This window comes from Cryptotermes secundus, unplaced genomic scaffold (assembly GCF_002891405.2).
Source record: "Cryptotermes secundus unplaced genomic scaffold, Csec_1.0 scaffold171, whole genome shotgun sequence".
Lineage (NCBI taxonomy): Eukaryota > Metazoa > Arthropoda > Insecta > Blattodea > Kalotermitidae > Cryptotermes > Cryptotermes secundus.
The window spans coordinates 643962-711745 of NW_019726223.1; the positions used below are offsets into that span (position 1 = coordinate 643962).

Genomic DNA, 67784 nt, shown 5'->3' on the forward strand with positions numbered 1-67784 from the left:
TGATTTTTTTTAGGAACAGTAGGATTTCACATTCGTAGATTATTTACAAATTTAAAAGAAATGCACAATTTAACTACTATCGTAAGACTAACTAATACTGAGTGATACCCGCTTTGTTTTACCAATTATCGACCTTTTGTAAGATGCAAGGTTAGGTAAGTAGTTTACTGTTATTTGAAGAGGTTTGAGATACATTCTTTTCATATCTGTTGAATCATTTAACAAGAAACAGATGAGGCTCTTACGAATTAAGTACTGAGGTAAATAACTTCACGATTAAATATTCACATTTTGTGGTCATTGTCATGATTCCTAATTTAACTTACCTGATTTGCTTATGGTAGGAAACAGTCGCAATATCAAGGGGTATAAGGTAGAGTGGAGGTAAAGTTCTAACAGGGCACTAACTGGATGATAAAAGCGAGCCTTGTCCTCAAGTGGCCGTACCTACAGGGAAAGAGTTCTACCATTCATTAAATAGGGGCTAGGTGGGCCCCAGAACCAATTGGATTTTGGCAAAAAAAATCCTGCTGTAGTTGGAAATCAAACAACGGTAATCAGCTTATAGCGAGTCATTTTACTAATTTATCCTCTCTAATATTTTCTTTGTTGTGGAAGTCGTGTGTTAACACATGGCAAAAGTCCTTGTAAGGGAGTTGGAGAAAATAGCTTCCCCTCGAACATGTAGACATAGATGAAAGGAAAATATTAACATGGATGTAAGGGACATAACAGTAAATCAAAGCCGTATGAGCAGTATACACATATCTACAGCCACAACCCATTCCTATCTAATTATTTTAATGTCTTTATAATATTTTGCATACATGAACTTTCATGTCAGGAAGTAGAAATACTCATTGCATGATTTCTGAAATATAAATACATACGATGTTCTGAACATGATGAAATATTCAGAGAAGAATTACAGAAGCATTTTATTGCATTTCAAGTTTGTATTCTTCCATTATACAAAATGTATGTTAAACACCAAATATTGGTCCCAATGTAAAACTTTTTTTCATATTACTCCAAGAATAACTTGCATTATAATTGCACACATTCACTGCTGTCATTCCATCAAATTCTCCACAAATAAGAATATCTAACTAATTCTAAATTGTAATCAGCAGTAAAAATTGTAACTATTGTAATTTTAATATACTTATATATCAACTGTTAATATTCAGAATTAACTTGACTTGTCATATATCATGTACAATGATCTACAGTGACGAAATAAATCAATCAATCAATCAATTTTGCAAGGAGCTGTTCTTGAAAATGACACTGCTCATTGAAGTAACTTGATCTTTTGGCTGCTACAATGCCTGCAGTGTTTAAGGCAATTAGTCATTTGAAGTCTCAAACACTGGACTTGTAAGGTTGATCCAAAACTTGGGGCATGGGCATATGTCAGTGTTTTTCAGAGTTGTGATGACTGATTCTCTCCCCACTTAAACCTACCAGGTGTATAAAGGTTCCATGATTTCAGAACTGAAAGAGGCATAATCCATTATAGGAACTAAAGAGGGAAATGTATGTTTATGCAAGTTCATACATTTTGTACATCTGATTTGCAAGAACACTCTTATCTTGAATTATGAGCTTCAAAATTTGGGTCTGCTTTAAATTCTAGAAAAGGAAATACACATTCTATATCCAATGTTGTGTGAACTTGTTTCTCACCCTGTAACTGGATCTACTTGAATACATTAAATATGAATGAATGAAAACAGTAATATTTTCTGAAAAGTGGCCATACAGATACAAATAAAGTGAAGATTTTGGCTTACATTCTTCCAGACACTGCAGGCATGCCATGAAGGTGTATTTGCAAAATTTTAGTGATATTTCCTGTGAGGGCAATAACTGAAGACAAGTGAATATTCATCTTATCAGTACCAATAACCATATTCTAAGGTGTAGTTGGTCTTGGCTGATTTATCAGTGGGTCTCAGTGTTCAGATCTGCTGTAAATATAAACATGTAAATATAAAGGCCTTTCAGTGATCTGATCCTTCATGCAAGGAGTCTTACATCTTGTAAGATTTGAGGTTTTCACGGTGGTGACTATGAAGAAAGCAGTCTTCTGGGATGTGGCACCGTGTTGATGTGGTGTTAACTGACGTTTCGGAGGAACATGTCGCCTCCATCTTCAGGGTAGAAGAAAAGATAAGAAATCCATGAGCGAAGAGACCATGAGAACTGGTACAAGCAGTCTTACATCTTGTCTTAAATAAGAATTTAGAAAACATCAGTAATGTAGGACATGAAGGCTTCACAGCAAAGAATAATATTATACCAGTGCTATCACCAAATTCACCAATATTATCTCAAAGGCCATGCCATAGCTTAAGTGGTTAGTTGGTGGCTTCCCACCGCTGCAGTCTAGTCAAGTGGGATTTATGATGGACAAAGTGGTGCTGGGGCAGGTTCTCCCCGAGTACTTTGGTTTCCCCTGCCAATCCTCATTCCATCAAATTCTCCATAAGCATTATCACCTGTACAGGTACGATAGGACATATGGAAGCCGACATGCCGAGGGGACCTAATATGGATTCTACCTCACACTATATGAACTCTTAACTATTGTAATCTACTGTAATATATTGTAAACAATTGTAAGTATTGTAACCATATTCCCTTATTGTAATCAGCCAATGTACAGTAACTGACTTGTCCTATATCATGTAACAATGATCTGTAGAGACGAAATAAATAAATAAATAATATACAATTTTCATTTCATGCATCCTATTGTGTTACAGTATACAACCTCTTTATTAACCGTCACAACACAACAGGATGCATGAAATGAAAATTATAAATGTAAGTCAAGCAAGTTGCATATATAAATACATGGTCGTTGTTTACATTCTCTACAGTACGGACAATACTTTGTAAGATGATGCACTGACTAAACAATTAATATTAACATCTACATCACGAGCCTCCTATACTATCTTATATACAAAAAGAAAATATAGAATATTCCAATTTGTCCATGGGAATGTAAGAAATTACATAAACCAACAACTGATTCGATGTTATAAAACATCAATTAAAATTTTATTCTTGTTTTACAATATAACTTCTGTTTTATATAATCTGATTAATTGTATTTTTTACGTCACATGTTTTATATGATTAATAGTCTTGTATCCATGGTGTATATATGTTTAACCATGTATTTGCCTAATAATGGCTATTGAAAGCCGAAACATGTAGCAGACCCGTAGCTGGGCATTGGCCTTGATATTTGTTGTGTTGTGATCGTTAATAGAGAGGTTGTAAATAATATACAACTTCATGTCAAAGACTAAAAAGTGCTCAGTGATAATTTAAGCTAATGTTCATTAAATGTTGCAGTCATACTTTGATAGTGATGTTTTGCAAATTTACAATGTATAAGCTCCCCTACAAACACAACAAAACTCAGGCTGTGTCCTATCAGAAGGTTGTAGAATGCAATAGACACATAACTCAGAGAGAACACAGAATATTCACGAAGAATATCCTTATTTGCAGTATTCCTATCAACAGAATGAAGCTCATTATTTGCCCCATCCTTTACAAATATACCAGACTCCAAAATAGTAGTCATGTAATTGTTAAAGGGAGATAAGAGGCAGCTTCCTTTAGAGAAATAGGTGACAATTTGTGTTGCAAAGGAATTAAAATTATTCATGAGACAAACTGATGTAGTATCATTAACAGAGTCCAAATAGTTCTTTACCCTATCAGAATGAGAAAAAACTGCAAAATTTTTAGTGTCAATAATACGTTGAATGCAAATTTCAAGAACACTACAGTTTTCCCCACCCAGAATCAGTTCTTTATTACCTCCAGTTCCTGAAGCAGAGTACATAAAATCAGCTCCTGTCATGATACCATATTGCATTTTTGAACTGATGAGCTCTTCCACACACGTGATCTGTTTCTCGACACCAGGATCAGTGAGATAACTGGTGAAGAATGCCTGGTAAATGGTGCTAAGAGCTAAGGAGCTACAGAGCCATGCAAAAAGAAGTGCCCTCAGACAGAATGCTTTTGGCATCTCACTTACTGATACACCCAGTCCTGCAGCCCAGACATTGAGTATGACTCTGGAGAGGTTGGTGTAACTCTGTGATTCCAGTGAATGCCGCGCCAGGCACCAGATCGCGACAGCAGTAAGGAGGATTGTCAAAATTATGGCAAATGAGCAAAGTGCTGAGAAAATCTGAAGTATCCGGAGGATGCGGGATACAGGTCTGGCACAAGGTACATACCAAGCCCATATTTCTTCAGAGTATGGAAAAGAATTGTCTCCTATCTCATTTATGTCCCTTTGCAGAGGAATTCCAACAATTATTTCTGTCTGACCTGATGCCATGTCTTGTGCTGATGGCTGGATGTAATCAGATCCATTTCCATGGAAGAGGTGTTTATAATGACCAATGACGGTAAAGTTGAGACCTTTGAGGTAATCTGTTACATAACGAACATCATTCCTGTCATTAAAAGGAAATGAAACTTTAATTGGACATCCATGGGCATTTATGGGTATTTTGCTTGGGAACAGTGTCCCATCATTAATAATCCTTCCTTTAGCTTCCAGACTCCATTGGTCCATCAGGATGACATCCCCAACTCCAACACAGTGCTTGTCAGACTGGTAGGGGAACCAAGTGTACAACTGGAACACAGCGTCATTTTGCACTAGAACTACTGCATCCATGGACCTGACAATGCCCCACAGTTCTTGTAATATTGAGGTGGCCAGTAACTGTGCACTGACCTCAGCAGTGGTAACCATAACCATAAATTGGGCCCTTGCATTCAACCTTGCCCAACTGACTAGTTCTTCTGCCTGTCCTGTAAGTTCTTCAACACTCCCAGTGACCATCAGGTAACTCCTGACTGGCTCATAATATTCATGTGGAATCACTGATATTGTAGTTCCAGCCTTAAACACGTGCAGGCAAAACAGGCCCAGTTCATTTATATTCTTCAGTAGGAAGTCTACCACAGTGTTGTCACTTCCGGTGCTAGAAATCAGCAGGGTTTGATCTGCCACAAAATGTTGGTACACAATAGATGTTGCATGTAACACAAGGTGGCTTCGTTCCTTGGAAAGGCTGCTGTTACTTTCTTTCACAGCCTCCACGAATGTTAATGCCAACAGCAGTAACACAACCTTCATGTCTCCTACAATGACGAAACAGTGAGAGGTTTATAGATTAATTAATGAGACTTTATGAACCTGAGATGAGTCAAGGTAAAAAGATGATAATGTGTGGTGGAAATGGTTGAGGCACATTTCAAATTACTGCCCTGTCATAGAATGAAGAGACTGAAAAAAAAATCACACAAAACTAAGGACAGGCAGAACAAATACAAGAATATCAAGTATATACAATTTTTACTTAATAAATAATTCTATTCATTTTTAAATATTAATATTTTATATCAAATGTAAATTAAATGACTCAGCTACAGAAAATTTAAGTAGTTCATGTAAGATCATATAGAATTTTCTTTCATAATTACAATTAAAAATTGGATATAGTTGATGGCATTCTTGTATTTAGTCTAACATACATTGTGTAATGGCAACAATGACTTGCATCAAATCAGGATAGCATTGTTTGAATATTACTGTCTTCCAGAAAGTAATGCTGTGTAGGTATGTAGGCATCCAGAAGACCATGACCTTTGTAGTCACAAACCTAATACCAAACACTAAAAAATGAAATGAAATTTACTCTGTACTCTTGCCAATATGTACAAGTCAAAGCTGCTAAAGCAATGTGCAAGTACTGTGGTGAGAGTTCCTGAATGTGATTCAAATTGTCATTTCCAATTCTTCTTTAAATAAATCTGCACACCTTAAATTCTGAATCTGAGTATGATTCAAAGCTTCGGCTATTGTATATTTTGATGCTGACAAATAAAGCAACCATATGCGAGGTGAAGAGTGCGTACTTCTGAGTCTAATAATACATACACACATTTTCCATTGTACCTTTCCCTATGGTTAGGTTCCTCAGTATTCCTGTATATCATAAAAAACAATGTTTTGCACAAATTTATGCATTAATCGCACAAATCGTAAAATCAATGTCGGTACCAAAATAGCTGTTTGATTTCTGTGATGTATTAGCGCTCTATTTCAGGTACACAGTACTGTACTTACTTTGGGGGATGTTCTGAGATGGGTGACTTATTTGGGTAACACGTGCAACCGCTTCCTACTACAAATTAATCAATGAAGTGGCTTTCTTGTTAACAGAATTTCCAGTAAGTTCTATTAGTTTCACCTATTTCAATGTGACTATTAGCTGCTGGAATTCAATTAAAGGGAAATTACTATGGACACAAAGGGGCAAACCAATGGGAATGTAGGTGATTGATACAGAGTGTGCCAGCAAATGACATCTTCATTATGGACTATCAGTATGCATGTGTGTGGAGGAGGATCAAAATTATCAGTAATCAATGACACAGACGAACAGATGCAAGTGTAGGCAACAGATTAATATGTAGGGTGAATGAAAACGACACACCCTGACAGCAGACAGCAAATTGAACTGGATAATATCAGTTGTACATTTGTCTGGAAGTAATTCATCACAAAGGTACAGTCATCCTGTGCTCTTTTTACCCATTAACCGTGTACAGCACTGTGGTAACTATGTGTACCATATGTTTTAACATTAAGGAACTCTATTCTGCAATTATTTCTCTACAAAAATTGATATTTGTAATGGAGACTTTATTGAGAGGTAGGGGCTTAATCTTTACACATAATTTTTGTGAATGTTGCTGTGCATGTGGCATGCACAAGAGAGAAGTGCATACAAAGTTTTGATAGGAAACCCTAGGCCTAAATGAGAAAATACTTCTATACTGGATCTTAAAGAAATTGGACAGGAGAGTGTGGCATGCATCTGGCTCAGGATATGAACCAATGGCCAATTCTTATAAATATGGCAGTGAAAATTTGGGGTCTGTAAATGGTTGGGAATTTTATGAATTGCTGAGCAGCTCTTAGCTTCTCAAGGACTCAGATCCATATAGTTATTTAAATGAATTTCAGGCTCCATAGTGTTGAAGAAATATTGTTTCACTAAATTCCAAGCTGTTTAGCCATCTCTATCCATGTGGCTTGGTCTCCACAACCTCTACTTCAGCTAAACAATTTTGGATACTGTGGCACACCGAAAGGATTCTATGTGAATAACAGCATGACCTGTGGAGTTGCTTGCTTGATTGATGTATGTGAGTGTACAAGACTCATTACTGTGATAAGAAAGACCTTTTGTTTCTTACACATTTAAAGGCAGGTAAGGGCATTTGAAATGCCACTCTGTAAATTGTGTCTGTAGGTTTTTTGTTCTAGATAACAGACCTACTAATAAACTTCATGGTAAGAAAATTGATTAGACTAAAAGGCATGGAAAGTTCATAAGGTATAATTTGTGTAACTTCCTAGGGCATAACAAGGCAACTGCATTTACACTGGACCCTCTCTTTGTGTGTACCTTCAGGGTAAAATGTCATTTTTTGTGGGTTTCTATACAAAGTTTGAAACTGTAAGAAAACTGATAAGTTAAAAGCAGTAATTTAAAATCAGTTTAAATTATAAATAATTGCTATACAGAACAAAGGAATTTGAGGTGGAGGATTTTGGATTAAAGGTCAATCAAGATAAGTAGACGTTTATAGAAGTAAGACAGAAGACATGAGGAATCGGATAAAATGTAATAATTATGCAATAAAGAAATTGGAGATTTTAAGGACATAAAAAGACAAACTGAAAAGTCCAAGAAGAAATTACACAAAGAATAAAAACTAAAAATAATTTTACTAGTTAGGGATATACTTCAGAAGTGGAAAATGCCAAAGACAGGAAAAATGTGTATTCAGAAGTCACTCTTTGCCCATTTTAATGTATGTAGCAAAATTGTGGGCATAGGCAGATTTTAGTGGGCAACTGGGCTGACCTACAGTAAGGAGTAAAGTAGGAGAAACCAGAAGAGACAGTAAGAAACAGAATTAGAGAAAATTTCAAGTTTACTTAATAATGGTATGGAAATGTTTTAAGAAAGAACAAAGAGAGAATCCCAAAGAAGGTTTTAAACATGAAACTAAAAGTAAGTCATAGCGGCCTCCGTAGTCTAGAGGTAACATTCCCACCTCATGACTCGTAGTACGCGGGTTCAAATACCCGGCGGAGGTCGTCGAATTTTTTAGGCCGAAAAATTCAGGGAACAAGTCCTCCGGGAGGGACTTTAAGCTGTGGGTCCCATGTCGTAGCTTTACGGCACGTAAAAGAACCTCATATCTCCAAAGGAGGTCACTGAGCCAAATTACAGACGTTTCCCGCCCAACAGCAGTCTCTAATAACTCTGGTAGATGGGGGAAGCATTATAGATACCTCTCAGCTAGTAGAGCCGGTCTTGCTGGCTGGGCAGGACTGATGGTAAGCACCAGTACCAGTAGGATATAGAGACTGGTAGAAATCATAGAGAGAAGCACAATGGACCAATACAGGTCTAAGTGCATGGGGAAACCCACCCTCTCCAATAAATAACTAACTAAAAGTAAGTCATCTGAGAGAAAGATTAGGTCACATGGACATGATTTGTTGCCAGAAGTGGAAATGTTGAAGAACAAGGCGTTTCATAAATTATTTTTTACATTATGACACTGCATCAGATGGTGCGCATATGTAGTAGAAAATATGATTGCTTGTGAATCTGGTGAGATGTCATAGGCAACTGTAGTTGCCTATTTTAAATTATTAGAGCACTTTTCTGCTATAATTGGAAATCCAGAGAAAAACTTGTCAGGATAGACAATCCTGAGCCAGGTTCTGGATGGCATTCCTCCCACAGGTCAGTTAAGGCACGTTACCACTCAGCTAATTTCATAATTTATACTCTTAAATTAGTATTGTTAGGATGATTATTCAAAGTAGACTGAAACAGGCAGGATGCATAATACAAATAAGGGAAACACAAAATATATATATTTTTCTTGCACAAAAATCTCATGAAAGGCCATAAAAAATCTAATCTATAGGTGACAGAATAAAGTTTTTCCCATGCTTAATTAAACACCACAACAAGAATATGTACATGGTGTGTCCAGGATCCGTTAAAATTCTTGAAGTTTCAGCTGTGGCTGTCTATAATTTCAAATCGCTGCATCATGTGCTCTGACACTTGTCGGAAAATGGCGGTTGAACAGAGAGCCAACATCAAATTTTGTTTGAAGTTAGGCAAAACAGCCAGAGAAGCATACAAAATGATGAAAAGTGTGTACGGTAGTGATTGTTTGAGTCACCCAAACATTTTTCGATGCTATGCTGTATTTCGTGACGACAGGGAGGACACTGAAGACACTCCATGTGCATCAAAGCGGAGAACAAGTCACACTGAAGAAAATTTGAAAAAAGTGACCAAAATCCTTCCATCAGGCAGATGTGTTTCTGCAAAACTCATCAAGGAGCTTTTGGGAATACCAAAAAGTACTGTGCATCAAATTTTGACCGAGGATTTGGGCAAACGGAAGGTCTGTGCACAGTTCGTATAGCACATGCTGTCAGGCAACGAAAAACATGCCAGAGTGGAACACTGCAAAGACATGTTACGGTCGGCCCAAAGTGATACAAAATTTACAAAATCGATTGTTACTGGTGACGATACATGGTGTTTTCAAAATGAGCCTCTCACAAAGCGGCAGAGTGCAGCGTGGCTGAGCCCAAAGAAGCCAAAACCAAAGAAAGTACGCATGCAAAAGAGTCTAGTAAAGACAGTGCTAACCTTTTTCTTCGATTCCAAAGGAATCATTCACAAGGAATTTCTGTCAGAAGGTCACACAGCGAATTCTGATTATCATCTTTGAGTCCTCAATTATTTATGGGCGAAAATTCTTCGAATTCGACTTGAATATTGAGAGCAAGGTTCCTGGTCACCCCTCCACGACAATGCCCTACCCCACAAATTGAAGATCGTGTGTGACGTTTTGGTCAGAAAAGGGATCACAGTCCTTGATCATCATCTGTATTCGCCAGATTTGGCTCCATCAGATTTCTGGTTGTTCCCAAAAGTTAAGTTAGCGATGAAAAGAGACCGTCACGACACCATCCAGGACATCCAAAGGAAATGTACCGCAGTTTTAAATGCGATTTCATAAAAGGAGTACAGTGACTGTTTTAGAAAACTTTTCAATTGATTCAAAAGGAGACTCTTTTGAATAAAATGAGTGAAATTTTGAAAATAATTCAAGTCTTGTATTTTTAATGAACACAGTCCTAACAGAACCTGGACACACTGTGTATGAGGGAGTGGATGTATAGCTCCTTGCACCTTGACACTAGATGCAGGTAATATGTCCTGGCCACGTTATGCCTAGGGAAAAAGCCCCTGTTACCTACTGGATAAGAGGCTGGGTGGAACCCAGAGCTGATCTGTCTGTATGTAGTTTATTTAACAGCATTGTTAGTTATACTACACAGCCTCGAATTACTAAACGATTAGTAAATGAATCGGAAAAATGTGGAAGGAAGTGGTCATGGCTTAATTTTAGGTGTTATCCCAGTGCCTAAATGCACTGGGGAAAACTATGAAAAATCTCAATCAGTATATTGGTGTCCCAGATCAAATCTTACTGAGAAATTCTGTGTTACTGATTGAGGAACATAGACTGAGAATGCTTGAGAACAGGGTGCTGAGGAGAATATTTGGACCATGCAGAAATGAAGTGACGTAAGACTAGAGAAAACTGTACAATGAAGAGCTTCATAATATGTACTCCTCACCAAACATAATTAAAATGATTAGGTTAAGGAAGATGAGATGGGCAGGGCATGTAACATGACTGGGGAAGAAGAGGAATGGATATAGGATTTTGGTGGGAAAGCCAGAAGGAAAGAGACCACTAGGAAGGCAGGTGAACAATATTAAAATGTATCTTAGTGAGATAAGATGGGGTGGTATGGACTGGATCAATCTGGCTCAGGATAGGAACTGGTGGAGGGCTCTTGTGAAAATGGTAATGAACCTACAGGTTCCATAATATGTGGGAAGTTCTTGAGTAGCTGCACAATTGGCTGGTTCTCAAGAAGGGCTCAGCTCAATGAAGTTACTGATTGAGCAAGCTTTCTCCATCCAGAGCTGGCCTGAATACCATTGTGGAAATAGAACAGTTACTGTGCTCATAACCTAGAAATGGCAGGATAATATTAAAATCAGTAGGACAATGTAAATTGCATGAACTGACTATAGATGGAATCAACAGCTTGTGTGGTGATTCACTTTTTTCTCTCCATATCATGTACTTCTTGATGATTTAAGATGGTCAGCACCACATGATTAGTATTTTCCTATAATATTAAAATTTTATTTCAAGCTTATTCAATAATGCAGTTTCTGCAACCAGTGCAGAAACTATAAAACTAGTACTTCATAACAAAAAAAAACAAGTTAAATGAGATGCAATTAAAATTAGTAATTAAATGTAATCATTTTTAAGAAAAACACCACATAAAAATTATGAATATAAAGTAAGTAAAGTAAGGGTATCCCTGTAACAGGCCGTGGAGGCCCATAGGGTTGTGAGATGTTGAGGTTCCCACATTTTCTAGACAATCAGCTCATACATGGCAGCAAGGTTGTCAGCCTTACGCACCAGCCGCCCTTTACCCCCAAGAATATTCCTGGTACTCATTTCTGTTAGAGGCTGAGTTGACCCCAGTGCCATAGTGTGGCTGGAAGGATTAGGTCAATTGAAAATATCCAATGACCTCATCAGGACTTGAACCCGTGACCTTCTGGCTTGTAGCATAGTGCCCCTAAAAATTATGAAATTAGGTACAATTTCAACTACAAAAAAGTGTATATTATGGCAGCAATACAGAAGACCATTTTCATGTAGTAAAAAAAGAGTGGCTTATAATTGCAATAAAATGTTTATGTTTTGACTATATCAAATACCAAACATCCATATACAACTTATTTTTTTACCACTTCTAAAACTTACATTGTACTATATTAACAGTACATACCAGAATCTTTAAAATAAAGAATATTAATCATATATGAAACAGCCATATCAATAACCCTTTCACTGTGAGAAATGAGGTTCTCACATATGTTACCAACACCACAACATTTAAGAGTTTACTACAGATTTTACCTTGTTCTGGGACGACACTGTGATCAACCCTAACAGTGTGTTCCGCCAAAAAGTTGGTATCCACCTATAAGACTGCACGGTGTCACAACCCAGAAAACCATTATGTACTTCATTATTTTCAGTATTAGGCTATTAAGACCTATTAAAGATAACACAGAACAGAAGCTATCATTTCTGAGATTTTACCAAACTTATTTTTCTTTTTGATTAATATTTTCCATTTTTTTAAATCCTGCCACATCACATCCTGTGAACACATTTATTCCAGTTTCTTCAATATTGGTCTATAAATCCTTTTATTTGTGGAATTTGTATTTCTCTCATAATTTAATTTCTTTTATGGTCTAAAAGACTGTACCATCTCCTGTCAGTTCTTAGTTTCCATGAATCACTACAGCAAGATGATGCTGATACGCTAAGTGACCTTAATTTATATACTTGCAGCCTAAAAACTAACAATCGTTTAGACATCTGGTTTATAATTCTTAATAGTTTGATTAGCAATTTTTACATTCATATGCTTTGAAGAGAAATCAGATTAAATTAATATCAGAGGGGATGATTAGAGGAAAGAAGCCATCAGCAGTTAGCTGACTACTTGCAGTTCTCAAGTTGTGGCCTTGACAGATCAGCCTGAACCGTTCTGTGAGCAGTATTCATGACTCAAACAATGATTCTTTACAAGTCACGGCACACAAAGGCATCCCAGACACATAAAAATATGTACAGCACCATGACATAAAAAATTGTTTATTAAAAAATTTCCACCAACTCTCCACATAAGAGATGTGCACTGCTGGAAGCTCTTAAGTACTTTGTATCACAGTTGAACTCTGCTATGCTGTGGACGTGATCATCACTGCTGCAGCTGGACATAGTTGGCTGGGAATAATCCATACTGGCCATGGCAGTAGCCCCGCCACCAGCCTTCATCAATCTGAATGAAATCCAAGGACAGAACCACATTCACATCTTGTTATTACTCAGGTACACCAGCTCAATCGCACAGTTGTCCTATGCAAGTAGGATAAATATTAAAGGACTAAGAATCATCATGCACATACAGTATTGCTATATGAACATATGATGGAAAATTTAAAAAAAAGACATCACCACTCATGAAACAACTCACCATTTCCACATTGGTGATGATATCATCAGGATCAAATGATATTTCATCTTCAGCCCCTAAAACCAAAACAAAGATGTTATAAAGTCTTATCTTTCCATTTAGGAATGCAGAGTACACCCAGTTCCTGACTAACATTAGGTCTGCCAACATCAATTCAACTTAACACAGTTTGTGAAGTACAGATGGTTTTCAACTAAGATGGTGTTTTGGTTTAACAAGAAATTTCCACGACATATTATTTCTTACAGGAAATTTGTGTCCAACTAACATGACTTCATCTACAGAATTTTTTTTCAAGAATTAATTTAACATATCAGCCAAAGTCTGGCTGTGTATCAAGAGGTAATGCTTGTATTCAGGAGATGCTGGCTATCCTGACTGAAGCTTTTGGTGGCTTTCTTCAGTCCCTCCATGCAAATGGTGGGATAGTACTAGTACTTTAAATACAGGCATGACCACTTCCTTCCACATCCTTTCCAATTCATTATTCATCATCACTGAATCACCTGATGCCATCTATTCCAAGTTACCGACAGTATTGTTAAACAGGTAGGAAATAAATATTAAGTCGTCGTTTACATTCCCTACAGAATGGTCAATACTTTGTAAGATGAGGCACCGATTAAATAATTAACATTAATATTACTACATCTACATCAAAAGCCTACAAAACAGTTTTATATACACAAAATACAGAATACTCCAATTTGTCTGCGGGAATACAACAAAATCGCAAAAACCAACGACTGACTCGATGATGTAAAGCATCACTCGAAGAATTTAAATCTTGTTTTATACTATAATTTCGTTTTATATGGTCTAATTTGTTGTATTTTTATGCCAAGTATTTTAATATAATTAATATTATTGTATCCAATTTTTCTAGTACTTCAGTTCAGTGGTGTTGGCCATGTACTTGCCTGATGATGGCTTTTGGTAGCCAAAACATGTAGCAGAGCCAACTTGGCACTGACCTCAGTTTAGTTGTGTTGTGACAGTTTTAATAAAGAAATTGTAAATATTAAATGAAGAACACTCAGAGTTCTCTGTGAGTGTTATCAGGAAAACGCCCACCTGCTTGGTAATCATACAGTGCAATGGCAGAGTAGCCAGTATCTTCTACAGAATCAAATGCTCCAGCCACGTCTTCATCTATTTCTTCATCTTCTTCCTCTGTTGGTGGCGTCTGTACCACATGACTCTCCGACCGAACATTTGAAACTGGAGATTGTGGCACAACTGGAGAATGTGGTACAACTGTAGATTGTGGCACAACTGGAGAATGTGGTGATACTGAATCTTCCTGAATAGAAGAGCGTGCCTGCGGCTTAGGTTGAACCACCTTCAATAAATTAATGATTCACATTAAACTGCATCTAGGAGTAATGATTCTACATGTGACAGTTCCTCTACTTGAAATACTTCATTTTCCACAACAACTGGACTTCTGAACTTCCTACATTTGAAACAGAAATGGAAGAGAACAAGTGAAAAACAATAAACAATTGCAATATATTTTGGGCCTTTCCAGCTTTGACAATTTTCAGTTATACTCGTAATTTCTTTATATTTGAGTGACATCTGTACAAGAAAATGACATTTTCATACACAGTGGCAAACAACCCCACTTGATGGTGAATATGTTAAGATAAGCCACAGTTTTTCTAGAGTGGGTTCATGAACTGCTAAACATTTGTGAATCACTGCTAACAGAGAGAAGCAATTGACAGCTCACCTGTTGAGGCTCAGATATGGATTGGGACATAGTCTGCTCAAGGTAAAGTTTGTGCTCCTGTAGTTTTCTCTGTTGTTCCTGTTCCTTTTCTTGCTGCTTCTTCAATCGTTTCTCCTCTTGTTCACGTGCCACACGTTCCTCTAAGTCCTCCTGCTTCTTGCGTCTGTCTCGCTCCTCCTCTGCCTTCTTTTTTGCTTCCTCTTCACCCTGCTTTGCAAGGTTTTCAAATTTCATACGAAGGTTCGATGGTTTGGTAGACCCTGATTAAGTAAAGCCAAATCTTTAATGAAAAAGGGAAAGCCAGTAATCAGTAAAGTTCTCCTGTGCTTAACTAAGCGATGTGCCATTAAGAAGCATGGGGGAGTAGAGACACAGCTCTATGCATTCATGTAACTTAGCACACAGGGCAACAATCAATGGTACTTCAAACTCACCTATGTCAGGCTTCAGTTTCTCATAGTTTGTGCCAACCTTTTCAGGTTGTTCATTGAAATCATGAGCTGATTTGTCTACTCGATCTCTCTGCACCCCAAATTTACCGCCAAATCCCTGCAAAAAAAACGTGCCCATAAGAAAATCTAACAAGATTGCTGTCTTTTGGATGTAATGCTGTGTAGTCTTGAAGGCAGTTACCAACATTTCAGATGATCCTGCTACATCAGTCTTCTGCCTTAGATGGATTATTACATCCCAGAAGATAGTAATCTACTATATATATTCTACTATACTAAATGCAGTATATGAAGATATCGAGAGTTCTTGTTTAAAACTAAAAAATCTCTTCTCTGGGCTTGGGAGTAAAACAAATAATTGTCAGCACCTGATTTCAAGATTCAAACTGTTCCATAATTCTGAATGGATAATTGATAAGGATGATGGCAGGCACAACAGCATATAATTTAATCTAGTGGGGTCTTGATATTTACCATTTTCACAAATATATATGAGACAAACTCCGTCTTAAGTGCAACAATTTAATTGTAGTTCTTTCTCATGAGTTTGTCTCATATATATTGTGTGAGTGTAACAGGATGCTTAAATATAATATCATTTTCACAAAGTTTTGACCCTGTCAGAGGTAAAGCTTGGGAATTCTGAAGGATTCAGACATTTTTACCTTATTGTGATCAGTCTGACTCTCATGCTGATGCAGCTGTTCATGGTGGTCCCACCCAACAGCTGACTTATCTTGACGGTCTGCTTGAACACCAAACTTTCCACCAAATCCAACAGCATAGTCTAGAACATCAGACATCTGTGTAACATCCGCATCACCTTATAGGAGAAACGATCTATATATACAAGGGTCCAGGTTTTGATATGAACTCTTTCCTGTATCATCAAATCTGGACAAAAGATCCATGAGGTACAATTCTATATAACAAAACCAAAATGAGCACACACATGTGCAGCATGCCCCTGCATTAAGGAAAGAATGTATCTTTGAAAATTCTTCCATATCATGGAATTCAATAACATGAACCCTCCTACTCCAGCGACTCTAGTAAATGCAGCTGCATTATTACAAAAATATCTTTTGTCCACAGTTGTAATAAAAACACATTTCCATCTCATATAGTTCTACACTGGTTGTAATTACTTTCTAGGCTCTTTTGGGTGTGCTGCTTGCACTTGTGCTTGACAGCCTCTTTCCAGATATCATGAATAAAGGAAATACACAGCACAGTCTAATACAAGATGGGAATAGCAACCACATTACCAGCCACCCTGTGACATTACCAACATATGCCCATATGCAATCTGAATTTTTTTTTCCATTGGCACTACAGCCCTCATTTGGGCCTAGGCCTACCTCCATAAAACTCTCCGTTCACTTTGGTTTTACTAGATCTTAGACATATGGTAGGACTCCTTGGGTGGGTGATCAGCTTGTCGCAAGGCCTCTATCTGTACACAAACACAGAAAAACGCACACAAACATCCATGCCCTGAGTGGGATTCGAACCCACGATCCCAGCTTCCGAGCGAGCGAAGACAGTGCATGCCTTAGACCACTCGGCTACCAACACCAGCCTGAATTTCTTAGCAAATACTAATTTCCTGAAAAGCCGACATTGTTTTGCATTTTTTGTATAAAAAAATTACATCTGAAATTTTTATTATGGCTGATTTCCTGGCTCATATTGCAAACTTTATGGTTACGCTTTATCGCTTCTGTAAGGGCAAAATTCCATAACTTGAATTTCAGTAATATGGGAGCACACATACTTGAAGCATCTGTGTAAGTACTTTTATGTTTGGAAACAAATTCCATCAACAAATTTCTCTCAAAACCAATCTGAGATTAAAAGAAACATATTTTTTATGTACCTTTTGAAGATTACTGTCTCCTGGGATGTCATGCTATGTCATATAGTAGAAAGGAATCAGTGTTCCACAGGAACCAGATGTCACCATCTTTTGGGTAGAAAAGTAAGCCACACAGGAAAATGAGGGTACAAGTATAAGAACTGCCAACAGACCCCTTTACAGTTCCACTTCAAAAAAACTTTCTTCTTACTACTTTTCCTCCTAAAAAAAATTTTCTCAATGCTTTTCCCTGCCATATTAAGGGCTACCATCTCCCACCAGGCAACTCACATCCCTCTTTCCTTTTGTCATATCTGGACCCTTGTTTTCCCATGCAACTTATTCTTTAATCACGAAGATCAAGACAGCAAGTTCCTCTGAAGCATCAGTACCTTTCTATCAAAACACACAGCATCACATCTCACAAGACAAAGTCTTCACAGTCACTGCCTTGAGAACCTTAAATTGTACATCCTATGTTTTGTGCATGAAAGCACTGCATGTGTGTCAATCCTGCAATCCTGCACACATCAGTCTTAAAAAGAGACAAAAATAACAGGTTACTAAAATATGAGGGGTATTTCAAAAGTACTGAGAATGGCAATGCTGTTCATCTTCTCTGGCCTTTATCAAAATAGCACATGCACTTTGTTGCTTCCTCAAGTGTGTTTAGCTACTAGTGCAAGTGGTGCCATTTTCCACAGTGTGTGTATGTGTTTGTACAATCCCGTGTAAAAAAAGTTTTGCAATGGTAGTGCAGAACTATATTTCATATGTTTTAAGGCAGAGATGTGCAAGAGAACTTTGTGTGAGGCTTGGAAGAAGCAGTGAACATTAGAGACATTAGAGAATGCATATGAAACAGAAGCAGTGAGCTGAGCTACAGCTCTCTGATGGTGGCAGCATTTTAAAGATGGAAATAAACAAGTGGTTGACAATGCTCAAAGTGGGAGATCACGCACTGCTGTCACAGATGTGAATATTGACAAAGCTGAACAACTGCTGAGAGAGGGCAGAAGACTATCATTAAGAGAACTGTCTGGCAGTTTAAATGTTTCACTGAGAAGGATTCATCATATAATTACAGTGGACTGGGGCATGAGTTGAGTGTGTGCAAGGTGGAAACCTCGTGACTTCAGTGATCAGCAGAAATAAAGTGTGCGGAGATCTGAAAATTAAATATTCTTCTTGATGAACAAAATCCCTGAACTTTTATTGTCAATAATCACTTGTGTTGGAGTCTTGGTTATGACATCATGACCCAGAATCGAAACAGCAGTCAACTGTTTAGAAACAAGGATTTGGCCCCCTCAAGGAAATTTCACACAGCACCATAATAGAAAAGTGATGCTGTTATTGTCCTTAACTCAAAAGCCACAAGTCTTTGGCAGTTGCTACATCTGAAGTAAACTGTGAATGGTCTTTACTATGCAAATACACTTAGAACTCATTTAAGGGGTGACATTCAGAAAAAAAGACTGGCGTTCTTGATAAAATGGTGGACTGCTTTAAGATAATACACTGACACATAATGCACATGTGATGATGCAGACACTAGCAGACATCGGTGGGACTCCTGAAGAACACCCACCCTACAGCTCAGACCTTGACCTGTGTTATTTTTGAGCATTTCCAATGCTTAAACATGAGCTACAGAGATAGAAATTCAGCACTAGCCGTTTCGGTGATGTGCCTTGGCCCCCCAGGTCTCCTGATTTATCGGCTTGTGATTTTTTCTTGTGGGGGTACCTCAAAAGCCGTGTCTACATCTATAAGCCCCGCTCTTTAACTGAGTTGAAGGATGTCATTCGTGGAGATGTGCAGTTGATTGATCAAGAGATGTTGGGCCGAGTTTTTAATGACTTCAAGCAGAGGGTGAAAAATTGCATTCAGGAAGAAGGGCGTCATCTGCAGGACGTTATTTTTCACAACTAGACTAGGTACATAAAATGGCAAATCTTGACCTGTAATTTTCTGTTAATAAATTCGCTTTAAGTTGAAAATGGGCTCAGTACTATTCATCTGAAAAATGTCCTATTCCCGGGAGTCACCCTGTATATACACATTTTCTTAAAGGTTGATTAATGTCACATATACTGACAATAAACGCTGGGACAAAGCAAACATATCATTTTACAGCAGCCAAAAAGCAATTGTCTCACAGCTGCCTCAATTCAGGCATGACAGACAAGAGTCATTTTTAAGTTGACGATTATACATTATGGACAGCACCAACAGAACTGTGATGTTAGTTCCACATATAGAAAAACCCTGTTAGTTCAAGAACCAAACAAATGTGTTAGCTGCTACATACATGACAAAACTACATTAAATTCACTTACACATTTTGAAGTATTTAAATAAAGAATAATAAACCAAATAACAATATTCCTTGCTCTGCAACCAGCGAAGTACTGGATCTCAGATGAAGCCCCTAGTTTAAAAATTGAGGATGTGATAATGTGTTCCCCAGACAGGACTATACAAAACCTCAAAATTGAGGTAACAATTAAAAAACTTCACCCATAATATTAATTTCATGTTTAATAAAAATCAATACATTCACATCCATGCTAGGTGAGTCTCTTGTCACCATGGCATGGTGTGTCCTCAGGTTGCAAATGGAAGAGAGGGCCTCTAGATATGGAGGGTAGCTGGAAATATACTGAATAAACAGTCGCGGACAGCCGACAAGGGGTGATCCTCCAGCGGAGAGGTTCAGCATGGGGCTAACTCCTCCTTGTCAGAAAAAATAAGCTTGTAAGAAATAATGCAAAGGGACCCAGGCTTGGGCAGATTCTCTTGATAAATGACCTAAGTGAAGGAAAATGGACATGAAATTTGATATGTGGAATGTAAAAAGTCTGTACGGGGCATGTTTGCTCATGACAGTTTTGAAAGACATACCAAATTATAAGTTAGATTTAGTGGAAGTACCAGAGGTCAGATGGGACAGAGGTGGCACCAAAATTATAAGAGCAAAGGAAATAACCCAAATTGCAGTGGTTACAGGATCCATGCAAAATAAATCAGGATAATCTCAACAATATAAGACGCGAGGCCAGCAGGCATTTAAGGAATAAAAAGAAGGTATATCTTGAAGACCAAATTAGTGAGCTTATGACAAACAGTAAGAACAAGAACATTAGAGAAATATATAAAGGAATAAATGAGTTTAAGAGGGGCTAGCAATGTAGAAGTAACTTAGTGAGGGATGAGAATGATGGCCTGCTTGCTGAGTCCCATAACATTTTGAATAGGTGGAAGAACTACTTCTCTTCGTTACTGAATGTACATAGGTCCAGTGATGTTAGGCAGATAGAAATACATACAACTGAACCGTTAGTACCCACACCTAGTCCTTTTGAGATTGAAATTGCTATTGCAGAGTTGAAAATATATAAAGTGTCAGGTAGTGATCAAATTCCAGAAGAATTGATTCAAGCAGTAGGTAAAACATTATGGTCTGAGATCCATAAACTCATTAATTCTATTTGGAATAAGGGAGAACTGCCCAATCAGTAGGAGTCTATTACTGTACCAATTTATGAGAAGGGCGATAAAACTGACTGTACTAATTATTGTGAGATATCACTGTTTTCGACTTCATACTTTATCCAATATCCCTCTCTCAAGGTGAAGTCCACATACAGAGTGTATCAAAACTTCAGGATCGGACTCCTCATATAGAGAGAAGAAAAAAGTGTACAACAGCATGGTTCCGGAAATGCATAATTACAGAATTATCCGACCTTTTGGTAACATCAGTGCAATCCAACACTCCCAACACTGTTGCACTGTTATACTGAATACATCTGTAACGCCAGCTGGAACACTCTGGTCACATATCAGAGGAAATGTTCAAAGTGACCTTCTCCTGCCTGAATACAGGCCATTGCACTGAGTGCCGCACACGAACAAAAATGCCCAGTGTAGTGCATACTGTCTGACAGGCTGCCACAATGCATGCATGGAGAGTTGGTACATCAGCAACAGCAGTTGAATACACGACAGACTTTAAGTGTCCCCACAGGTAAAAGTCCAGGGGGTTTAAGTCAGGAGAGCATGGTGGCCAAGCAATCAGTCCACCTCTACCTATCCAGTGCCCAGGATAATGTGCATTAAGGTGCCTGCGGGCAGACAGACTGAAATGTGCAGGAGCACCATCATGCATGAAGTACAGCTGTCAACAGGATGTTAGTGGCATGTCTTCCAAGTAATCAGGCAATGTAGTACACAAGAAATCTGTGTAGTTCTGTCCATTAAGCTTGTCTGGAAGAATGTAGGGTCCCAACAAACAATCACCAACAATGCCTTCCCAGATGTTAATGGTGAACCTCTTTTGATCAGACGATTGGATATTTGCACAGGGATTTGAGTCCATCCACACGTGCTGATTATGAAAATTTTGGATTCCATCCCTTGTGAATGTCGCCTCATCTGGGAACAACACAACAGCTGCAAAGTTAGGCGTCGCACCGCACTGCTGCAGGAACCACCGGCAGAATGTTATTCTTGCAGGATAATCCGCAGGAGACAAGGCTTGTACACGCTGTAGATGATATAGACACAGGAGCTGTTCTCGTAGCAGTCTCCAGATTGTCACGCGCGGGATATTCTTCTGCAGGCCTAACTGCCTTGTGCTGACTCCTGGACTTTGATCCACAGCACTGAGTATATCTTCCTCATCCTCAGGGGTTGTACTTATTGGCCATCCCCCTGTGCCTGGTGGACATGTGAAACTCCCGTGTTTGCATAGGCAGCAATGGATTCCTTCAAATGTCTTTCAGTCTAGCAATCTGCGCATTGGGCAGCGTTCCTGATACAAGCGATGCACCTCCGAAGCATTACCACTTGCCAAACCATACATGTTCTTCATTTGTATACATTATGTATCACTTCACAGCAGACTGCAAACAACACTTAATAATCACAGATAACAGACGTCATACTCACCTTTCGGATACAGCTACAGCTACTTAACTGGAAACAACAGGATATCATCTGCACGGTATTCAGGCCCACATCAAATTGATTCGCAACATGATTACTTGTGTAACAATTGTAACCAGTGTCTTGCATTTTTATTCCAGCAAACAGGACATGTCAGCGTGCACTCCATAAATTACATACTCGGATAACTCTGTAATTATGCATTTCCAGAACCGTGTTGTCACTTTTTTCTTCTCTCTATATGAGGAGTCATTTTCTTGAAGTTTTGTCATCGAGTATTAATAACCCTTAATGGTAGATGAAATTATTGGGTATCATCAGCGTAGGTTTTGATGTAACAGATCAACTACTGATCAGATCTTTTGCATTCGTTAAATACTGGAGAAAATTGGAGTATAATAAGACAGTACATCAGCTATTGACGCACTTCAAGAAACCCTATGATTCAGTAGGAGGGAAGTATCGTACAGTATTCTCATAGAATTTGGGGTACCCAAGAAACCCAAGTTAGGCTGATTAAAATGTATAGTAATGTTCATACAGGCAAAACATTTGTCTGATAATTTTCCATCCAGAATGGTCTAAAACAAGGAGATGCTTTATCACCACTGTTTTCAACTTCGCTTTAGAATATCATCACGTGTATATGGGATATGTGACCATAGACAGGGAATGGACTGGTGAATCGATTTATTAACCACACAGAACTACACTTTACAGACCACTGACACACACTGACTAGTGTCCTCAGTCTATTGCAGTCTCGACTAGCTGCTTCTACCGAGCAAGATTCTTTAGAAAGAAAGCAGTCTTCTGGGATTTGGCACCGTGTATATGTGGTGTTAACCGACGTTTCGGAGGAACGTATCGCCTCCTTTTACCGTTTTACTGCTTTTACCGTTCTCACGGTCTTGTCGCTTGCAGATTTCTTATACTTTTTCTTCTACCCTGAAGATGGAGGCGATACATTCCTCCGAAACGTCGGTTAACACCACATATACACGGTGCCAAATCCCAGAAGACTGCTTTCTTCATAGTCACCGCCGTGAAAGCCTCAAATCTTACAAGATTCTTTAGCTTCCTGCGTTCAGGTCCTCTTGTCAACTGACAACACAACCAACTGGATCCCAGGCTGGTGGCCATTTCATATCAACTTCCTAATCTTATCTTCACAGCCTGACTTTCAACTGAACTCTCTTGCTTACCAACCAGCTACTTCACATCACTTCACTCAACTGAGCTGCTGACACCTCCTAACTGAACTGCCTACAGCTAGGCTGGTGTCCTCATTATACAACCTTGGGCTGGTCCCAACAAAAAATACTACCTCCAGCAATCCTTCTGTTGTTGTCATGGGCAACTGCCTAGTAACAGACAGGATATCATTTCCGCGAGAACATGAATGTGTTTACTGACCACTGCTTAGAAACAGGTGTTTGTTTATCTGCCTGTTGCATAGCAACATCTGTACTTGTCCATTTCCAGGTCTCTGCCCAGCAATGGGTCTATACACCCCAATATGACATTAGGATGGTCCAGGAAAACCGGGTGGGACAAATTAAATGGGACACATCGGCTGCTGGTCTATGCTAAGATATGAATCTACTGGGAGATAACACAGGTATCTCAAAGAAAAACACAGTATATATTGTTGTCTCATCACCAGAATGCAGGGCAAAATCATGACAAAGAGAGCTAACAGATCCTCTGAAAATGTGGCACAGATAAAATATTTCAGAATGACAGTAACAAATCAAAATTTGATTCAGGAGGGAATTAAGAGGAGACTGAATTCAATCCAGAACATTTTGTTGGTGGATGGATAACGTAAATAGGGATCCTAGAGGGGTGGTATGGCCTGGATTGATCTGGCTCAGGACGGGGACCAGTGGAGGCCTCTTGTGAACACAGTAATGAACCTTCAGCTTCCATAAATTTTTTCGGAAGTTCTTGAGTAGCTGCAAAACTAATGGCTGCTCATGAGGGACTGATCTTCATGAAGTCAGTTAGTTCAGTACATTCACATCAACTGTTATTTTAATGTCCACGTGGGTGACTTCTCTTCATGTAAGGGATAAACTGTTCAGCCAATATCTGTGTCTGTTTCTACTACAATCCTGGCTAAAAAGGATCATTTCTTTTAAGAATATAGGCAAAGTATTTATATTTGCCCGTTTAACAAAAACTCTCTGTAGGCATGTGATAGAAGAGTATTAAGCAATGGCAGGATAATTAGCAAGGAAAAAACAAAGAAACCCACAGAATAACCTGCCCAGTCCCACTCTGCCCACCATGCGTCTCACATAAAGTCATCCTGTCTAACCAGCTGAGCTTTGGTGCAATAATATACCAAATATATTTAGAATCAAATTAAAAACAAGAACAAACCATAAACATGGCAGATGAATTTCTCTCCAAATAATGTTTGTATATTAAGATACCAACATTTTACTTTGTACACATTAAGCATCAAACATAGCTTCCATATTATGAAATTCATCAAAACTGAAATGAAGTACATTTATTTATGTATGGTTTACTTAAGGAAGCTGTCAGTTCTTAAGATTATACAGCATCGAACAGTAGAATCAATTAATCAATCAATATTAAATTATGAACTGGAAAGTATATGGAAGGAAGTGGTTGTGGTCTATTTCAAGATATTGTCACATGCCGGGAATCCAGAAGTATACTTCCATGGAAACGCAATATCAGTGGGCTGTTGCCTAGGAGTACCTTAAGCAACAAACGCATTTCCATGGAGATAAAAGGACAACAGAGGGTTCGTTGCATGACAGTGGCCGAGACCAAAGGCTCCTACATGGTGCGCTATATTCCATCCAAGACCAGGTTATAAAAGTCCAGCTTCAAATGGAGCACACAGTTGAGGTGAACTGAGTTGACAGCTGAGTTCTAGAAGTTGCTGAGAACAGTTCAGTTTGGCTTTGACTATAGCAGAAGCAGCAGTTTTGATACTGAAAGTGATAATAATTGTACTCGCTAGTGTAAAAGTGAGTGTTCAATAAACATATTTGCCAAATCCGAGACCTGTATGAATTTATTTGTTGCATTACATTGGCAACACGCGACAATATTATTCCAGCATTTGCCTGGGGGGAGTGAGGAAAACCACAAGAAAACCTGTCAGAGTAATCAATGTCCTGGCTAAGATTCATTCAAACTACTCATCTTACAAATACAAGTCAGAAGCATTACTGGTTAAGCCAACTTATTCAGTTAAATGACTCCTAGAAGAGTATGTACTACTATTTTAAACAGACTACTGCAAATATCTGTGGTGAGCTATGTATTAGTGGTGTGTGTCAAACAAATTTTAGTCAACTCCCAAATGTCAAATTTCATGAAAATCCATTAAGCAATTCCACAGTTGATACATGAAGACTGACAGACATGGCTAAACTAGCACATTTTTGCAACTTTTCATTGTGAATGTGCCGAAAGTTATATTTTCATTCTTGACGCCTACATGTTCAAAATCCCATACCTGTATCTTAACTTGAATTGCAGCTAGCAAACTCGAAAAAGAGAGTGCAAGATGCCAAACTTTCTCATGCTGTTTACCTGTGAAAATTATCAAGCTGCTACTGAAAACACCTCATGTGAATGGAGTAATTTTTGCCAGTCTGACTCAACTTGTAAGGCCTTACATGCAGATGCTGTGTTCTTATTAGCACAAGAAGACAAGCTACTGCTTATTTATGATGCACGAACTACAGCGATAATTTCATTCTATGTGCCATGTCTTATGAAGCCTCAAATGAAATATCATAAACAGACTTCTAGATGCTAACACAACAGGTGCAACATTATGTGAAAGTGATATTATTTACCTGCTGACAACCTTTTATGGCACACACCACCATACCTTACAGCAAAACCATTATCATTTTTCAGTCACAATCCAGATGTTTAGATGTGGTTCTCCCTCACATTACAGTACAACTGGCTGTTGTGGAATTAAAAGTTTTGTGAACTTATTTATGGCCATGTTTTATAGTTTCTGTAAAGGCAAATTTTTGTAACCTGAATGTCTATATTATGGGACTGTGCAATATTATGGGGTGAAAATATTACATTACAGTACAAATGGCTGTTGTGGAATTAAAAGTTTTGTGAACTTTATTTATGGTCACATTCTCTAATTTCTGTTAAGGGCAAAATTCTCAACTCTGAATGTCCATATTGTGGGGCTGCACAACATTAGGGAACAAAAATTTACATTAGAGTACAAGTGGCTGTTGTGGAATTAAAAAAGAAATGTGTAACTTCAATGCCCATACTGTGGGGCTGCATAATATTATGAAACAATAATTCTTTGCAGTAAGAAACCCTCATCTACGACGTGATCCCATTCCCAGCCAGCTCAAGTTAATTCTCATTATTATATCCTATGTCATATTGTTCATTTTAATACTGTCCTCCCAAATAATCTTGTCTATTCAAATATGCTGCTTTCAAGCTGACTCCAGACTTGAAGTACTCATCTTGTGTGATTCTGAACTGTGTTACTTACACTAGCCACAATCAGTAGATATATGGCATCAAATAGTAGGTTGATAAATGACTGAAGATATGGAAAGGTTACGGAAGTAAGCAGTTGTGGTCCAGCTAGAGGTTTTAGCCTGGCACTTGCCTGGAAGGACTGAGGAAACCATGGAAAACCTCATTCATGACAGCTGGTGACCTGACTGGGATTGAAAATGGTCATTTCCTACATATAAGTCTGAAGCATTATCACTTGTGTCAGCCTCTCAACTCATTTTTAACCTTCATAATCAGGTGACATAGATTTCAAACCCCATGCTTATTTTATCAGTTCCTCACATTGGAATAGGTGACTTTAAATCTTCCTGATCTACAGCAGTGAAAATCTAGTATTTTTACTGAAAAAAAAAATGTTAACATTTGGCATGCTAGATTGGGCACATGCACTGTAATAGTGATGCATGATCACTAAAAGTTAATCACCTCCTATATCATGAATCTGACTTCGATATCAAAATCTGTCCTCTCCAACCACCTCAACACACTCAAAATTAAAATGGAGTTTGTAGAAGGAAAGCACGTAAAAATTTCTGTAGAGAAGCAAAGATACAGTGTGTTAAACACTAAATGACACTACACAGAAGAACCAAAATTATGTCACTGCTGAACACATGTAACGATACAGTCCACACCCAGTGCGTGTTAGACAAAGTGCACAGGACATGCATCATACCCCACAACCTACACCCCACGCCAAGCTGTTCTCAGCGTGTTACCTTTCTGGCTTGCATGTTTCTCAGTCTTCTCAACGTGGTCCCAGCCAACAGCTGAACGGTCCTGGCGATCCGTCTGTATGCCATATTTGCCACCAAAACCTTTGGCATAATCTGAACCCAACCCAGTAAAAAATATCAAATGAAATGAAAATTGCTGCTGCTTCAATAAAATCCAAATATTTTTAGTATTTCTGCCTACAGAGATTGAAACACTTCACATTTACTTCTACTGACACCAGTACAAATTTATTTTGGATACTAAAAAAAATTCAGAGATCAGTTATAATTTTTATCTTAACCACATGAACACAAGAGTAACAAATTGGTAGTGAAGATGACCTTACCTTTCTGTGATTCGTGCTTCTCAAGTTTCTCAACATGGTCCCAGCCAACAGCAGACTTATCCTGGCGATCCACTTGCACACCATACTTTCCACCAAATCCACTACTGTAGTCACGCTGAGAGCCATGCTTCTCTATCTTCTCCCTGTACTCCCAATCTTCTGCACTCTGTGAAATGCAAATCTCATTATCTAATAGCTACACAGCCTGGAGACAGAGGAATGCCTTTCCTTCATTATTTTATACTTTATCACTGCCAAAAATCAGTGTTTCTTGAACAGTTTGCAGCAAAATCTTGAATTCAAACATATTTCTAACAGTTAAAGAAAATGGGATGTTTTTCGGCCCTGTTCTATCTTCTATATCAAAAATGGAAGCACAGATTCCTTCAAAACACTGGTAAATTCTTACCTGACCATACGGCATCACCAAACAAGTCAGTCTAATAGTAATGCTCCGGACTTGACTTGAATCTCAGCTGGGACACCTACTATCCTGACAAATTGTACATGATCTTCTTCAGACCCTCCAGACAAATAGTGATATACTACCTTAAAATGGTGCTGACTGCTTCCTTCCAAATCCTTTCCAATTCATCAGTCATCCAACCATCTGACACTACAAACTCAGTGACTGGGTTGTAAACTAACTCACACACACAAAATGGCATGGCATCACATATTAGAGGACAGAAATCTTCATATTCACCACATAATAACCTGAAATCTCACAAACCTTGTCCTGTCTGTCACTCTGAACACCAAACTTGCCTCCAAAACCAGTGCTATAATCTCGCTGTGACTCATGTTTCTCCACCTTTGCCACATAATCATGCCCCACAGCTGACTGATCCATCCTGGAAACAGTAACATACACAGTACTACTGTCTTGACAGGTCACAGAACATTTTACATGATAAAATTAATCGGGCAGATAAATTACAATATCTAAGCTACACAGCACAGCTTACTGCACATGGGGAGACAAGAAATACATATATAGTTTTGGTATGAAAACCTCTTTGAAAACAGTCCCTCGAATGACCAAGATATGGATGGGAGGATAACATTAAGATGAATCCTAAATGGAAACATCTTGTGGGAATGAGAATTAAATGGAACAGTTTCAGGATCACGTCCAGTGGTGGACCTTGTTATTGCCACTACAAAATTTTTGGATTTTACTAGTTGTGTTAACTGCATCCAAAATGCTAAATGCATAAAATATCTATTAAAGCATTCAGCTCCCAATTTCTTCCTGGACTATACACATCAGCTGGCACTTTGGCAAGCCTGGAAGAACACCAACCTGTCTGTCTGCACACCAAATTTCCCTCCATAGCCAAATGCAGCTTTAGGACCTTCCTCCAACTGTTTCTGCTTTAAAATGGCATCTGCTTCAGCAGTTTCCTCTCGTAGCTTCTTCATACTGCAAAAATATAAAAACAGTGGTACTATCCATGTCGTCTCTACATATTCATGTCATGATGCCTAGACAAAGAAAACTTTATCTTCAAGCAAGTCAAGACACATTTGTGGTATTTACCAATATTATATCAACTACTGAACATTTTACCTGAGTTATTTTTATATCTTGTCCTCCTCCACAATCTTATTACCCTTAACATTGTCTCCCCTACTTCCCCCTCTTTCTTTTCTCTTAATTTCCTTCCTCTACATCCTTACTGTTTTTCCCCTCTTCTTTTTCATCTTCCCTGTCCCCCCACCCCTTTCACAATTTCCTCCTTTTTTTGTATGTTCTCTTGCTGCTACTGCCACTACCAACACAACAATCTTCACTCTTCTCTATCTTCATTGTCCTCTTCTTTGAAAATTACCATAGACTGCAGTGCAGTGACACATTCTGCAGTATAACCAAACCACATATCATATCTATATACTTGAGTGTTTCCAGAATACATTCAGCTTGGAATGAAACTGGAGTAAGGACTGACAAGGACAATCTGTGATCACTAGCTCATGGAGCTGAGCCCTTCTTAAGAAGCCATGAATTGTGCAGCTACTCAAGAACTTACCAGCATTTTATAGAACCTGAAGGTTCATTCCCATATTTGCAAGAGCTCTCCACTGGCCCCTATCCTGAGCCAGATCAATCCAGTTCACACCATCCCACTCTATCGCTCCAAGATCCAGCTTAATATTCTCCACCCATCTACATCTTTATCTCTCTAGTGGTCTCTTTCCTTCTGGCTTTTCTACCAATATCGTATTTGCATTCTTCTTCTTCTTCTTCTTCTCCTCCTCCTCCCCATTCATGCTACATGCCCTGCCCATCTCATCCACCTTGACTTATCATTCTAATTATACTTAGTGAAGAGTAAAAGTTATGAAGCTCCCCACTATGCAGTTTTCTCCAACCTCCCGTCACTTCATCTCTCTTCAGTCAAAATATTCTCCTCAGCACCCTGTTCTCAAACATCCTCAGTCTATGTTCCTCCCGTCAGACGCCAAGTTTCACACCCATTCAGAACCATAGGCAAAATCATAGTTTTGTATGTTTGTATATGTTTCTGGCCTGAATGGTAGCAAGCATTACCTGAATTCAATCTCTTCTTAATTTACTCCTCAATCAGGTTTTGCTTTGTTACAGTCATTCCCAAACACCTGAACTGTGACATATTTACAAAACATCTGTTAGTAATCTTTATATCATTATTTTGCCCTGAATTGTGGTAGGACATTCTACACAAGTAACCAGAAAGTAAAGAGCAGGAAATTGAACTTTGACCTCTTAGGATTCATACTTCTGTCTACTGTCATTCACATTCCCACAACATAAAGGCAAAACTGTGAAATTCTGAAGTCATAGATAGTTGGGTTGAAAGAGCTAAATGACATATAAATCTAGAACTTACTCAATAGCACCAGCGGTGCGTCCAGAGCCCTCCACTGTGCGTGAGCCCCATCGTTGCTCCTGCTCTGTTACATCATTCACAAAGTCTGGGTCCGTTTCCCAGTCATCATCATTGCCATTAGAGACGTCTAGCTTTATCCCAGCACTTGCCTTCCACATGCCTCTCGATTATAAGGTCTCAATACGCTAAAAAAAATCAGGGTTAAACCATCTATTGGAAAGAGGGCCCAAAGAAAAATATGAAAGCATATGGAATATTACTTTCGAAATAAAATATTTCAGAAAAATTAAACTGTAAATACCTACAATGACACGGAAATTCCAGCCTACCAAGTAAAACATTCTATCTTTCAACGTATGACTAATTCAATGTCTCACATTTCACAGCCTTTGACCGATTAAGAAACCGTATCGTATTGCTGAAACATTCATTGTGAAGTAATATGTTATCCGTACGTCGAACACCTACTCACTTTTAAATATTTAAATACGCACGCGATATAAACTAAATAATCGCTATTTGTATTTAAGATAAACAGAAACTTACCACGACACACCCTCTGCCTGCTCTGCCTTATCCGTTGCCTAATTATACCATGGATCACCAACCTTCTATATACTTCCTGCGGTTTAACCGTCAAGGGCGGGAACACACCACGGAAACTATACGTCTCCCCCGGTCACCCCTCCCTAACTGCAACCAAACCAACAACAGTTTGAGACCATGCAGCCAATGTGGTCGCCCGCAATTTATCAAAATGCCATCCGCCATGGAATATTAACTACAAAGCATTACTAATTTCTACATATCGGAGCTACGACTGTCCACAGATCAATTCTGTATTATTTTGTAAATACAAAAAAGGCCTAGGCCATGCCAGTATTCGGTACGTATCTGCTTCGAATCCTCGGCGGACTACAGGCAATCCAGAGATTTCGATCATTACAAGCTACGCGAAATCAGGTTTATATATGTATGTATAAAGGCACACATATGACTACATGCCACATTCTTCTTCCGGGAGAGGTTTCTCTGAGTAACAATATATCTAGGAGCTTTTCCTAAAAGTATGAATCCACTCCCACATATGCCTTGATGGCGCAGTGCTTAATTCGTTGAACACAGGGACTTTGCCTTTTTATGAGTCAGAATGAAAAGCAAATTACCTCTGCTGGGGTTGGGGGTCACATGCTACAAGCCGGAAGGTCGCAAGTTCACGTCCCAAAAGATTGTTTTTTTTTCCAATTGACCTAATCCTTCAAGTCGCACTATGGTCCTGGGGTCAACTCAGCCACCAACAGAAATGAGTAAATTAGGCAGTATGCCCAGTAATCTTCCTGGGGGGTAAAGGGCCATCTGTGAGCCAATTGTCCAGAGGAAATGTGGAATCCTCTCACAACCCTATGGGCCTTCACTGCCTGTTACAGGGATAGCTTTATTTTTATTTATTTCATCTCTATAGATCATTGTTACATGATATAGGACAAGTCAGTTACTGTACATTGGCTGATTACCTTACCTATGCTGAGGAATTCACCCATTTCAAAGCTTTCTTCCAAAGTAGGCAAGTGGAGGGCCTCGTGTGGAAGTTACATATATATGTGGCTACCACCTATTATCATCCTATAAACCGCTGGACAGATTTTCTTGAAATTTGATATGAGGAGATTTCAATAAAAGTTCCGATTTTCAGCCATAGTCTTACTGATTTGTAATGAAATATGATTTAGACAAGGCTATGAATGGAAGGTTCCATGCATCCCATAATGTTGTAATATGAAGGAATAGAAGGAAGGAGACAATAAGATGGGCAAATATAAGGGACAGGAAGGAATACTGAACAGAGAAGTGGAGGGGATGAAGAGAAAGAGGAATAGAAGAATAGTGGCTGGGAACTGATTTGGTATGAAGGAGAAGGACGAGAGGAATTAGAATAGGATGGATAAATGAAAGGACAGGAAAAAGATCATAGGGAACTAGGAAATAAAGGTACAAAAGGAATAAGGGAAAGGAAGAAAGAAATTATTTTGTTCATCCACCTTCATGAGTGATATGCTTGTTGTGATATATCAATAAAATTTCAACCACCATCATGAAAATTATATACACCTTCACCAGTTGGCATTGTCAGTTTCACAAGTTCAGCCATTCAATTTTTGCTGATCACCATGAAATTCTTTTAAACACTCTTAGGATGAGGGCACATCAAGGAAATTAGCAACCGCAATTTCAGAGAAATGTGGCCAATTTTCAGCAGGCAACTGGTTTCCAGATTGGCAGGCACAAACTGAGGAAACTTATGTTTGAGTAGTTGCTCATATCCTCTTAAGTGGTTATGTTCATCCGACATAATGCATGATTGTATTTCTTAATTTCGTGCACTTACCTTCTGCAGTGGCAGATAATAATACTGATCCTGTCATAATATGGTGGTAGTTGAGACCAGCTGAGACGACATGAAGAGAGAGGATGACAAACACAAGGAAAATATTGGGATGTTAATTAATTTGTTTTAATTAAGGTCAGTTTATTTTAATCAGGAAATATCACGTTCACATGCAATATGAAATTTTGACACACACTGCAACAATTTTAGCAATATAGAAGACACTTCATGATGTCCATATATAGTCGAACCATGTAATGTGGGAGAAGGGTGACTATATAATAAGTTGTATTTAAGATGGAAATATATGTGAAGTAAATGATATATTAATGCAACAGGATGCTTAAATACAATATTACGAAAATAAAACATTGGGTGCATCTGTTCTTTTGTGACAATTTAAACTGAGGCACTTATGTTGTTTCGAAAGAACTTAACTTGGATTCAGACTCCTTTGTTTCATGAGAAACTCTTTCCCAAGCCAAATATATTTTGTCCCACCTAGCATAGACTGGGTGGCATTTGTCATATATACCTGGCTCTTGCTCAATTAACTCAATTGTCCATGCTGTAGTGTAACAAAATAAAAGCTATCCCTCTAACAGGCTGTGAAAACCCATAGGGTTGTGAAATGTCGAGGCTCCCAAATTTTCTCTAGGCATTCAGCTCACAGATAGCAGTAAGGTTGTCAGCCTTATGTGCCAGCAGCCCTTTACCCCCTAGGAAGATTCCTGGTATTCATTTCTGTATGAGGTTGAGCTGAACCCAGGACCAGTGTGGCTGGAAGGATTAGGTAAATTGAAGAAATCCACCTCATTGGGACTCAAACCCATGACCTTCTGGCTTGTACCATAGTGCATCAAACAACTATACTACTACGTGGCCCCATGCTATGGTGTAATGTCAGTTAAAAACATCTATCCATCATCATCACATAGCTAAGTAGACTGTTAAACATCATTAGAAATTTACTAAACTCTATTTTCAATGTACAATGGGAACTGAAATCACATCTGAGATCTTGCTGAACACACAAGGTCTTTAATTTTTAAGGCTGTCTACTAAATGTTTGACACTCTCAAAAAAGTTCTAGGCAAAGTACGAGTATATAAGGTAAGCTACACAGGTAGTCTGGACAGTCATGAAGAAAGAACTCCCTTTACTTTGAGGAACTGAATGACAACTGTCCAAATCATAAATAATCATTAAAATTACAGAGAACAATCACATCACAGGTATATGCCTCCTTCTGTAAATTTAGCTTCTAGATATATAACTTACCCTGTTCATTCTGCATTAAAGACCAAAGATGTGATAATGTGCTGTCTGGTCAAGGCTATAAGTATACCTCAGGGGTGGTGATAGATAAGTGTGTGGCATCAGTGAAATGATCTGCAGGGGAAAGCAGAAGAAAAAAATTGCTACAGTGCCATTTCATCCATCATAAATTTCACATGAAGTCACCTGGGACTGAACCCAAGAATCTACAGTAAGAAGCCAGCGTCTAACTGCCTGAATTATGGCATGGCATCACATCATTGACGATTGCTGTTTTTGGGAAAGAGAGATGTGGCACTATGAAAGAGATGGGTCACTGAACATGTATAAGGAGGCAATCAAGGTGGAAAAACAAGTACAGTGGAGAGTTGAAGGACAGAAAATTATCTTTTATGCAAAAAAAAAAGAGAGAGAGAGAGAGAGAGAGAGGGAGAAACTCTCTGCTGTTCAGAAAGAGACACAGTATTGAGAAAACCTGTAACTGCACTGAGAAGCCTTCTCAGATTCAGCAAGAAATACCATTTTACTATCCCAAAAATATATTACATTATTCTTATACATGCTTAAGGTGTGCAGGAAAATAAATATTTAACAAAAATTATGACCATCATCAGTGTATGCAGAACATTCAGATACTGATACATTCTGTGCTGTGAAGTACCCTCCATGTAAGTATGTCACAGAATGTTCACCGTGGTCCACCGAATACACAGACACCACATCCAGAGGCACCAAGATCTGTCTGTTGAATGTTCATTCAACTTGCCACTATAAAAGAAATGCAAATAAGGGTATTATCTGTCACAGTTGTACTACTGTTTTATTATTACTGTTATTTAATAATGCGTTCTCAACCACGTGCATTATATAGTGCTAAATTACTGAATGATCATAATTATATACTCTAGGAAGGAAGCAGAAGAAATAGTCATGCAACATTTTGAGGTTCTATCCTGGCAGTTAATTCAAGAAATCGACAAAATATATCAGTCAGAGTAGGTATCCTCCCAGCGTAGTTTTGAATTTGAAGCCCCCAAAATATGAAGCATGAGCACCAACCAGTACATTATGATATTGAGGTTTCAACTCTTCTACCAGACTTGGCCTGCTTTCTCATCCATGTCAAAGTTCAAATTTTAAAATTCAAACAAATTAATTGTGCCTAGTTTGGTATCGTGTGTCAAAATAATGGACTTGAAGGGTTGATGAATAAATTAGTGATATTAGAGCCTTCAAGATTAACTTCAACTCTGCATCTATTTTGGTCAGGCTTCAAGCACAAATGAAGTGAAAATGAAATGAAAATGTTGGAAAATGTATGTGAAAGGACTTCTTGGTGGATGGTTAAATATAATTTTGGAGAAACATGTTTATGATGATGTGAACTGAACTGGCTCAGGATAGGTTCCAACATGAGTACAGCCTTTACATTCTATAGAAAAAGGAACTGCTTAGATACCCAAAAGCCAACAAATGCTCAAAGAAAATAAAGTTATTTGTGGTGAATTTAATGATGCTGTCAGTATAAGCATCAATTAGCAATGATTAGTGAATAATAAATTGGAAAGGATGTGAAAGGAAGTTCCTGTGGCCTAATTAGGTATCATACTAGCATTTTTCCTGGAGGAACTGAAGAAAATCATGAGAAACCTCATTCAAAATAGTTGGTATCTCATCCTGTGTCCTCCTAACTATGAAGCATATGTACCATCACCTTAAGTGTGACTTTTGGTGACAATGTGGGTATAGTACTCAAAGAATTTGATGAAAATAAAGTTTGTGTTTCATGAAGCCTCTCATAGCTTTGTGGCCCGTAGTCTGCAAGCGAACTATACCAACTGAGCAACCGCCGCTTGTCAGCAAAGTTAGTACAGTAAAAAAATATTGCATGACTGGTGGTAATTTTTTTCTTCACACAATTTCCATGCTCTCTCTCTCTCTGACACAAAAGGAACATGAATATGATGAGATATCTCTGGAACATTTGGAACTAGGATTTGATTCTCAGCCTGCAGGCCAGGTGGCTTGACCCAGGTTTCACTGGTTTATCTTGACCCTTCTAAGAAAGAAAAGACTGGAGTACACAACACCTACTTCCACAGGTCAATCAATCCACCACTCACAATCATTACTACTGCCTGTCTCAAACATCTTTGAGGGTGTACCATCTTATGATGGGGATCCAGATTACTAGATATTTGCTAGAAAGTTACTAGACTCTATTCCCAAAACAGGACAGGAAACAAAACTGCCATACTGGATACCTCATTGAACACACAGGACTTTTCTTCCATAAGAATGCTTACTTAAGGCATAACAAACACTCAAATATGTTTTAGGCAGACAGGATATAATCCAAGGATATAAGAAGCACTCATTTAATGAGGTAGGAAACAAATTATGAAAATGGTATGAAGCTTAAGCTTGTAGTCACTGATAGTGACTCTGGGCAGGGTATGTCAAAAATGTCAATCAGTCATCAGAGGCAAATTAAGTTCTGAAAACTTGAATACATAAAACAACAATTGGAAATGAGCTATCTGTGGAATAAAAATACGGAATACAGATATAGCGCAGAAAGTAAAAGAACAGAAGCACACATACTGAGCATTCTTACAAATTAATTCTGCAACAGACAGAGTTTAATATAAATTAAGGTCAACAACTGAAGAAAGAAATAAGCAAAATCAACAGACTACATTGGGACTATTACTTAATGAATTCAGAATATGACATGCATGAATGTCAAAATGAAGCCTATAAGAGAATGAAAGAGTGAAATAAAACAGAAAAGGATACAATATGCTGAAACCCTATACCTCTGCACCAATGCAAACAACAGTACAGGGAATTATGGAAAAGACGATGAGTAATCATCATAACAGATAATTGTGGTAGTGCAGTTGGTTGAGACACTATGCTACAAGCCAGAAGGTCGCAGGATCAAATCCTGATGAGGTGAATTTTTTCAATTTACCTAATCCTTCCAGCTGCACTAGGCCCTGGGGTCGACTCAGCCTCTTAACAGAAATGAGTACTAGGAGTATTCTTGGAATATTCTTGCGGGTAAAGGGCGGCTGGTGTGTAGGCTGACAATCTTACTGCCATCTATGAGCCAACTGTCTAGAAAATGTGGGAATCTCAATATCTCACAACCCTATGGACCTCCATGTCCTGTTACAGGGATACCTTTACTTTTTTTTACTTTAATTGTGTTAATGGGGATCCTGTCACTCTGGATGAACTATTATTAAAGGTAAAGGTATCCCTATAACAGCTCATGGAGGCCCATAGGGTTGTAAGATGTTGAGGCTCCTACATTTTCTAGACAATCAGCTCACAGAAAGCGGTAAGGATATCAGCCTTACACATTGACCACACTTTACCCCCAGGAAAAATGCTGATGGACAAAAAGTCGACCTGATGAAACATTAAAAAAACCCCCTGCAAATAATGCCATTTAATGTGATATTAAAGTAAAAATTCTTTCCAAAAAATACCTTCAATTGTCCTCCTCTCTCTCCTGTATACTTTTTTTCTGCTTCCTCTTGCCTCCTTTCAAGTTCCTGTTTCTTCCTTTTCTCACGTTGGAATCTTTCTGGGTCCTTAATTCCTCGAGTCTCTTGCTCTCGCATTCTCCTTTCTGCTGCTTCAATTTGCTGTCTTCTTTTTACTTCCTAGAGCATCAACATTTTTAAAAATATTTAATATTCAAAGATATTACACAATGCGCTTAGTCTACATACAATCAGGTTGTATTTCATGGTGAATTCATGTGCATGTACTTAAAAAGCATCATAATGGAAAGTCCACTGAATGCAAATGAACAGAAGTTGTTACATTATATTACTGCAGCGAATCTATTTTCTGATCGTTTCCTTTGGTTTTACAGTGCCTGAAACAGACATTACCAGATCTGGTGTTATTGAATCAGTCGATGAACCTTTAAAACAAGGAAAACACATTCCCATGTTTGTCACTGCTGTTTATTTCACTAGGCTATCTCGAAACGTAAATCGAACAGTACACTGCTCCTGCACTACACAAAACACATCCCACGCAACACATGCAACAATTGCATAAGTCCGTCACTTCTCTTAACACCATAGATAAATCATAGACAAATTACTAACAGACACTCATATCGCTCGTATCAATTATTTCAATTTCCTAATCGATCATTAGGTTCGATGAGGATCACACTATTCATGCCGGTCAACATAATATCGGTGGTAGTCGCAAATGCATTATGCTGCCATCCATTTTCCGTATTCAGAACATTGCTGCCAAATCGCTGCAGACACTGCCGAGAACTCAGTCGGAAACGTCGGAAAGGTTAACTACTAGCTTTCCTAGCTTTAATACATAATGTATGCCGGTCACGGTAGCCGAGCGGTCTATGGGGTCTTAGGCATGCAAAGGCATGCACCGGCATGCACTGTCTTCGCTCGCTGGGAAGCCGGGATCGTGGGTTCGAATCCCGCTCAGGGCATGGATGTTTGTGTGCGTTTTTCTGTGTTTGTCTACGCAAGAGGCCTTGCGACGAGCTGATCACTCGCCCAAGGAGTCCTACCGTATGTGTAAGATCTAGAAAAACCGAAGTGAACGACGTTCATGGAGGTAGGCCTAGGCCCACTGGGGCTGTAGTGCTAAGGAAAAAAAAAATACATAATGTATAGTACTAGCCTATTCCTTCTAGGTCCCTAGGATCCCGAGTTCACAAAATGAATAACTTTTCCAGCCTGCTCTCACGCTCTACAGAGGTCGTTACTCCATTTTTTGAAAGGAGTTTTTCTAATATAATTTCATTCATATCCTTCATATCTATCTGGGCAAAGGTTCTCAGCAGTGCGTGTAAAGTATAAACATTACATTTACATCAATCCAACATGCACTGGACCATTGTCAACTACTTTGGTTGAAAAGTCTATTTCCATCATAAATATTTGTATTCAACTTCGTACTTTTGGTACCGTTTGGTACGGTTTATTACGCAAGCTCTCAGCTACAATCGGCTGTAGTTGACCGGTATTCGACTGCAACCATTTAACTTTCCCATCTCCAAGTCAAGTTAACCTCATTGCCTACGACGGAAATTACCTGAATGGACAAATTAAAGGTTTAAAATTATTAATTAAGCTTGCTATTGACAATAAGTAGAGCTAATATATTATAATTATACAGTACATTACAACCCTGCTTAAGACTGCAGTAATTAAAAAGCATAAATCCATATTAGCGTAAATTCAAACTAACAGACGAGTTACGTAGTCTCTTCCACCATATTTGGGAAGGTTAATATTGTCTGCTGTTAAAATGTTGTCGAGGTTTGCTTTCCGTTCTGGTAAATTTCATATATACAGTAAATATGCTATTAACTGTCACATATTTATATCTTAGTGCTTTCTGACCATCGTTCATTTTAATCATCTACCAATGAACTGAAGACGGGGACAGTCAAGTTCTTAGCCGAAGTATAATTTGAGGAAACCGAAAACTTAACTTCAAAGCTGGAAAGCGTAGAAAGCTGTTTGCAGTGTATCGTAAGACAGTACTCAGTTCTTTTGTAATAATATCATGGAGTCATAACATAAAAGTATCGCCTATCATAACTTTAAAGCTGGAAAGCGTAGAAAGCTGTTTGCAGTGTATCGTAAGACAGTACTCAGTTCTTTTGTAATAATAGCATGGAGTCATAACATAAAAGTATCGCCTATCATTTCTTTGGCTACAGTTCAGCACAGCAGACACTTATTGGGTGTGCGTTGCAGTCAGACTGCTGCAGCTTCCGGAGAGAGGGATGAAGTGAATTTTCCTCGACCAGTGAGGGCTGAATTTCCAGATAAAGTCCGACATGGATTCATTCCAGAGGAATGGTTTAAGTTCTTCTACAATAAAACTGGTGTCACAGGTCAGATGATTTCCAAATATATTTCACTTCATAACTTTCGCTCTTTGCCAAATATAATTAGAATGATCAAGTCGAGAAGGGTGAGATGGGCAGTGCATGCGCAGGAATGGGGGAGAAGAGGAATGCATATAGGATATTGGTGGGAAAGCCAGAAGGAAAGAGACCACTAGGAAGACCAAGATATAGGTGGGTGGACAATATTAAAATGGATCTTAGAGAGGATGGGGTGGTATGGACTGGATCGATCTGGCTCAGGATAGGGACTAGTGGAGGGCTCTTGTGAACGCAGTAATGAGCCTTTGGGTTCCATAAAATGCTGGAAATTTCTTGAGTATCTGCACAGTTGGCAACTTCTCAAGAAGTGCTCAGCTCCATGAAGTTAATTCTTTCATGTACCATCTTATTTATGGACAGTAAAGTACTGGTTTTGAATATGTACTTTTTTTTGTAGGTTCATACACCTTTGGTGTGGGACTTGCTACATACCTTCTTAGCAAGGAAATCTATGTGCTGGAGCATGAATTCTACACTGGTGTCTCACTATTTATTATGGTTGTATTTGCTGTGAAGAAGCTGGGACCCAAGTTAGCAGCATACCTTGACAAGGAGATTGATGTGAGGATTTCAGTTCTTGAGCATTTTTTAAAATTTTTAAAAATATCTTCTTAATTTGATGAAGTAGAGTTTGTGAATGCAAGGAACAGCATCTCGCCCATAATGCATGTTAGACTACTGCTCCTTGTGCTGGCCATTGTCTTTACCACACAGGCTGGCATAGGCCAGGAAGGTATAAGGGCCATAGCTGGAGGCAGTGTAGGAATAGAAAGCTAAAATTGTGGAAGATGAAGAAAGCCATATTCTGGGATGTGGCACCATGTAGATAGTTTATTAACCAACGTTTTGGAGGAACGTATCGCTTCCATCTTCAAGGTAGAAGAAAAAAGGAGAAAAATCCATGAGCGAGGAACCAGTGTGAGCAGGTACTGACATCACACTGGTTCCTCACTCATCGATTTTTCTTCTTTTTTCATCTACCCTGAAGATGGAGGCGATACGTTCCTCCAAAACGTCGGTTAATACAATATCTACACAGCGCCACATCCCAGAAGACAGCTTTCTTCATAGTCACTGGCGTGAAAACCTCAAATTTTATGTGATGGAAGATATTTATTATTTCTGATATAAATATTAGTAAGTAGCAAACAAAGAAAATGGTTTAACAAAACAATGAAAGTGATGTATGCATTTCTGGTCACTTATATTTATATATTCAGTCTGTGCCATGTCACATTTGTATTTGACTTGTTTGCAGGAGATTGAGAGGTCATGGAAACAAGGCCGTTTGAATGAAATTGAAACTTACACTGAAGCTATTGAGGAAGAGAAAAAGGAGCAGTGGCGTGCAGAAGGGCAGAAGGACCTGTTTCTCGCCAAAAGGGAGAATGTTGCCCTGCAGCTTGAGGCAGCATACAGAGAAAGACTCATGACTGTCTACAGTGAAGTATGTCACATATAACACATATAAGAATTCCAGGTGATGATGGAGGCAAAATATTGGGAAGGGCAAGTGTCAGGTCATCTGGAAGCTTAAAACGTTGCTTTAAATATTTATTTTAATATTTCAGTATTAAAATATCTGGAAACAGCAGTAACAAAAATGAGATTTCATGTGAGAACAAAAGAATTCAGAAATTGTTATTATATGGTTTAAAACTTAAATGTTTTTTGCATTTCAGAACAATAAAGATCAGGATATCTGTAGGGAAGGTATTTTCAGTTAGTGTACAGATAGATGTTTCTTGACCCAATTTGCAGGTGAAACGGCGATTGGACTACCAGGTTGAGCGTCAGAATGTTGACCGGCGCATTGCACACAGACACATGGTGGCATGGATTGTACAAAATGTACTTAAGTCCATCTCGCCTCAGCAGGAGAAAGAATCTCTTGCCAAGTGTATTGCTGATCTACGTGCACTAGCCAAGGCTTAGCTACAGATAACTCAAGTGAGAAGAGGTGGCAACATTGTAAATAGTATCATTGTGGTGTAAGATGCCAAGAGTCAGACTCACACTGTAGTTATAATGTTACAGAAGAAAATATCTTTGAATATGTATGCTGTTATATAGCCCAGTTTTATTTGGATTGATCAACGCAGAAGTTGAAGGGAAACAGTTTCCTTGAATTGAATTGTACTTCTTTATTAAGCATACTTACACATGTTGCTCCAGGTCATCAAAATCATTTGTATAGCTGTTTTCTCAATAAACAGGTGATGCTAAGTATGATGCTCGATCTTTGTTTGTGTAATCTACGTGTCCGTGCTATGATGTGGACCATGCCATTTTGCAGGTGGGGTTTTAAGAGAGTTTCTTGGGCGGGTTCTGTCATCTCAGGATTGGAGATTGAAACCATATTCTGCGCTTTTGCTGGTGCAGTTCACTGTATCCCACAACCATTGAAAGATGTGAATGTGGATTGAATTTTACACTTTTTCTTTGAGCCTGGGGGGAGGGGGGGCAGGCAGCTCATAAGGCTGAGAACCTCACTGCCATCTGTGGGCTGTCTACAAAATATGTGAGCATCGATGACCCACCAGCTATGCCTTCATTCCCATTACTATACATATGCTGCTGAGCCTTTCAGAGATTCCACACTAATTCTAACCAGATCAGTCCAACGTTGAGATGCCATGAAAGTCTTATGTCACTGAAGGCTGTTTGAGGGAATTACTGCTTTGTCTATTCCAGCTGTATAGCAAATTCATTCCAAAATTGGTTTTAACGTATCTGAATTATTCGTCTAAAATATCTTGCAAGGTGCATCATGACATCATTGAAAAGTTACATTCTGCTTTCAACATATAATGGGAACGAAAATTGCCCTACCAGAGATCTCGTTGAATACACAGGACTTTTCTTCCATTAGATTCCCTACTAGAGGCATTAATTACCCTCAGAGATCCTTTAGACAGAGATTATTGCTTAATATATTGTCCTCCTTTAACCTCTGAATTGATTGTCATTAAACCTTGAAACACATTGGTTGTGTCCAGTAATGTGCATGACCTCTCACTACAGACATCACTGATAATAATGGTCTCTACTGAATGTTCACATTATGGTCTGGGATATGACACTATAATAATCTGTAAGCAGGGATCAGTGTCCTGGAGGAATGTACTGCCACAATTATCAGGGAGACTACTCTGAATATGTAGGAATTACATTCCTCCAAAACATTGGTACCCACCTACCAGGCTATAACAGCATCCCCAAAGACCCCAGTTTGAATCTTAAGCATCATTAAAATCTCACATCTTGTATACTGGAAGTCATTTTCCAAATTTCACTTTAATTCAGAACATTGTCTTAGTGTGTAAAGGTACACATTTTTCTGATTTCGAAAGAGGCTGGTGAACATTTAGCTGAAACGTTTGTGACAACTGCCACATTATTAGGTTTATCGGGAGTGACAGTTTCTAAGGTTATATCATATATAAATCAACTGTCCAACATGAGCTTCACAAATCCTGCAACTGCTAAACCTCTGATTACTGGAAGTAATGCTCGGATGCATAAACAATGGTGTCACAACCATAAAATCTAAACATCAGACAACCGGAAATGCGCGCGTGATATGGTCAGATGAGTTGTCCTTCACACTGTTCCTTACATCAGAAAGAGTTTGCATTTGGAGAACACCCAAGGAAGCCTACAATCCAAAATGGCTGGTTCCAAAAGTGAAACACAGGGGGTGTTCTGTGATGGTTTCAGCAGCAATATTGTGGTACAGTATTCTGCCTGTCCCATTATTACCCTTCATGACTGAATTACTGCAAGGGTGTATCCCATGATCCAGAACAACGGTGCAATTTTCCAAAATGACAATGGCCCCAGTCACACAGATGGAACTGTTGAGTCATGGTTTGAAAGGCATGAAGGTGAACTTTTAACATCTTCCCTGGCCAGTACAATTATTACATTGAACATCACTGAACCACTCTGGTCAGTTTTGGAGACTAGAATTAGGAACGGATTCCCATCTCCAACGACTCTAAAGCAACTTGAAGATGTTCTTCAAGAAGAATGGTATAAAATTCCACTAGAGAATGTTCAAAACTTGTAATACTTCATTCCATCAAAGGATTGTGGCTGTACAGGGTGTCTGGATGAAAAAATTTATATCTCAGAAACTACTTGTCATACATCTATCCAGTTTATGTCATCAGAAAGGAAAACTCTGGAAGTTTTCTTTTCATGCCCAGCTTACATGCATGCACCAGCTGGTGACCTTCAGCGAGCTCAGTAATGATGTCGACACCACAGGAACAGGTTCAATGCATGTTATGGCTAGCAGAGTTACAATCTCTTACTGCTGTCCAGTGTCGTTTTAGTATCCAATATGGACATCAACCTCCTATATGGAAAAGAATTCGGTTCTGGGACAACAAACTAATGACTACAGGTAGTCTGTTGCATGGAAAATCTCCTGGAAAGACACAGACCTTTTAAGAAAATGTCAATCGCATTAGAGAGGCATTCCAGTGAAGTCCGTGCAAATCAATTCATGCTGCTAGCTTGCAGTTAACAAAGTCCATGTTCAACAGTGTACAATGTGCTACACAAAAGACACCACCTGAGAATGCACAAGATTCAAATAATTCATGCACTAAAATGAAGTGACCAAGTAGCACATACAAAATTCGCTGTGGAAATGCTAGAAAGAACTGATGTGTCACCCAATTTCCTCCACCAAGTGTGCTACTCTGACTAGGTCAGTCAAAATTAAAGTGTCACATGTGAATTGGAGAGAGGCACCCCAAAGTGAACATGTGGGCCAGCTTAATGCACAGCAAGTTGACTGGACCGTTTTTATTTTGGAAAAGACTGTGACTGGATGTTAGTACTTGGACATGCTGGAGCTGTATGTGCTGCTCCAATTACCATCTCAAACTGTCCTCCAACAAGATGAAGCGGCGCCACATTTCTCCTACCATGTTGGGAATCACCTGAACATTGAGATGGAGCAGCACAGGTGGACCGATCGCTTAGCCTTCTAGATTACAAAATTTAACCCCACTGGATTTTTTCTTGTGGGGTTACAAGAAGAATACTGTCTTATCAGGTTAAGATCAACGACCTTCAACACCTGAGAGCCTGCATAAAGGTTGCTGCGGCTACAGTAATACCAAACATGTTTCAAGTAATGTGGAACAAGTTTGAATATTGTCTGGATATTTGTCATGCCACCAGGAAGTCCACATTGAAATTTGAGAAAGTTATGTACCCAGAAAAAAAAACTTTTGATAGTTTCCCTTTGTAATGGTGTAACCCAGTGGTTCTCAAACTGTGGGGCGCGCAGCATACTTTCCTACAGATAAAAATTAAAACTGCCCTAAATCAATTAGAAAAGTAACAACAAATAAAAATACATATAGAAAAACTTTTGATGAGTACAGGCTTTAATTATCATGAATTTCAAAATAACTAATAATTATTCTCTTTACCGGCAATTATTAAACGCGTATGCCAGAGACAGCGTTGATAGTTCGGCAGCAGCCGCATCCTCTGAAATCTAGACTTTTTAAAATGCTGTGTGAGGAAATGGGCGCCGAACACACTGCTCTGTTGTTTTTTAGTGATGCTCAATGGCTTTCAAGAGGCAAGGTATTAAAGAGAATATTTAAGCTGAGGCATGAGGTGTTCTGTTTTTCTTAAATGGGGAAAATCATTCACTGGCAGACAAGTTTCAGCAACAAGGATTTTTTATTGAAAATGGCTTACCTCATAGATATATTTGAGAAACTAAATATCCTCAACACTTCACTTCAAGGGAATGAGGCAATGACAAATGACAAAGTGAAGGCATTCATGAGAAAATAAGAGCTCTGGAGAAACAGTATGGAAAGTGACACACTAGACATGTTCCCTACTCTGGTGTCAACGGTACAAGACACTGATAATCCAGTGCTTCCAATGGACATAAAAAGCTGCCTACTTGATCATCTCATAATGTTGAAAGTTCATTTCGAAAAATACTTTTGCAATGATTTTGATAAATTTAATTGGATTAAAAATCCATTCGAAAATGCTCCTGGGCCATCATCTCGGAATGTAAATGAGCAAGAACAACTCACTGATCTCACTAGTGATACTTCATTAAAAAGTAAATTTAAGGAATTGTCTTTATTGGAGTTCTGGATACATACTGGCAAAGAATTCCCAACTATGAGCCAAAAGGCATTGAAGATCATGATTCCTTTCACAACAACTTAGTCATACAAGACAGGCTTTTCTGCTTTGGCAGCTATAAAGTCAAAGTATCGTTCAAGGCTAAATATTGCTAAAAAAGTCAGAGTGGCCATTTCTGATATTACACCACGTTTTGATAAACTTTGTTCTCAAAAGCAGGCCCATCCATCACACTGAACTTTGATATTTAAATGTTTGATTTTCTTTACAGAAAAAATTAAATACGTGTTAGTTAAATATCGTTTAATTTCAATACATATTTTGGTTAATTGCAAGTGTTAAAACTAGTTTTTATTGTAGGCCTAGTATTGTGATACTTTAATTTTGAGTAAGAACACTGCTAAATAGTATGTAGAAAAACACAAAATAAACTGAATGAAACGTCAAACATACCATGACTTCTATTTTGATAAAAAAAAAACAGGCTGGGGGGCCTGAGAGTATTTTCTCTTCTCAGGGGGGGCTTAGAGGTAAAAAGTTTGAGAACCACTGGTGTAACCCATAAATGTGTATAATAAATGCTTTCTGAGATATAATTATTTTATTTTGTATACCTTTCATCCAGACACCTTGTACTGAAGGAAAAAGGTGGTCCAGAACCATGTTGATAAAGGAACATGTTTACTATCTATAGTGTTTCCATTATTATAGCCAACCCCAGTATACTTTTAACACATTCATTGCAGTTCCCTGTACAGGGATTTTATCTACTAGGCCAGCAATTTTTCTACAACAAGCTGGATTTTGAGATTACATTTAAAACAGAAATGGTAGACAGGTGGAAAAACTGATATTACTGTGTGGTCTCTGAAGCTTCAACATACCACACTGCATTTAAGAAACATCTGTAGAATAATAATGAAATAATAATCATAAAATGTCTGAAAATTTTAAATTTCACTTTCCAGTTACATTACCCAAACCAATTACTGGATTTAAATGAAACTTCATCATTGGTTAAAATGGAAACTCTGCATCATGAAATGGAATAAATGCACCTCTCTATTTTTATTCAAATTCATCATTTGGACTTACCTTAATAGATGACAGGAATGGCCTTAACCTAGGACTGGAACAAGGGTGGGTGATCTCAAGCAATATATAGATTTTACATAGGTTGTACCAAAAGTCATGAGCAACTTTCTTTTGCATGCAACCTGGGAACAGCAGACAAAAGAGAGTATGGTGGTAGGTGGACCCAGCTGTTGTGTTAACCTTGAGTGTCTTGCGACGTTAATAGCTTGCATCACATGACCAGTATCACTGCTAACAAAATGGCCGATGATATGTCATTTTGCCAGCGTGCTGTCATAGAATTTCTTGTGAAAGAGGAAATCCCTGCTGCAGAAATTCACCAGAGACTTCAGCGTGCTTATGGAAGTGTGTGCATGGGGGTGAGCAGTGTTCGAAGATGGGTGAAACATTTTAAAGATGGGAACACCAGCATCGAAGATGAGCCTTGGAGCAGTCGTCCTTGAACAGCCTCAACTGAATGCAACAAGGAAAGAGTGGATGAGATCATTGAAGATGACAGGCATGTGACTGTGGACACAAAAGCCCGAAAACTTGGAATATGGCACAGTGCAGTACAGATGATTGAAAGCTTGGGGTATAGGAAAGTTTGTGCTCGTTGGGTTCTGCGGTTATTGACTGAAGACCACAAAGGTCAGCGAAAAGCCATCACTTCAGAACTGCTGCAGATATATCGACATGAAAGTGATGATTTTTTGCTCTGTATTGTGACAGGTGACAAATGCTGGTTTCACCATTTCGAGCCTGAAACAAAACAGCAGAGTATGGAACGGCACCATTTGCATTCTCCATCAAAAAAGAAGGCAAAGACAGTGCCATCAGCTGTGAAGGTGATGGGCACAGTCTTCTGGGATGCAGAGGGGTTTATTCTGGCCAAATTCCTGGAACCTGGGCAAACCATCAATGCTGCTCGATATGTGCAGATGCTGCACAAGCTCTGGTGTGCATTGCGTGATAAACGTCCGAGATGAAACATCATCCTGCACGACAACGCTCGCCTCACATTGGAAGCAATTGCAAAGATGGGGTGGGAAATTCTTCCACACCCCTCCTATAGCCCTGATCTGGCACCCTCTGGCTATCATCTTTTCGGATTTTTGAAGGATCAGCTGCGTGGACAACATTTTGAGACAAGGGAGGCAATTCAGAAAGCAGTGTGTCAGTGTCTTCAGATGGCTGGAAACGAATTTTACAGAAGGGGAATTTTCAAACTCCCAGAATGCTGGGAGAAATGTGTACAAAGAAGTGGTGATTATGTTGAAAAATAAAGAAAGGTCTGTAGATTAAGGTGGTGTATTTGGTTTGTCAATAACAAAGCATGTTACTTTACAAGAAATTGTTGCTCATGACTTTCAGTACAACCCTCGTAATAAGGAGAGCAAGAACTGATGAATCAAATGTCCTATTTTCAGCTTATGTAATCTCCATGTGCAGATATAAAAACATTAGTCATGCACATCAATAACAACAACAGTGATTAAAATAAGTATAATTATACTGTATATAACATACAAACTTTATGCAACATTAAGTTTTATAATCTTTTTTTTTTTTTTGAGGGACAATTCTCCCTAGAATGTACACATTAAAACTGGTTATTTGGTGTTTTGTCTTATCATAAAAATATATAAATCTCCTATTGTTCACTTATACATATTATATAAAAGGTAAGGTAAAGTTGTTCCTGTGCTTAACTAATTAAGCACTACGCCATGAAGGCGTATGGGGGAGTGGATATATAGATCCACATTTTCTTGACCTTGGCACTAGTTCAAAGTGAATGGTGACCTTCACACCCAGGCCGCTTTACCCCCCGAGGAAAGAGCCCCAGGTACCCATTGGATAGGAGGTTGGATGAACCCCAGGGCCAGTCTGGACAATGTGGAGAAGAGAAAATTCTTGACCCTACCGGGACTGGAACTTCAACCCCTTGATTGTCCAGCCCAAAGCCAGTCACTATACCGACTATGCTATCCTGGCTCATTATACATATATAGCAGTTTAAATTGGCTGCGTAAAGCATTCACATATTTTTGTAAGACTATTACACTACAAGATATTCTTTACAACATATCTGGTTTGTAAAAATAATTCATGCCCGTAACTGTTAAAATACAATAAAATATTAGAGGTTTCAAACAAAGCCATTATTTTACATCTTTTCTTTAACAATTTCCAATGGAAGACTCCAAATTATTCGTAGTAACTTATTTTTCTGTTATGTAATTTCTTTCATTGAATGAAATGTTTGTCAAAACAAGTCAAACCTTTATACTTTCCTGCCAACACAGATTTTGTTGTCAAAGACAAAAAAAAAAAAATATTCAAGTTGTATGGCAACTGACCATAAAACATATATACATTTTATGTCAAGTTTTACTTTTTGGAATTCAAAATTATATTCATGACATACATTCCATAGCCAGCCACAGCTGGCAAATTTTGGTAATACAAGTTTGTACAAACAGAAATTTAGCAATAAGATCACTAAGTTATGCAGGTAACACATAAGATCAGCTGACGTTGCCACGAAACCAAAGCATCAGAAGGAAAATATGCATCATAAATTCTTCCTGGAACTTGTTAACAGTGGTAGGAAAATGAACTGTACAGACATGGAAGAACCTCAGTAAAAATTTCCACTGCAATTTGGTCTATCATATATTTCACTTGAACTGAGCAGTTTAATCACTGTTTATGTCCCAGAAACTGAAGTTTTAAATTCAATAGATAATTGTCTTAAAAACATTTTCTTCAATGAAAGGAAGTAAGATACCTAACATCACATCATACAGAAAATGACAGATGTGTGGCATTTCAACAAATATCTAAGCCTCACACACATACACCCACAACACAATTTAGCGGGAAGTCAGTTACTGATGATGGCTGAAGCGTATTTATGGCACTTTTGTGTTGCATGACAATGTTACAGTGCCACACATGGCACACAATAAAAATAGTAATAATAATAATAATAATAATAATAGTTACAATTACAGACAGCTGGCTTAGGTGCCGAAGTGTAGCACTAATGAGCAAATGTTAAACGTAAAAAACATTCAGATTATTTGTATACTGTCCCTGTATCACTAATTAATAACATGAATTCATTATCTACCATCAACTTAGCATCAGTCTGTCACAACTTGGGGAGTAGCCATTATTATGAATAATTTTCTTAAATATGATTTCTACTTTATTTTGAATTAAAAGAAGTTTACTAAAAACACACATACTCATGTGTTAGTGTTATCTCCCTTATGTCTCTTATCAGTATGGCAAAGTAAGAAACATTAGTGGGAAGACATTGCATATACTTTCTCATATATGCGTTTGGATCATTTTCACATAGACGATAAACCAACATCGTATTTAAAGGTATGGTTTCCATAAATGACTGAAATTTAATTACAACTTTTTAAGCCATTTTTTTAGAGTGTCATAGTTTGAGAGGAGGGCTGTGAAGGGCCCCTATTTTTGGAACTGAAATGTTGATATTCACCATGTACTGATCTAAGGTGGATAAACATTTTAATACTGTAAATAACACCTAAAAGTTTGTAACAATGGTATAACAATACAATTATTGTTTTTTGGGCATTATCCATCATCCTGTTTTTTATTTAAAACATGTTTTGGATACTGGATTCTGTCTTCATCTTCAGATAACAACCTACTCAGTTGGGCCCAATCTATAGAGCTAGTCCCTATCTCCAGGCAAATAAGATCTAAAAGTTTATGACAATGGTATATTAATAAAACTATTGTATTTTTTGACATTATCCAGCGTCCTGTTTTTTTTTAAACATTTAAGAGACTGGATTCTATCCAGGGATAGGGACTAGCTCTTTAGTAGGTTTTTGCCTGAAGGCAGAGACAGACTAAACCCTTGCTAATCTGGATGTCAGACAATCTGGATCAAAATATGAAAAATGCTGTTCACAGTTGAGTACATACTTTAAAAGACACATGGCATTTAGGAAGGCAGATGAGTCACTTGTCTGTTGAGACAAAACCTGACAGTTTCTTCAAACTTGCATTATTACGTTCAAAAACAACACAACTTTTGAGTCTTCTATCAATCAATAAATGTATTGTTTTTATAGTTTTTAAATAAAGGCTCTACAGTGTTTTTTTATTTTTATCAGCACTATTTATATTGTGACGTGTTGCGCTATGCAGGACACCCCTCCCCCCCGCCAGCGGTGACGTAACACCATCGGAGCGCTGTCATTACTAGGATAATAGGCAAGTCAACACTCCTTCCCCTACCCCACCAGCGGTGACATGACCAAGGGATGCCGCGGTTGCTATGCAGCCGTAACAACTCCCAACAGCGTTGCTAGCAACATGGCGCCAGACAACAGTGGTGCCTATTATGCAGCTGTTTTCTGCGTTGTCTGGAACGGGGCTAAATAAGGAGCAGCGAAGACTATTCAAGACAGTTACGAGTAACGAGTTAGCCAGAGAGTCAGTCACCAGTTAATTGCAGTCTAATAACTGTAATACTGCCAACAGCAGTAGTTGTGAATCTGTAAATTGTGCAATTGTAAGAATGAATGTGCAATAAAATTCGCTATATCCAATAAGGCGTGAAGTTATTTGTCTCAAAATACACCCAAGACGTGACAATTTGGTGTAAGAAGTGGGATTCGAACTTACACGCATGACCGACAGGATTCGAACTCAAGACACATGACAATTTGGTGTCAGAATTGGTTTTACGAACTTAAACACGCCACAATTTCGTCGGAGTTCATTGATTGAAGCGATTATAGCGCTGACATAAGAAAATGGACTCACATGAGATGATTGAAATGGAAAAAATGTTCGAGCGGAAATGGAGACTGACAAAGAAGGTTCCCTGGCAAGATTGGAAGCCAATGTGAAAGCCTTGCGAGAAGAAGAAACACCGGCCTCAGTGGACATGAAACCTGCAGCAGCACGACAAGAGGTCCCCACAGTGATACCGTTCATAGAACCTGAAGAAACAACGGATTCCAGCAAAGAGACGTTGGCCTGCCAAGAGATGGAGGCATGTCTGGAAGAAAAAGAGCCGACCTCAGTGGACAGGAAACCTGGGTGGCCCACCAACGAGAAGTCCCCTACGAAGTCGCCGTAGTCAAACAGGTCAAAGGATGGAAGAAGCGGTATAGGAGCAAGAAGCAAGCTGCAGGGCAACGTGGAGAGCCACTGGAACTAACCCGAGGAATTTGTGGATCCCGGATGAAGTTGGCCGCCGCCTGCAGGAAGGTGTCCCACCGTGCGACAGTGGCATGGCGCAAGAGTAACATCTTCAGGAAATCTTCGACCCACAGAAATTGTGGACCGCGGAAAGGTGCGACAGCCACCAGAATAAAGATTACACGCTGTGCAGGCCACAGGCATGTGGAACAAAACAAAGACGATGTCACGTTCAGGAAGAGACTTTGGAAAGGCCTGGGATGCAACACAAGCCTAAAGGACAAAGGTCGGAAACGGCGACTATGAGTCAACAACCTATTGAAGGACCCAATCCAGAACGCCATCGGAGAGTGTATATTAGGAGAGCAATCGTACCTAGGAGGGAGAACTCGTAAAAAGCCCTACTACGAGATTTTCAGCGAAGATCGCGAAGAGAATAGACCGATCTTCTGTCGGCCTACGACAAGGCAAGGATTGGACCTTGTGGAGGGGTCGACCCCCTCAAAAGCGGAAAAAGAAACAACGGATTGAGGAGGAGCCGGTAACGTAGAAGTACCAGCCTCCCGAGCAAGAGTGAATGTGCGATGAATGAGTGTGGATCTTCTGGCAACTTAGCAGGAAACCACTCAAGACGAGCTGGTTTTAAGAGGGGAGCGGTTGTAACGGCCGGAGAACAGTCGCTGCAAGGAGTAGCCGAAATACCAGGAGATGCAGAAAGCACACCCTTGGAAGAAAAGGAACGGGGGTGCACCGTTAGGCTATTCGGGACCAACAGCCTTAAGGAGGGAGCAGTGTGACGTGTTGCGCTATGCAGGACAGTGACATAACACCATCGGAGAGCTGTCATAATTATGGTAATAGGTAAGTCAACACTCCTTTCCCTACCCTGCCAGCGGTGACGTGGCCAAGGGATGCCGCGGTTGCTGTGCAGCCGTAAACAACTGCCGACAGTGTTGCCAGTAACACCCGTAAACACAGCGCCAGACAACAGTGGTGCCTATTACATAACTGTTTTCCCATTGTCCGGCTGAGGGTTTATAAGGGAACTACACAGCCGCCGAAGAGAGTTCTCAAGGCAGCAGTTACAGTTACGAGTTAGCCAGGCAGTCAACCGGTCAGTTGTATTCTAGCATTTGCAGTCTAGTATATGTAATGGCAGTAATTGTGAGATTGTAAACTGTGTGATTGTTAAGAGCGAATGTGCAATAAAATTCGCTATTTCCAGCACGGTGTGAAGTTACTTGTCGCGTTATACACCCAACATGTGACAATATCATTAAATTTTCCATTTATTTGTGTTCTAAGTTTTTTGATGTCTTTCAGGTCTATCTTTTAATTCACTAATCCAGATTAATGGGGTTTACTGTAACACCAAAACATGGGTCCTTATAGAGAAACAAAGGCAAAATCCAAAAAAAGGATATGAAGTTATTATGATGTATTGAGGGGAAAAACTAGAAGAGAATTAGAAACAAATTTTTATAGACAAAATTGGAATTGAAGAACTATTAACAGGTTGAGAAAGAAACAAAAATTATAGTGGTCTGACCACATAAAAAGAATGGACATAACAAGGATACAAACAACAACTCTATAATTAAAATTTAAATGAAAGAAGCCTAAGGAATGACCCAGAAAAAGGTGGCTTAACCAAGTACTGGAAGACATCAAGAAGAGACTACAGATGTTTTGTTTAGTGGTCTGTATAAAACAGAAATTGTACTAGAAGAAAAAGAATACTTCATATCCGGAAATACAGAAACCTGTCTGTTCAACTCCCCTGAAATCCTGATACAAGCAGCAGATTTGACTGTACACAATTTTACACTTGGAAACCAAACAAAGTATATCTATATACAAAAAAATTCAATCTGTGCCTTTTCATATGGGGGCTCCACAACCTTTGTCCTGTCTCCTCTAAACATAAAACTCAAAACACCTTTGTTATCCAAATGTGAACTGTATGAAAATATTTACCCACCCTAAAAAGGATGTCGTCATGCCAATTTCCATCATTTATTTTTTTTTCTGTGGGTTGCAGTGATCAAATTAGCTTGTTCAATGATGCACACAGATATTTCACTTAAAAACATGCATGTGATATTTGAGGAAAGAAACACCCTGCCATCTCTCATCTGAGTGTTCAACGAAAGAAATATGTCACTATGGTGACTTAACAGCACAAGACTTAATTCTTTCATTACTGAGTATTTCTTAGCTCACCAACTCCTCAGGAATGGAAACCTGCAAACACTTTCCAAATGTTCGTCAAAAGATAACAGAGTATGTATAGTTTGTCACTGACTGTATAAATCTCATAAGAAAAAAAAAACAGATATGGATATTTCAGCTGAAGAGATGCGTGGCAGCCTGTGCTATGCCATATCATGGGTGTCATGATCAAAGGACTGAGTAAAAAACTAGCACAGACAGGGTTACTCCATAGGTGTTTTTCAGTGGACATTTCATTGCCTAAGGCTGTATACACTGGTGCCTAAGAGGTCATTATGCACAACTTTCTGCCATTTGTTTTTATTTTTCCAAATAAACAACATACTGTTACCACCTCCCCATGTCAATGACATGGACTGAACCTGAAACAAGTTAGTTTTGTACTATGAAATATGATGACAGACAGCATGAACTACCTGCACAGAAGTGCTTTCCTTACATGTCCACCCTGACATTCACCTTCATTATTGTTTCTGACACTTTTCATTCTTCCCAAAATAATCACATCAGAGAACCTTATTAGCAGTTCAGTTTCTCCAAGGCACGATCTCTTATATCCATATGGCAACACACAGTATACATGTTCATAGCCATTCTTCATTCCCCCTCCTCTTCTTTTAGCCAGAAGAGTGCTGACCTCTATGTCAGACTACCCAACTTTTGTTTACACGCAGATATGGCAGATATTTTGGCGAGGAGACCTGTCATCACCTTTCACAAATATGTAGAAGAGATTAAAGACACATAATTACGAGTTTAAAAAAAAAAGTTTTCAACTTTACAAAACAAAATTCAAGTGTTCTTTTCCTAACCTTATGTCTAATCACATAATTACATTTATGATGTTAAGTACACAGTAAACACAATAACTGAAATATGTTTTGTTGCAATCCTGATCTGTTCCTGCAAGCCAGTTTGTGTGTCATGGATCTGGCCTGGGGTCCAGCATTTGCCCACCTGTTATACACAGTACTCCCTGAGAATCATGCTTGACCACAAGTACTGACAGAAATCCACTCTTATTCTTAAATAGACTAATTTACACAAAATAACATGACACTCTGTTATGTTCAGGCAGCCCCTAATTAAGATGATCTCATGGTGTCTTGACTGCCTGGAAGACTTTCCTTCTGAAATGGGAGTGTCCATTATGGAGAGTGGTGATTAGGGCCACCAGAAGAGGCTTACATCTTAACTTGGAATCTGAAAAATTTTTATGAACTGGCCTTTCCATATCCTCACATTTCTTACTTTGTTAGGGGTGAAGCAAGAAAAAATATTTGCACCCAGCTTCTCGTACACCAGTCCACCTCACAAGAGTCAATTCATACCATGCTTTGCAGACTTTTAACTGTACCACTAGGACATTACACAGTAATTAAGACAATACAAAACTAGAGCAATGTGGCAAATAGTGAATAAGGAATTAGGAAATAACCTGCAAAGGGAACTGGGAATAGAACTAAAGTGCGGGACAACGAAAGAGGCAAATCCACAGCGTATAGCTGAAATGTTTAATTTATATTTCGCGGACACAGTAGGAAAGCTTGTCAAGCAAAATAATAGTACGATGTGCTGTAAAACACCACAGAGAATAAATACCTGTAATGAAACCGTTTATTTGTCCAGTGACAGAAAACGAAATATTAGAAGTGGTGAAGAAATTTAGGGGGAAATTTTCAGCATGTACCGATTAAATACCGGATTATGTGGTTAAAATGTCATAAGTCCACATTTATAATGCCTCTCTAGAAGCAGGTATTTTCCCAGAGAGATTTAAGATAGCAAAAGTAAACCACTTCATAAAGAGGGAGACAAGAAGGATATGAAAAATTATAGACCAATATACCTTTTATGTACTTTCTCGAAAATCTTAGAAAAGTTGATGCATAATAGGTTACTCTCATTTTTGACAAGAAATACCATATTAACAGAGGCCCAACATGGATTTAGCATCAATAGGTCGACTGAGACTGCAATTTACTCTTTTCTAGGCAACATACAGGAATCAGCTGAGAAAAAAGAAAAAACAGGTCGGAATTTTTTGTGATTTAACTAAAGCGTATGATGCCATAAATCATGACACCTTACTTTCTAAATTACAAACATACAGAATTAGAGGTGTGGCAAACTTATGGTTTAAATCATATTTGGCTTACCAGAAGCAAGTTGTTAAAATAAGTTGTGATGGCAAAAAATATACATCGGCTCCAAGAGATATTAAATATGGAGTACCACAGGATTCAGTGCTTGGACCATTGATATTTTTATTATACATAAATGATCTGCCTTTGAATATCAAAGAGGCAAGGATAGTTTTGTTTGCAGATGATATAAATATTTTGGTAACAGCTGAAAGGGACATATCCTGCAGCAAAAGATAAATAAAGTCATGAATGAGTTATATGGATGGTTCAATGCAAATAATCTTATATTGAATACTGAGAAAACAATAGCAATGGCATTTCATAATAGACAAGAAAGAGATTTGATGAAACCTCAAATCAAATTTGGTAAATGGAGATCTCCTATAAATGTGAAACGAAATTTCTAGGAATAGATGTTGGCGAGCATATGGAGTGCAAAGCACATATGATGTTCTTAAGCTCAAACCTTCATAAAGTCTGTTACATGATAAAATCCCTTAGGGATGTAACAAGCTGACAGGTTATAAGGAGTATTTACTTTGGTTACTTCCATGCTTATTTGAAGTGTAGTTTAATTTTCTGGGGTACCGACCCAAAAAGTAAACTTATATTTAAATTGCAGAAACGAATTGTTAGAATAATTAGAGGTGTGAGTAGATTAGCATCATGTAGACAACTTTTTAAGGATTTAAACGTACTTCCACTACCTTGTATGTATATTTTTGGAATAGTATGCCATGTTAAAGTACATTTAGAAAAGTTAGAACAAAATAACATAGTTCATAATCACAATACACACCAGAAGTTAAATCTCCATGCTCAGTTTTGCAGAACAAATGCCTATAAGAAAGGAGTACTGAACATGGGAATAAAATTATACAATAAAATACCAAATAAAATTAGGGAGATAGAAAAAATGAGACAGTTTAAAAAAGTAATGAGGTCATATTTGGTACAACATACATTTTGTTCTGTAGAGGAATATATGTTCAATTAAAGATGGTATGTTTGTGAAAGGGGGGTATTTATTTTTAATTATAGAAATTGAAGTATTGTATGTTTAATGTGTATGGAACGCTTCCTATGACAGTGATTTGACGAGGAAGGAAGAATGGATTGGTTGATTACTTGATGTGAAATGGACTGAATTGGTTACTCTGTTGGGGAATTTATGTTGTCTTAAATTTTTAATATAGTTTTATATCGTATGTTGGACATGTACACAATTTGTGTATGTAGTTAAATATTATAGTATTGTTGACTTTTATACAAATAATTTGACTTGTTCTATATCTTGAGGCTGTATTGCAAAATGTGGATTTCTGGAACCAATAAAAATATGAATGAATGAACATTTGTTCCATTTTTCAGTACAACCATCTTGCCTACAAAGGCATTTTCCCCTCAACCCTGAAAGCCAACAGTACACTTCAAATTGACTATCCTCATCTGCATCAAATCACTCTCCAGAAAGGTGCTGCTAAAATATGCAGCGTTCAACTTTAATGTGTTCTTCGGTATCAGGGTTGAGCACCAACTTTTGTTGCAAGGGTATGGATGATCTCATCTCTAGGTGGAGCAAATGCCTTTAAAGGCAAGGTGATTATGTTGAAAAATAGTAAAAATGTGTGTCCTAATTGTTGTGTAATGTCATAACAGAAGGATTAAAAGTCTTCTTGCCTCTCCCTCAAAAAATTACATTAATCTGCAGAATCTGTAATAAAAGTATTGACTTGTGGATAAGTTTGGGCATAACTCATACATATATTTTTTTTTGCTGTTGTTCACTCAGGTATCATTTTAATTCCTCTATTATGGTTTTATTCCAGTCTGTTTTGTAATTACTATGAGTTTAAACACCCGATTCGCCAAAACGGGATACTTTGGCTACGACAACCATACTCATCACTGGCCCAATCGGGGCACTTTGGACGTTAAAGGTTAATGACACTGTCAGTGGCTAAGGCTTTATGGTGTGAAACATGAGTAATGAATAATGATAGGGAAAGATGGGGTCATGACTTAATATATTGTACCTTCCTGGAATTTACCTGGAGGTACTAAGTAAAACTACAAAAACCTTCAGTCAGCATAGTCAATCGTTTGGTCTAGCAGACCTCAGTAAACTGTGATACTACATTATGCTGCCTTCTAGCACACTGCCATATTTTCTAAGACATTTGAGTGGTGGGGTGTCTTTATGAGGGGGGGGGGCTGTGAACACTTTTCTCTGTACTTATGCATAAAATGTCTCTAAAAGCCATCATCAGGTTTATATATAATATTACAACTCAACAAATAGAAAACAGGACCTCCAGTTACAAATTCTCATCTAGTTCAGTAATTGCTCATTAATTACAGATATAAGCAGTCCCCACCCCTTGGCACTACAGCCCCAGTGGGCCTAGGCCTACCTCCATGAACTCTGTTCACTTCGGTTTTTCTTGATCTTACACATACAGTAGGACTCCTTGGGCGAGTGATCAGCTCGTCGCAATGCCTCTACCTGTAGACAAACACAGAAAAACACACACAAACATCCATGCCCTGAGTGGGATTCAAACCCACGATTCTGGCTTCCAAGCGAGCGAAGACAGTGAATGCCTTAGACCGCTCGGCTACCATGACCGGCTTAAGCAGATCTTACTAGCCTGAATTATCTGGGATACCACTCCATGGCTACCAAAAACAAGAACATTTGCGCCCCTAGCATGACTACTCTAACAAATGCAGCTTCCTGTCATGGCAAACCCTCAAACTAACCTTCTCTACATACTTATCATGTTCTACATTGATATAATACCTTATTTACTGGCAGCAATGAAGTTATTTTTAAGCAGGTAAATAAAGCAAAACAACTTTGCCATTAAAAATAGGTCCCATTTTCTATTTCACACAAATGTTATTGCAGTTTTGAACCAATTAATTTTCTGTGCATGCTTGAAGGAACAGAAAGAGTGCATAACAATGTTTAATATCATATTCACAAATCATGTCTAGAATGGCTATAAAATTATTAAGACATTATAACCACCATTACATCAAATTCTTCTGTGAACTGTTCAAAATATAACATTAAAAAATATGAGCAATAAGCAACTGTGCAGACTGATTCTGTAAGCAATAATTTATCCAATAACAGAACCAAACCACGAACAAAGTTCATCCAGAGAGGAAGACAAAGCAGTGCCTGAAAGAAGTTTGTAACAGTTACATCAATTTCTCTATATTTTTGTCTGTTGTTTTCACTACAATTTACTGTTGATTTCTATTACAATTATAACCTAGCTAAATAAAAGAGCTGTAGGTCTTATATGAGTGAATTATGGCCAAGGTTAAATAAACACATCAGGGTATCATACAAAAAAATTGCACACCAAATATAACGGACATTTCGTTATACTGTAATATAAAAATTGTTCAACAAATTGGTGTTAAAATCACAATGCCATAACAATAAAATTAGGAGATATTAAAAGTTAATACGAACATGCAAGTATGTTGAAAATCACCATGATCCCACTTCACTTTATTCACCACTGAATTACAAAATGAGATATGGAAGGAAGAACTGCTCATGATGCCAATTAGAAGCCTTACCCCACAGGTGAACCAATCACAGTATAATGTAATTATCCTGTTGTATATATGAAAACTGTACTTTAAAGCCCTAAAAACTAAATTACTACAACTGTCCTTGGACTCTGAAGGGGGAGGCAGTATAGGAAGTAGGATCATGCCTATTTCAGATTACAAGCATCATTTTAATACTACTACCCAGATTAATCCACACACTAGTAGCATGAAATGTGATGGACCATAACTAAACCCTTTACTATCCAAACTGGAAGGGTAAAAATTACTCGTAAAAGAATAACAATTATGATCTATCATGTCTGTCCACGGCCTACACAATTAATACAATATTTCTTTTCATTACACATAGCTTAAAATATACTTACCAACTTCCAAATTTGTTTTACACAAGCTGTTTGTTATTAAAAAGACATAAATCTCTGGATAATGCTGTGTAGTTCAGTGAAAGTCAACTGATGTATTGGAAGAACATATTGCTTCCATCTTCAGGGTCAAAACTTAAGCCAAGAAAGAAACCATTATGAAACTAGTAGCAAGCAGGGCTTCCTTCCTTGGCTTACTCTTCAATCCTGAAGACGGTGGCAATATGTTCCTCTGAAATGTTGGCTGAGTTTCACTGAACCACACCATGTTATATCCCAGAAGAATCTTCATAGTTACCGCTGTGAGAACCTCAAATCCACCAGGTTTATTAGAATATTATATTGATCTATCATGAACACACATAATATGCCTACAGTATTTCCAAATCAAAATCTGTTAATTATGTTCATACCATGTGTCAATATTTCCTAACAAACTGAAAATTTAAAAATGTTCAATGTTTAATCTTACCACACCTGAAAATTTATTCATACATGTACATAAAGATACCTCTAGCAATATTAACATTGGAGACAAAATTCAGTACATAAAACATGTGGCAGAAATTCTCTGTTCCATCCAATTCCCAACACCATAACTGCTTATGTGCAAAATCTTGCTTCATACATAGCATGCCTACAGCAAAATTCTACAATTTCCACACTGTTACCACCTTCATATTGCAGTGTATCTTAAGACTAACCTATGCAACAGGTTTAATAATATTTTGAACCTTCAGGCTCTATTATCACAGAATATGTTACTGATTGTCTCAACCTAGATTTCATGTAGATGAGTGGTCAGCCTCACACCTGGCAACTTCACTCATGGGAAAACACTACCCCTCTACCGACTTGCCCTATGGATTTGGAGCTCAGTTGTTTCCAGAGCTGGTCTGAATGCTGGAAAGTAAAATCTATGACCCTGTCAGGAACTGAAACAAAATACCTGGTTGTCCAACCTTTAGTGTAGTAAATATACTGACTGGACTATCTTAACTGCTGAAAATAACCCGTGACAACCCAAGGACCAATATGAAGCAAAGGAAATTTCACGGTTACTTTTCCCACCTGTAACATCAGAAAAGTATCTCAAAGGTGCAGCAGTTACATTACAGTTTCTCTTGACAATAATCCAAGTATCAATGAAGTGAAATGTTACGTTTCCATATTAAAAATATTAAGATGTAAAGCTGCCTGTTAAATTATTAGTAAATCGGTAACACGAGAATTAAAAAAAAAAAAATGTAGAGGACCAGTGAAGACCCACATGGGTACAACTGAAATCAGAAACCATTCACAGCTTCACAGACAATGAAACAGATGTCACAGGTGACCTGTTTTGACCTTATGGTTTCATGTTATGTAGTGGCCCTTTTAATCTTTACTTGGAAGTGGTGCCACCAGGTTTAACATCATGAAACTGAACATTTTGCTCAGATACAACATTTCTTAGTTTCTACTAGTTCTCAGAATAAGCAATAACAATTCATGTGACAAGTCAAATGTTGGATCAAGGATAAGTCCCCAATGCAAAGACTGACAATGTGATAATGTACTGACTGGTCAGGTCTATATCATACATCTCTGGAAGTGGTCATAGATGAATATGACACAGTGGGATGATGTTCAGAGGGAAATCTGAAGCATCTCGAAGAAAACTAGCTCCTATGCCACCATGTTCATTATAAATTGCATATGAAGTCACCCAGAACTGAATCCATGGACACACCTAAAAATGGATATGTCAAAGAAAGCAGAGAGAATTTTCCTGAATGTGATTAGCCAAATTAACTTTGTAATAGATATATGGTGAATTTTCTTGGAAGTAAGAAACAAACTTTTATACCATTTATCATTCAAATTAGCTTGGCCCTTTAGAGGATTAAGTGGATACTTGGAGCCAACTAGTTTAGCAGGGGCTGCACTGCACCATAGGCATCTACATGCAGTCCACATTATAAAAAATACATTTTAGCTGATAAAATGGAACAGTATTTCTAATAAGCAATGTGATCATGCTGGGCACATGAGGAATCCAAAAAGCAGTGTTGCAAGGTTGATGACAGTTTAATATGTGTCTTTAAAGTTTTTCTAAACTAATATTGCCTATATTTATTAAGTAGTACAAATTCCACACTTTTCTTAGACTCTTATTAGCTGCTATATGAAATTCCCTAAACAATAATCATATGGAATATTCAGTAAGCAATTTTCAGAAATGCGAGATCTGAGGTTTTCATAGCAGAGACCGGTAGAAGTTTTAAAATGCTTTGAAGGCAGCACATTCCTCTGGAACATCAGTAAATGACTACCAGACTACATGGCTACATGGCATCGTATTTCTTCATAAAGTTCTCTAACAACATTCTACAGCTTTTCTTAAGGAAAGTGTTAACACATATTTCGGGCAATGGAAGTGTATTCCTGAAGGCCATATACCAGTCCTCGTCTACAGTACCTAGCTTCCTCTGATGTTTCTCATCCACATGACAGATCAATATCCTGTTTCATAACCACAAATTTGAGAATTTCAGGCTTGTGTCAGACATCCACACTATCCTCCTGTAAGAACTATGGCAAACATAATTTCGTTTTTTACAGTGCTCATGCTGTGCTCTGTATATGGATCCACAGCACATATCAGATTCTCTTAGAATGTAAACTGGCAGTAACATCAAACACGCACACACACATACAGAACTGCCAACACTGGCATCAAATTATCCCTAAAGCTTAAATGTTTCATTTCTTCACCAGACACCATACAAAAGAAGAATTCCTTCCAAGTTGGTAATTTCCACTCTAAATTAAAACACTGTGGTAAGCCTGGAGTTATACATCATGAATGGAAGTACAGAGACCTTGGAAGCAAGACAATTTATGCAGCCAACATGGGACTGTGACACTGGCAGTATAAAATGGCTTAATATGCTGACATCTGGAAGCCACAGGGTTAATTTCAGAGATTATGTGACAACCAAGTTCTGCACCTCCAAGGTCTCGTGCTCCTTACCTCTTTCATGGTGCACACATACTTGACAAATGGCTTTAATGCTGCTCCTTTACTAAACATATGTTAGAAGTTAATGTAAAGGAAATAGTTCAGGCATACCATTAAATTGCATCCTAAGCTCAACAGTATATGTAATCTTCTCAACAATTTCTGCAGCAATCGGGCTGACATTTCTTCAACATTCTACAGGTGTTCCACCTGACAAAACTGTTCAATGCTGGACATATTGCCCGTCATAAATAGTTCCTGTGTTCCAAAATTTTGCTACCAACTGATGTATTTATTGTCTTATTCCATACAACCTTGTCAGGGTCCACACCGCTAAATGCTTCATGAATAGAAGAAAATAATTTTTATGTGAGTAACGGTTGAGAATGTAAACACATTCTGCTCATGGGTACATTATGTTTGTATCTGCAGCACTTCTGCAAAAATGGCAACTGCAGCAGCATGGTATTTTTTTTTTCTTTTATTGCTAGTGGGGTGGGACTAAGTCCCTCGTACTGCGGCCACTTTTGGCCTATTGTACCAGCTCCAGATGATAGGTGAGGGTGATTGTGGAGCAATTGGTAACCAGAATGATGATGACTTGAGTGTTATCAGGAAAGCTGGGAGAGCCCATCAGATGAGAGGGGCAGCTTCTGATTTCCTTCCTGTACCACAGTACATGACTGTTGTTTGGGGATGCATTTTAAATGGTACACCTGTATCCCCACAGGAAAGTTTCTACTAACACAAATGTGTTACCTACTTAAATAAACCCTGCAAGTGCCAAGGGTTGCAAGTTTCAACCTTTACAATTACTGCTGTAGCTTAACATCACATGACACCTGTTGGGGTTTTACATGAAGTCAAAATTAAAAGTTCTGGAGTTTTACATATATTCTTTACCCAATAAAAAGTGGAACTCTGATATATGAAATGAAGACTTCACACTGTTAGGGTTAAGAAAACAATCAACTATCAACCAATGTATATAATCATCTGAAATGACAACTAACTTCATCCAGTTGCACAACCAGCTTTGACTGATAACAATTTTTAGCCTACTTTCCTAAAGTAGGATTATGCAATCTCCATCCTCTGTGTCTGTGTTGCAACCCCTATCAATCTTTATGAAACTTGGTATGTATATCATGGCAACTGAGCCCACCTCAACAGCGTACTTCATAAACCCCTCCCATCAGTCTGTGTGTCTGTATGTGTATCCCTCCTATTGTTGCAGGACAACAGCTCGGTTACGTGTATCACTCCTTTCGGTGCTAGGCAATGTAAATATGTTCCCATGGAAATGAGTACATACAACAACAGAAGAATCACTGGACGTGTCATTTTCCATGTGGCCCATGTCATATCAAAGGAGAGTCTGTCAGTCTGTCTATTCCCATATTGTCACTAAGTACCAACATGTTAAAGATTTGCACAGAGCTACAAAGAATTGTTGGATGCATTGTTTTCCATGGAGTCCATGTCATATCAAAAGACAGTAGGTGATTAGATCTTCCCAGAACTTGTTATAATTTCAAAATAGCAAATATGGAACTTTCTCTAATGTGTAAATAATCACACCTTGCTAAAAATACCATGATCAAAAATGGCATGAACATTGTTAATTGGCCTAATGCACAGTTATTTTAAAGGCCCGAGTTCAAATTTTGGATGCTGCTATATTATTAAATGTTTAGCAGAAAGTCTGGTACCAGCTGGTCTGCTTTAAAGGTGCAGATTTGGACTTGTTTATCAGATGTCAGCAAACTTGGACTGGCNGGGGGGGTTGCAGTTTCAAGCACATGCACTTGCTCAAACACCTCCCTACATCCAATAATCCAATATTTTAATATGCTGGCTGGGGGGGACCCCCCAGTGTCATGGCTGGGCATGATACCTGCGGGGGGTATAACTGACTTTTCATTAGATGAAAGTTTTTTGGTCCTGTGAACTTTGGCAGTCATACGGAATATTATAGTGTGTGCGTCTGAGGACCAAAGAAGCGTACAGGAGCAAGGCTTCAGAAAAAGACCACCCACAATTAAGTCAGGCCACCTTTCAGAATACTTATAAATACTGAGCTCTGTTTGAATACATCATATACAGTTTAAAGTGTTAATTTTCTTTTCCTCATTAAACATAGTGAGAACTGTTTGCATAACACAATATAGGGGGAAGGGAGAAGTATCCTGACATAGCCACAACAACATACCGTCCCCATGCCAGCGTACACACATGCATGCACACACACACACACACACACACATGCACACACATTAATATATATATATTTCTTACATCCATGAACAACCACTTCTCTGTTGCCTGCTATCCCACCTACTGACAAAGTCCCAGACAACCATGAACCCAAGACCTCATCCCTTGACACCACTGAGCGATGCAAGCATCTACTGCTAACCAAGCACTCAAAGTGCACTTATCCTTTGTGGACCCAGTCCACTGGTGCCCAACTAAAATTATACAGACACATCAGCACAAATTGTGGATGGTTATAACTTGATCTGCAATCCAGCCATGATATAGGCAAGTGATCAGTTTGAACTATCAAGGTTACAGAGCACTCCAGTGCAGGGTGTAGGTCCAACCCATCATGAAACACAATATAACAGAAGGGAAGAAACGGTGCAGGCAACAGCAACAGTAATGTTACTACAACAAACTACACTTCTTCTTATTCTTCTTATAGTTGGCTTTGAGGGGCGGACGTTCTGACAGCTGAAACTTGCGGACAATTCTTACCAGCTCGTGAAAAGCCTGGTCAACATTCATGCGAAGTTTTGCACTGCACTCAATGTATGGAATCTTCAACTGTCTTGAGAGATTCTGCGCTTCCATTTGTGACACCTGTTACAAGCACATCAAACATAAGTCAAATGCATGTTTCGACCCTTTCTACACTATTGATGTAATGTCCTGGTAAAAGTAGAGTTCCTGTTCTTGCTGAACTATCATGCTGTGAAAGTGTAAACATGAATAGAGGTATAACTGTACCCTGTTTAACCTCAGCACTAAGACGGGGGAGAGTGGTCAGTTTCACAATCTCTGCTGCCTTTACCACAGGGAAATACTCCTCAGTATCCATTGTACAGTAGGCCTGGTAAGCCCCGAGAAGCAGGCAGGGCACTGAAGTAAAGAGAAACATCTCTTGTCCCTGGTGGGAATAGAACCCCAACTTCCCACTTGTCCAGCCCAAGGCCCATTCACTATACAAGGTGTGGCAATAAAGAAACCGGATTCATGCTCTAACCCTTTATTAAAAAAAAATCAGACAGTCGAAATGTTATCCCCTTCAATGTAGTCCCCTCCCCGATCCCTACACCGCTCCATGCGAATTTTCCACTGTTGGAAGCAGTGCTGCAGGTCATCTTGTGTTATGCTCTTCAAGAGTTGCGTCGCTTTTGCTTTCACTGCATCCACGGACTCGAACCTGGTCCCTTTCAGCGCAGACTTGATTTTTGGGAAGAGAAAAAAGTCGCACGGTGCTAGGTCCGGAGAATACGGTGGATGTTCCATCACTGGAATGTTGTTTTTTGCCAAATACCTCTTCACAGATAGCG

At 38.5% G+C, this 67784-nt stretch overlaps 4 protein-coding genes across 10 annotated transcripts in view; 1 reads left to right on the plus strand and 3 right to left on the minus strand.

Moving 5' to 3' along the window:
• Nucleotides 1–12483: 12483 nt before the first annotated feature.
• LOC111863918 (src substrate cortactin) lies at nt 12484–31468 on the minus strand. Of its 6 annotated transcripts, none has more exons than XM_023850742.2 (12): nt 31365–31468; nt 30819–31003; nt 29252–29371; nt 28679–28799; nt 27946–28111; nt 27602–27712; nt 16174–16295; nt 15491–15605; nt 15057–15316; nt 14396–14663; nt 13322–13377; nt 12484–13126 (listed from the first exon to the last, which is right to left on the minus strand). In XM_023850742.2, exons 2-12 carry the CDS (start codon nt 30974–30976, stop codon nt 13046–13048), a joined length of 1578 nt encoding a protein of 525 aa, XP_023706510.1. In that variant the 5' UTR covers nt 30977–31003; nt 31365–31468; the 3' UTR covers nt 12484–13045. The 6 variants fall into 6 exon arrangements, with proteins under 6 accessions (XP_023706510.1, XP_023706511.1, XP_023706509.1 ...); XM_023850743.2 differs by having other exon boundaries at nt 30819–31028; nt 31365–31452; XM_023850741.2 differs by lacking the exon at nt 31365–31468 and adding an exon at nt 31124–31352.
• A 3479-nt stretch (nt 31469–34947) lies between these two features.
• LOC111863944 (small VCP/p97-interacting protein) lies at nt 34948–38721 on the minus strand. The gene is made up of 3 exons (XM_023850786.2): nt 38394–38721; nt 37983–38159; nt 34948–35250 (listed from the first exon to the last, which is right to left on the minus strand). The coding sequence occupies exons 1-3, from the start codon at nt 38451–38453 to the stop codon at nt 35236–35238; spliced, it is 252 nt and encodes an 83-aa protein (XP_023706554.1). The 5' UTR covers nt 38454–38721; the 3' UTR covers nt 34948–35235.
• Nucleotides 38722–39725: 1004 nt separating this feature from the next.
• Nucleotides 39726–42679, plus strand: LOC111863903 (ATP synthase subunit b, mitochondrial). Of its 2 annotated transcripts, none has more exons than XM_023850715.2 (5): nt 39726–39826; nt 40217–40393; nt 40845–41008; nt 41706–41894; nt 42209–42679. In XM_023850715.2, the coding sequence occupies exons 1-5, from the start codon at nt 39799–39801 to the stop codon at nt 42380–42382; spliced, it is 732 nt and encodes a 243-aa protein (XP_023706483.1). In that variant the 5' UTR covers nt 39726–39798; the 3' UTR covers nt 42383–42679. The 2 variants fall into 2 exon arrangements, with proteins under 2 accessions (XP_023706483.1, XP_033607140.1); XM_033751249.1 differs by having other exon boundaries at nt 39784–39844.
• Nucleotides 42680–65360: 22681 nt separating this feature from the next.
• LOC111863907 (ras-like protein 2) overlaps nt 65361–67784 on the minus strand; it is a 28510-nt gene continuing 26086 nt past the window's right edge. The window contains exon 4 of the mRNA XM_023850722.2: nt 65361–67071. Within this exon, the coding sequence (XP_023706490.1) occupies nt 66877–67071 (195 nt within the window). The 3' untranslated portion in view covers nt 65361–66876. The remainder of the gene's footprint in view (nt 67072–67784) is intronic.

Bases quoted from the DNA above. Each gene is read 5' to 3' on its own strand.
- LOC111863918 (XM_023850742.2), bottom strand. From the start codon at position 30,976: ATGTGGAAGGCAAGTGCTGGGATAAAGCTAGACGTCTCTAATGGCAAT. The intron at 16,296-27,601 runs GTAACACGCTGA...CTGATGTTCTAG, and splicing joins GAAACATGCAAGCCAGAAAG to ACTATGCTGTTGGATTTGGT. The intron at 14,664-15,056 runs GTGAGCTGTCAA...AATTTATTGAAG, and splicing joins CCATATCTGAGCCTCAACAG to GTGGTTCAACCTAAGCCGCA.
- LOC111863944 (XM_023850786.2), bottom strand. From the start codon at position 38,453: ATGGGAATGTGTTTTCCTTGTTTTAAAGGTTCATCGACTGATTCAATA. The intron at 38,160-38,393 runs GTAATGTCTGTT...TTGATGCTCTAG, and splicing joins ATTCAATAACACCAGATCTG to GAAGTAAAAAGAAGACAGCA.
- LOC111863903 (XM_033751249.1), top strand. From the start codon at position 39,799: ATGTTGTCGAGGTTTGCTTTCCGTTCTGGTAAATTTCATATATACA. The intron at 39,845-40,216 runs GTAAATATGCTA...CTTTGGCTACAG, and splicing joins TGGTAAATTTCATATATACA to TTCAGCACAGCAGACACTTA. The intron at 40,394-40,844 runs GTCAGATGATTT...TTTTTTTTGTAG, and splicing joins CAATAAAACTGGTGTCACAG to GTTCATACACCTTTGGTGTG.